The following is a 72,089-nucleotide window of genomic DNA, read 5'->3' as shown; positions in this document are numbered from 1 at the left end:
AAACACTCAAAGAGATCGCAAAGCTCGCAAGAAAAGCCTCAGAGATCTCGCAGCAGGCACAAAATACTCAAAGTCAAAGTTTTCGAAATTGGATCCCACTTCCAATTTATTTTACTATATTGGAATATATTGGAAGTGGTATCCCATTTCCAGTTTATTTGACTTGGCTGAAATAGACTGGAATTGGGATCCCACTTCCAATTCATTTCAGCCAAGTCATGTACGTGTTTCATGGGATCCCACTTCCAATTTATTTCAGCCAAGTCATGTACATGTTCCATGGGATCCCACTTCCAATTTATTTGACTTGAATGAAATCAATTGGAAATGGGATAGTGAGATTGGGTCCAAAATTGGTCCCAATTTGTCAAAATTGACCCCAATTTGACTTGGTTAGAATAGATTGGAAGTGGGATCCCACTTCCATTCTATTTGATTTGACTGGAATAAATTGGAAGTGAGATAGGGTCCCAATTTGTCAATATAGGCCTCAGTTCTGGCCCCAAAATCAAAGATTTCCAAATTCCAAATAGTAAAATAAATTGGAAGTGGGATCCCACTTCCAGTTTATTTGATTTGACTGGAATAGATTGGAAGTAAGATCCCACTTGCAATTTATTTGACTTGGTTAGAATAGATTGGAAGTGGGCAAACAAAGGAAAACATTTTTCATGAATAAATTTGCTGAACATAACATACTACGCAAGATCCCAGTGACCCCATCTTCTGATATGTTGTTTGGGGGACTCAGATGATTCAGTACTCGACGCCGTGAAGTCGGTAGACCCCCCCAAGCTCAGTTTCTGGACATCCCACTCCCAATTTATTCCCATTCAAATTTCATTCATGGGTTTTGGACACCCCTTAAAAGGGTCCGAATGACCCCAAATGTTAATATGTTTATTGTGCACACCCCACGAGACAGCCTGTGAAGTTGTGTAAGCCTAACTTCAAGTCAAATATATTGGGAGTGGGATCGGTCAGTTCCGAGTCTGACGTCCCACTTCCAATCTATTGCATTCAATTAAAATACATTGGGAGTCGGATCGGTCAGTTCCGAGTCCGACGTCCCACTTCCAATCTATTGCATTCAATTCAAATACATTGGGAGTGGGATCGGTCACTTCCGAGTCTGCCGTCCCACTTCCAATCTATTGCATTCAATTCAAATACATTGGGAGTGGGATCGGTCACTTCCGGGTCCGACGTCCCACTTCCAATCTATTGCATTCAATTCAAATACATTGGGAATGGGATCAGTCAGTTCCGTGTCCGACGTCCCACTTCCAATCTATTGCATTCAATTAAAATACATTGGGAATGGGATGTCCGACGTCTGCGCCAGACTTGACTAACCCCACCCACCAGCACAAACCAGGCAAGTAGATTACACAGCGAACAGGTAAGTGATTTTAAGGATACACTTACAGATAATGGCCATTTGTTTGCCCATAGTAAGGGTGTATGTACAAAGCTTGCTCTAAGGAATGTAAACATTTGTTACAGTATCAAGACTGTCTGTCAGTCTGAAATGATGAATATTTAGCACTAAATCAAGCCACTCCTACAGGCTATAAATATGTACACAGCCCCAGACTGACGGGCAAAGGGGGTGGATTATGTATAATTTACAAAAATAATTTAATTATTAACCAAAAACATGGTTACAACTTTACTTCCTTTGAAATTATGTACATTAACATAATTAACCCCGCCACAAATAAGAACACAATCTCCTTATTAAACATTTATAGACCACCAGGGCCATATTCAGAATTTATAAAAGAATTTGGTGAACTAGCTGCTAATTTAGCAGTGTCCTGTGATACGTTAATAATTGTAGGAGACTTTAACATTCATTTTGAGAAAAGTGATGATCCCCTAAAAAAGAACATTCACATAAATCATAGATACTGTTGGTTTCACACAAAATGTATCAGGTCCTACTCATTATTGTAATCACACACTAGACTTGGTTTTGACCCTGGGCACGAACATAAAAAACTTAAATATTCTCCCGCAGTCTTCCACAGTCTCAGACCACTACATAATTTCGTATGAATAGTTTAGATATAAAAAAAAATGTACATGCCCACATTACTATATAAAGCGCTCACTAACCCCATCTACTTCCCCTAAATTTACTGAAAACATCACTGATTTATTGACCTCAGTCAGTAGTCCAGCGGACCCACTGGAGCTGGACAGACTAATGGACTACTTAGATAACACACTTTGATCAACTTTAGATAGTGTAGCACCACTTAAGCGTAAAAAGCTACGACAGAAAAAACTCGCTCCCTGGTATAATGAAGAAACACTCACCTTAAAACAAACCGTAAGGAAATTAGAGCGGAAATGGCGGTCGACTAAACTGGAAGTATTTCACTGTGCCTGGAAAAACAGCCTTATCGAATTTAGAAGGGCGCTCGTCAATGCACGTTCAGCACATCTGGCCTCACTGATTGAAAATAATAAAGACAATCCTAGAGCACTCTTTAATGTAATCTCTAAACTTACAAACAATCGGGCAGCTACTGATACACAGATCCCAGCTGTTCACACCAGCAATGCTTTTATGGACTTTTTTAACAATAAGATTGAACATATTAGACAAACAATATACTAAATCCAGCCTGTCTGTCATCTGGTGTGGATGATATAGAACAAAACAGAGAAGGACGACTAGAGGACTTTGACCCACTACCACAGCTAGAATTGGATTGACCTGTTTGTATGACCTGCACACTTGATGCAATACCAACAAAACTATTTAAAGAAGTATTACCAGTCATAATCAATCCCCTTTTAACAATCATAAATTCGTCCCTTATACTGTATGTGATCACGTACACAAAGCATTTAAACTAGCAGTTATTAAACCCCTGATCAAGAAACCGAATCTTGATCCTAGTGTACTATCCAATTACAGACCTTCTCTTCATATTTAAGATCTTAGAAAAAGTTGTGGTCCAACAACTTCCCTCATACTTGCATAAGAATAACATATATAAAAAATTTCAATCTGGTTTTAGGCCACACCATAGCACCGAAACGGCTTTAGTTAAGATAGCAAACAACCTTCTTCTCACCTCTGATCGAGGCTGCGTATCCATGCTAGTTCTACTCGACCTCAGTGCAGCTTTTGATACAAGTGATCATACTATTCTGCTAGAAAGATTAAAAAACATGGTTGGAATAACAGGAACGGCCCTATCATGGTTTAAGTCTTATCTCAAGGATCGCTACCAGTTTGTAAAAGTAAATAATGTTTCTTCTTTGTAAGAAAAAAATGAGATCTGGAATTTCCCAAGGCTCCATTCTAGGACCTTTACTATTCATATTATAAATGCTGCCACTGGGCAGAGTTATTAGCAGGCATGGCATTACCTTCCACAGTTACACAGATATACATATCAGCCAAACCAGATGACAAACCTACACTAAAGAAAATGGAGGACTGTGTTAAAGAAGTGAAGCATTGGATGTCATACAATTTCCTTCTGCTAAACAGCGACAAAACCGAGGTTCTCCTTCTAGGTCCAAAACCTGTTATAAATAAGGTATCAGACTTAATACATAATTTTGACTTCCCTGTTCTCCCTAGCTCATCAGCTAAAAATCTGGGTGCCATAATTGATTCAGATCTATCATCATGATCAGCATATAGGTAAAATTACAAAAACAGCTTTCCTACATCTTCGGAACCTCGCTAAGTTAAGAAATTCCTTATCCCACCCAGATGCAGAAACATTTGTTCACGCTTTTATTACATCAAGATTAGATTATTGCAATGCACTTTTATCAGAATGCTCCAGCAGAAACTTGAGTAAACTCTTTCTCCTACAAAGCCCCTCGGCTCTGGAACAATCTTCCAGCTAGTGTCCGGGACGCAGACACAGTCACTATGTTTAAGTCTAGGCTCAAAACACACTTGTTCAGTTTAGCCTTTGGCAACTAACCTCTGTCTAGTTTAAGGTTGTCATTTCAGGAACTCATGGACATGGGGAATCAGGGTAAACGCGGATGATGTTCTCACAATTTCTCTTTTTTGGAGCTGAAAGACGTCCTTGCCTGAGCTCCTTCTGGTTTCCCTCCTCCCAGTCTGTTACAGTCAGATCCGTCACATGCTCTTTTTCTCTGCTGCACTCAACTAAACTAACCGCTTCCCTTTACTGTTTTCTGAGAAAATGGTGGCCCACTGATGGAAGATTGTTTGCTGGATTCTCCTGCGGCCCAGACCAGACCAGACCAGCTGCTCACCTCCATCTACTGCTGCCAGCCTCTGACCACTCACCATGATCAACTACACTGAAGTAGAAATGGACTCAGATTAGCAACATTGACTGATTCTTCCAAATCTGATGCACTATTATTATGCCCCAAGATTGATGTCACTATTATGATTATTATCATTATTATTATTATTATGTAGCATAATGACAATTCATTGGTGATCATTTAAAATTCAATCTATAGTTTGATCAGAGGAGGATGGGTCTCCTTTGTGAGTCTTGGTTCCTCCCAAGGTTTCTTCCTCCAGCCTTGAGGGAGTTTTTCCTTGGCAGTGTCGCCTTCCGCTTGCTCGCATTGGGCTTTGTTTTAAATGTTCTGTTCTGAAACTGTGAAGCTGCTTTGTGACAACGTCAGTTGTAAAAGGCGCTATACAAATAAAGTTGATGTTTGGATGTCTTTTCAACTTTAATCCAGAGTTTATTGGATGACATTTATGTACGTGATTTCCACATTGAAATAACGGCTTTAAAAGGACGTCTTTAATGTGACTTAGTTAGTCGTCTTTTCAACGTCAGTGTTTCATTTTCATTTTCAACCTTAAAAAAACGTTGATTAGACCACAGTCAAGTACATTATTTCAACATTGAATCAACGGCTAAATGTTTACTGGGATTGCAGTTAGCACACTACACTGATCAGAGCATTTTATTAAACACATATGGAAACATTCAGTGTCATGCTGAAGGGAGGAGATTGTTATTTAAGTTTAAGTGAAGACGACTGGACTGGAACGACAGCTCTAAAATGAATGAACTCTGAGTGAGAAACCGGAAGGTGGCAGAAGAGAACTGATGTAAAAACACAGAAGAAGAAGACGATGAAGCTACGCACTCTTTTCAGTGACCGCGGCACGCGAGCAGCTCTCACCAGCCTCAGGGAACAGCTTCATCCCATAAATATGTCAATTTAACCTTCTATTTTTGGATACATATGTATTTTGGTATCGCCCAAATGTAGTCAACATCGTTAATGTTATGTACGTTATTCTATCAACTGCTATATGGTACATACGTAATATTGAACCGTTTTTTTTTTTTGTTTGTTTGTTTTTTTTCCAAATGACAAACTTTAGCTAACCTGTTTAACTCTAGCTAGCTCTTTTTTCCCCTCTGACATAGAAAACATTTAAATGACATGACAATCGCTCATACATGAGTATTTTAATTTGAGTAATTATGTGGTTTGATGGCGAATTTTACAAGACGATGTGAGCATTTTTTATGTCACAGAACCGCTTCCCTCAGTATAAGAAATAAAATAAGAAATAAAACTGCTTAAACACATTAAGAAGACATAAAGTAGTAGCTACGTGGGTTAAAATACATTCTCAATCTCAGTGCTGGTTTTTTGGTGTAAAGTAATATTTTGAATATATAATTTCACATACACTCATTTTTTGTTAGTGAGTAGCAGTGAGTTTTGGCTGGTGATTAATGGGTTGCAGAAGGTTATATGAAAGCTATAGAAGCTTATTTACTGAGAGAAAAAAATAAACAAAAGCACGTGAAGTAGTTTATTTTTGGAGCTGTGAAGTTAGTACATTTTTTTCAAAATTAACTATGAACATGAACTAATTCATTTTCTTTATGTAATTATGTAAAGATGGACTGTAGTAAAAAAAAATGAGTAGGGCAGTGAAAAATGGTGGGCAGGGAGAAAAGCAAATAGGAGGTTAATTTAAGTTATTTAGATGAGATCTTTAGCATCAGTTGTAGCATAATCGTTTGTACTATAACCTCATAATCTTTTACATTTGAAGTTCTGTAGTTAATGAATTTGCATGCATAAGCAGTTTACAGTTACTCAGGAACAAGGCGTACAAAACTCAAAGAGCACGCACAGAACTCGTGCAGCTGGCGCACAAAACTCAGAGAGCATGCGCTGAACTCAGCGCTCACGCACAAAGTCATGGAGCACAAATGTCAGAGCTGGATTTTTTGTTTGCAAGTTATAAGTTTTACATTTGAGATGAATTTTTTTTGTGCATTCTTTTTGGCACAAATCAGATTCCATACAGGATTCACTAAAAATAATCAACAAGTTTGCGTCACCATTTGGAATGCTGCGGATGCTTTGAGAATTAAGAATAGGCTTGCGCAACATTTTGAAAGATTCCGGATGCGCTAAAAAAAAAAAAAAAAACATCTAGCAAGGTAGAGGTAGAGGTAGAAGTCTGAGACGGTCAAAAATTTAGTATAAAAAAAAAAAACACAAAGGGGTACCCTTTATTATTATTTTTTTGGGGTGAAAACTGTGACCTCCTCAGATCTTCTCCAAACCCACACCGTGTGTCAGGGAAGTCCTGACAAAGACAGTGGTGTGGTTATTTTCGCTCTACCATATCCCAAAGCTGAGATATGGAGACCTCTTCTAGTCCATAAAATGTATAACTGTATATATCAAGATGGGATTCCTATTTCCAGTCAAGCTAGGTAAACACATGAGTAGAGGGTAACCTTTAAGTTTTACGTTTGATGTTAATTTTTTTTTGTGCGATTCTTTTTGGCACCAATCAGGTTCCATACAGGATTCGCTAAAAATAAACAAGCTTGCGTCACCACTTGGATCGCTCCGGTTGCTACGAGAATTGAGAATAGTCTCGTGCAGCTTTTTGGAACCTTCAGCACATGCTAAAAATAAACAGCATGCTCACGTCATCATTTGGAACGCTCCGGTTTCTACAAGAATTAAGAACAGGTTTTGCAGCTTTTTGGAATCTTCAGGATGCGCTAAAAATAAACAGTAGGCTCACGCCACCCTTTTTAACGCTCCGGTTGCTACGAGAATTAAGAATTGGCTCTCGCAGCATTTTGGAATGTTACAGATGTGCTAAAAAAAATAAAGATTAGGCTCACGCCTCTTTTGTAAATGCTCCATGTGCTGAGTGAAGTATAGAATAGGCTTGCACAGCTTTTTGGAACCTTCAGGATTCCAAGGATTATGGAATCAGATTTGTGCCAAATATGAAACGCTCCATGGCTTTAGTGTGTGAGTTCTGAGTTCTGCGTGTGCTCTCTGAGTTTTGTGCACAAGCAGCACGAGTTCTGTGCACGAGCTCTCTGAGTTTTGTACACTGGATCCTTGAGTTTTGCAAGCAGTTTTGGCAAAAAGCTCTCGTGTGGGCGGGTTTTCTCAGGGGTACCTTCCCATTGGCTAATGAGTTTTTGAGTGACAACTCAGTGCCCAAGGCATTTTGGACTACACATGCGTACACCTACTTGCAGCTCAGCAGCGGAGAGACAGGAAAGATTTTAACATTAAAGAGTGAACAACTTTACACACACAAATTCTCTTTGTACTTTACTGTTTTAAAACGATGAAATACCTGCAAACTTCGACAATCAATGCAGATATTGAGGTAATGTTCTGTCTAAAACAAAGCATTAAAGATTTTACTGTGAGTACAAACCTGTTTGTCCCTCATTACCAGATACTGATCTGAGGTAAATGCACACCGAGGTCTGTTTACTCAGGATGAACCAGAATAAATGAGCACTTATTTGTTTATTTGTAAATTATTATTCATGAGTGCTTGAGCCCCTGTTCAGAAACCTATTGTGTACTAACATAGTGGTTCTTCGCTTTTCCATAATCACTGTTAGATGGTTTAAATGCCCAAATTTTATTTTGAAGATCACAGTTTTGAACAAATGGCATATGTGCATTTTGTTACAGGAGGTCTCAGAGAAAAGAGAAACATCACAGACAAGAGTGTTCCTGCTCCTTTAATGAATACAAATTTGCTTAATATCTAGCTCACACATTACTTCCTGGAAAACACCAGATGTAAAGTTTGAACCACAATCTGATTGAATCTCACGAGGCAGCCCACACCGAGAAAAGAACTGAAACAAACACTCAATTATAGTTCTTGCCTTAATGTTTCTCGAGGGTACAGCCTCCGGAAATCTAGTACACACATCCAATATTGTGAACAGATACTTATAACCCTTTTTTGTCTTGTGCAAAGGTCCAACACAATCTATCGTCACTCGCAAAAATGGAGAGTACACAATGGTGCACAAGGCACTTTCTGATTTGGCTTACCGGCTAGCTGACAAGCATGACATGTCCGACAGTAGGAGATTACATCTCGATGCATCTTCGGCCAATAAAAATAACGCAAGACTCTCTCTTGGGCTTTACGAATACCCACATGCCCTGCCATGGGTGCTTCATGTGCCAAGCGCAACACTTTCAACCTAAAACTCTTCAGCAACACAATCTGCTCCACAACACTCCAATCTTCAACAGCAGGATGATAAGGAGGCCTCCACTTCCGCATAAGCACTCCCTGATGCATATAGAAGACCTCTGCCGACTCCTCTGTCTCCTCCCGTGTACCAGCCCCCTTACACAATGAGGCCAACTCAGGGTCCTCCTTGAGCTCCTTGATTAAGGTTTCCCTATTAAACTGAGCTGCATCTGATTAACCTAGTTTTCCAAAGAAGGTATCTCCAAGCTCAAATGCTGCCTCCTCCAGCCCTCTCTGTGGAACGACCCCCTTGGGGCGAGACTGGGCACGGGTAACGACACAGGTTGAAAACACCTCAGGATACTCCCTGGCCAAAGCCTCTGTTTCTGGTACCTCACATGGCATGTGACTAATTAAAGGGGTTACCGAAACTTGAACCCCAGCAAGATCATTCCCCAATAGCATAGAAACTCCAGGGACTGGTAATGATGGCACTACTGCTACATTAACATAGCCATTTACCAAGTTAGAGGTTAGGTACACTTTATGCAATGGCATGGCACCAAACAAACTTCCCACACCCTGAAGCAACACTGAAGAGTCATTGAAACTGGCTAATCACGAACCCCTTGTAACAACAAGGACTGAACTGCACCAGTGTCCCTGAAAATTTTAATTTTGGTTTCTGGCTCCCCAGAACCAATGGACACTGTACAGCAGGAGACAAACCCATCATACAGAGAGGGGGTTATTTCAGACTCAGGATCCACACAACTAATAGTCCTCTCTGAACCAACTACCAATGCCACAGATTTTGAAGAGTCAGTATAAGACCCACGTCTGCACTTCTGCAGAACTGGACAACCTGATTTTATATGGCCAGGTTTTCTACAATAATGGCAGATTATTTCTCCCGAGGGAGTAGAATTTACAGGTTTTTGAAGTTGACTATGAGGTTTAGAGCCAGATGGCCCTTCCCTATGACTTTTAGTCTCTGCTGATTTAACCTCTGTATTAGCCTTTCTCCAACCACTGATCTCTCTTTCACTCTCGACTCCTTATGGGTAAATTCGTAAGTATCTGCCATCATAGCAGCCTTTTTAACTTCAGTCGCCCCATGCTCCTGAATGTACACTTCCTAAAGAACAGGTAGACTATTTTTAAACTGTTCCATAAGAACAAGCTGTTTTAAATCTGCAAAAGTATAAACTTCACATGCTTTCGTTCAAACACTGCCTCCTGCTGCCTAGCTACATCCAAATAGGTTTCCGCTAGCTTACGTCTAAGAGAACGGAATTTGTGCCTGTAAGTTTCTGGCACAACTTCATAGGCATTCTTCACTGCCGTTTTCACCGTGTCATACTCCATGGAGTGTGCAGAATTCAAAGCTGCATAAGCCTCCCGAGCTTTCCCCTACAGGACACTCTGAACCAAAACGGTCCAACAATTCTCCAGCCAAGCTAATTCCGTGGCTATATTCTCAAAGGCATCAAAAAACACATCTACCTCGTCTTCCTGAAATTTTGGCATTAGATGTAGACATTTGGATACATCAAACCGAGTCTCATGTCTGCGCTGTTGTTGACTCTCCATCTGCGAGAGTTTAACCTTCTCCAACTCAATCTTAGCTAACTCCAGCTCCCGCAAACTATCCTTCTCCTTCTCTCGCCTACCCTTCTCTGCTTGTTCCCTAGCCAATCTTGCCTCAATGATGGAGTCACTCAAACCTAGGGACTGAGCAAGGATCTACTATCTTAATTTTATTCAACTCTGAATCTACCTCAATCTCATAATATTCAGCAAGCTGGAGCAACTGAGGCTTCTTTAATTTTATCCAGTCCGTTGTCTGCAGATGGGCTTGGATAAAACTTTCCGGATCAAACTGAGACATTTTTGGGAAAAAATTTAAAAAATACCAAAAGCCCCCCAGCCGAAATGAGGACAGACCAGAGACCCCTAACTCTAAGGCTACTAAAATTCAAACACCAAGAGGTAACCTATATTCCCCTATTGGCCTAAAATCCCTAAGTACCACCAAAGTATGACTACAAAACTAAAAGTACTTGACAATTTTGGCCACCTTACCTCAAGTCCTCTCATAGGACTTCTGAAAGAACACATACAACTCAAGAAGCCCCAAGTAGGCCACAATTTCCAACAGGTATTTTTGAGTCAAATCAACACCACCAAATCAGATTTCCTGAGAACTCAACCAAACATACCCAATTACCAAAGGTCTAGACTGTATACAATCAAGCAACTCTGCAATCCAATACCCACCTTAGCAAACAGCTAACCTCAACAGAGCACAAAACTATCAAGTTACAATCACACAGCCAACAATTAGATCACGAAAATAAGGTGTTGAAATCTATTGTGATGAAATGAGAACTTGGGAGGGTTCACTCTTCTTACCTAAAGATCCTCGAAGAACCCAAGCGCTGACTCCATGGTCGACCAGCCCAAGCATGTAGAGATTATTCAAAAGGGTAGGTAGTAATCTGGAGGTGCAACAGTTTCCAGAGTGCTAGAGAAAAATCAGCGCCAAAACTTCCACCATCTTATATATATCCAAAACGACACTCCGGTATCTGGCCTCCAAAACCAGAGGTCCTCCCCTTTAAAGGCTCCACTTCAAGATCTCAAGAAAAGTAAGACCCCCCCCCAGTGGCTGGAGTGTGTATTGTGGGAGTCAAGTGTCTATCCCAGTGCACCTAGTTTATAAGAATCTATATTCAACACCATTAACTCTATTGAGAGAAAATCCCAGTTACGAAAATAATCACACCCCTATGTAAGTCAAGGCCTCCTTAATCAACAACATTTTTATTTTGTCAATAAGGTCCATACCACACTTCTGACATATTTCATAAAATATCACCATTTAATATTCTAAACATGTACATAAACAAATGCATACATTTTCAAATGACCTTGCCTTTTCCCCACAGATATCAAATAGAAATCAGAAGAATATCTATTAAACATACCTGAAAACCTGATTTTGGTGGCCTTAAAAGTACACTTACCCTATAATATAGCGTGATTCATATATCAAAGTATATGATCACATTCTAAAGTTGTCATATTGAGAAACAATGATAGAAACATTTTACTTCTCAACCTCAAGTAGACTGTAAGTAATTATTCAAATTTCAAAATTTAACAACCTGGCTATTAGCTCAGACATTACATAATGTGGGTTAAAAGCTAAGTAGAACACTTGCTATTCATCATAATGACACGTTGGCTAGCTGCAGCAAACATTAGAAAAGTAAGCCTAATGCAATAAAAAGTTTTGATGACTTTGTTCACTTGAGATGGCTAAAGAAAAAAACACAAACTTCAAACAAAATGACTGTTACCAACCTGACATGGCGCGCGCTCCTCTGCTCTTTGGGGCTTGAAAACTCCAGAATCCGATAGCTGCTAATCACAACGTATTAGTTGACTGCACAAACTTCTTGTCACACAGCCCACAACACCAACTCACGTTTTTCAGAACAAATTCAAAAAAGCCACACCGAATTTCAGCTGTCTAAAATGCTTCATGAAGGCTGTGGTAAATTCAAAGACTGCCCATTACCACTGCTGCAATGCCCATTATCACAAGTGTCTGTGGTGCTGCATCAGCATTCATCTTCCATCAGTTCAACAATTTTTTTCCCCTCATGTAAGACACCTCTGTGTTGATATCTTATGTGGAAAAAAAATAAATAAATACACACACACACACATTATATTAATTAATTATATTCTTATTGAAAGATGATACAGTAAACATATTAAAAATATTTCAGTGCAAATTTTCTGGTTCAACTTACAATGAACACTAATTATACAACTTTGCTATAAAAACTTTATCATGGAGGTAGTTTAGACCAGTTCTAAAAAAAATATCACTCAACACTAAACACACCCTTGTATTTACAGAAACTTTGAAAAAGCTAAACTTTTTAAGAAATATAATTCTGTTTAAAAATTTCTACAAAAAACAATAAACAAATTTCTTAAAATTGTGTTATTTGTGTTTGGTAGATTATTTCCTGGTTGTAACAATGCTTCTGGGCAATAAATCTTATACAGTTGGAAAGCCTGTTAAATGATGCCACATTTACCTTTTAAAGAGGCGCAACCCACATTCTCAGCTCTACTGCTCATCCCACAAATGCATGTTCCTTACAAATGTGGCACCGTTTAAAGGGGAAATTAACAGGCTTTCCAACGGTATGAGATAAACTGCCAAGAAGCATTGTTACAACAAAAAAAAATAATCTACCAAACACAAATTTCCTTACTTTTTGTGCTAAGTTTATTTTTATAAGATACTCTTTGCAGTTATTTGACATTATTTCATTTGAATTTTGCCAGTCTTTGCTTTCATTATTGTTTTTTGGATTTTGCTGATAAGGTCTTTTGCTTCTGGAATCTCTCCAGAGTCTGCTTCGTGGTTTGCTTGAGTTTTGACAGAAGTTTCAAGGGTGGGTGGGTCTTAGAAGACTACGTTCACCGTGAATCTCCTTTCGTCATCGATTTTGGACTTACAGGTGCTCTGAAACCTCCTCTGGGACCTAGCCACGCCCACCCCACCCCTAAATGGAACAAGCTTTTTTCCCCATACACAGCATCAGGTTAATTATCACTGTTCTGTATTAACCCTGTCATACTACCATAGCTACAGCTTTTTTAGTTAGCTTTCTAGTAACCGCCAACACGCTGTCTGTCACTGGGTTCTCTTGCCTGACCCGTGGAAGCTTTTTTCGCAGGACAAATTTGCCTGTTCTTTACCATGACCCTACTAATCTCTGTATTTTTTTGTTCCCTTTGTCTGGTTTTCTTTCTCCTGTCTCTCTCTCATGCTTTGAGATGTCCTGCTGCTCTCCAGGTGTTGCCCTGATCCAGCCCCTGTGTATCCTGTACAAGATCCTGGCCTTGTCTCATCTACACTATCATGCTTGGCCATGCTGTTTTACCTCAGATTAACTCTGCACCTACTTTTAATTCACACAGAATCCCTGATCACCTTCTCCTTCCTCAGACTCATACATCACTAATATACTACATTTACATTACTATAACCCCTTCATCTGTCATCATTTCACTTTTACTTCTGTTCTGTTCTCTGTTGTGTCTCCGGTGTGGACCCGAGGAGGATGGGTTCCCCGTATGAGTCTTGGTTCTTTCCAAGGTTTCTTCCTCATGTGCTGAGGGAGTTTTCCCTTGCCACTGTTGCCCCTGGCTTGCTCATAGGAGGCTTGGACCCGGATCTCTGTAAAGCTGCTTTGTGACGACTTTTTGTTGTGAAAAGCGCTATATAAATACAATTTGATTTGATTTGAATTAAATTTTAGTATTAAATAGCTGTTACAAACATTATAATAAATAGCTGAATGGTCTGAAGATATTGCAGATGCTCATATTTCTTCCCTATGTGTTTTTTCTCCATTCAGTTGACTAGAATTTTAAAAGGCTTATATTAGTGATTTGTGCAAAAATATGTATGGTCTTGCTTAATGTAATTATTATACTGTCTAGATAAAGTTTTATACAATTTCTTGTATTGTCAAATACGCTTTTTTTTCAACACAATATATATAGCAGGAAGTTTAAAAAAAAAACAGAAGTCTAAAAAAGTGCAGGAACATATGTTTGCAATCTGGAATAAAGAATACAAAACATAAATTAATTGTTATACTGACACAATTCCCAAAGTTAAAAGTCTGCATATTAAATACCAAACACAATGTTATTTTCAAAACACACACAGCATAGCAAAACTAGCACTAAATGTTAATCCCTATTTACAAGCACAATACTGGAGTTTTCTGTTCTTTTTTAAATGCTGAAGCAGTTACTTTTTGTTCTTGTTTCATCAGAAAATAACTGTCACTCTGTTTAAGGTGGAACAGGAGAACTTTTAACTGGATGCTAGCTAACATTAGCAGATGCTAACATACAAATATTCTGTAAAAAAAATAAAATAAAATAAAATAACAATTAAAATTTAAGCAGTACATTTCTTCGTAGATGTCTTTCAGTAACTGTAAAACATTTATTTAAATTATTTGCAATTTGCTAAGACACATGGAAGACCTTTACATCCTGAGGTAGTGATAGCTTACAACCCGGTCTCACACCTACTCGTGGTATAGTCACATATATAGGAGACTGCAATTCATGCTGAAAATATGCGATATGTCACGAATTGCAGACTACTATATCACGAGTAGGTGTGAGACCGGGTTGTAGCTTAACATTACTGGCTGATGTAACTTTGGTAACTGACAAAGCGACACATTTATGTTATGATTAAAACCAATATTTAACAAAAAATATATTCATTAAGCACATGTAAAATGTTGTATTCTAATCAAATGATATTTAAAAGAGACCGTAGCAAACTGGCTTCAATGGGAAAGCTCCATGGCTGGCGTTGCCAGCTCCCGCACGAGTTATGCACAGGGGCCATGTCTTCATTAATTCAGACTTATTATCCTGGATTTAAGTCCTTTATAGAGTATTTAGTTATTTTTTTATAACGTCTCTTCCTTACACATGTAAACAATCGTACACACACAAAAATGCGTGTATTTGTATAACTAAAAATGTGAGTCTGTAAACAAGTTTTAGTCCCCACACCGAGATTATATCCATCCACACACAGACAAAGAGAGAGTCCACCAGTTTCGCTACACTACACTTTGGTTGGGTTTTTATGTACGGTTTCTAATTCTATATTTTTGTTGTGATATCAGTTATAATTGAATATGTATTTTGTCTTGTTCACCAGTGATATTTTTCAGTTACTGTAGTTAAAACAGCATTTAACTAATCCTTACATATTCATGATAGGATTTACATCACACACTGTAGCTGACACGAAACATAAATCCTTTGTGAACATAGTCCCTACGTTTCATCTGAATTATTCATAACATAGTGAGCGAAGCACTGACCTATGGCTACGTTGAGCCCTACGTGAGCAGTGTGAAGACAGCAATATTAGTAAGCTGATCCCCATAGCAACTGGAAGTTAATTTTTCACAATAAAAAACCTCTGGTGTTTAGTACCTTAAAATTTGTAAACATGCATATTATTATATAACTTCATTCATAACATGCTCTAAAGCTTTTCATAATTTTATATCAAACAAACATCACTATTCTCTCACACTGTGTGTGACACATACTGAGATTTGACATTGATAAATTATGTGCATTCTTTTAATAGCATACTGCTAAACAATACAGTGTCAATACAAACCCATGGTGAAATTAACTTTCCAGATCCTCCTCTTTCTGTAAACATGTATATGTTAAAAGATACATTAAATTACTTATGTTTTATTTAATTATGTGTATCTACTTCTATATATACATTAAGAGAGGATAAATCTCCTTCAAAATGAAATTGAACAAAAAATTCTAAATTAAAAAAGGGTTTTTTCAGCAGTTCAGTGGTGGTTGAAGTGAGGGGTTTATATATATATATATATATATATATATATATATATATATATGTGTGTGTGTGTGCGTGTGTGCGTGCTTTAAAACGTATTTATATATGTATAATGTTTATACAAAATCTCATAAAAAAAAAAACATGGTCAAATCCAACACGTTTAGAGACCAACGACATTCCATACACCTGGACCCCCATGACTACTGACGAAGAACACTCAGAAAAGTGACACTGAGCCTGCTGTGGGCCAACGCTGTTTTCTGACTGTGACTCTGAGCCGAGTGTAGTCAATTCACAAAAAACATTATAAGAACGCAGTACCAAAGCATGGCTCAATGTTGCATGTAGGATTTTTGAGTATACACTAAGTAGGCTACGAGCTTATTGTTTTTAGTCCAATACATTTTATAAACTTGAATTCCTGTTTTTTTTTCTTTCATCTGTTTTAAATTATGCTCTAAACGTGTTGGATTCTCCGTGTTAACACGCAGCGTATAATTTCGTGTTAACACGTTAAGTTTGTGTATTTCGTGAATCATGATGCTTTACTGCCACCTACTGGTGTATGGCGTTATTGCTGAAACAACATAAAGCCTTAACTTACCAAATAACGGAAACAATTCCAGTGTTTAATGTTCTGAACAATGTTTATGAGATTTTGTATAAACATTATACAAACATAATATTTATATAAACATAAATACGTTTAAAAGCGCACACACACATATATATATATATACCCCTCACTTCAACCACCACTGAATTTACTGCTGAAAAAAGCCCTTTTTTAATTCAGATTTTTTTGTTCAATTTAATTTTGAAGGAGATTTATCCTCTCTTAACATATATAAGTACATACACATAATTAAATAACACATGAGTAAATTAATGTATCTTTACACATAGTATACATGTTTACAGAAAGAGGAGGATCTGGAAAGTTAATTTCACTATGGGTTTGTATTGACACTGTATTGTTTAGCAGTATGCTATTAAAAGAATGCACATAATTTATCAATGTGAATGAATTACGCCTCAGTATGTGTCACACACAGTGTGAGTGAATAGTGATGTTTGTTTCTTATAAAATTATGAAAAGCTTTAGAGCATGTTATGAATGAAGTTATATAATAATATGCATGTTTACAAATCTTAAGGTACTAAACAACAGTTTTTTTTTATTGTGAAACATAAACAGCTTACTAGTATTGCTGTCTTCACACTGCTCATGTAGGGCTCAACGTAGCCACAGGTCAGTGCTTAGCTCACTATGTTATGAATAATTCAGATGAAACGTAGGGACTACGTTCACAAAGGATTTATGTTTCGTGTCAGCTACAGGGTGTGATGTAAATCCTATCATGAATATGTAAGTACGCCCGGATTTGAGGCCTCCCATTGGCGAAAACCTTAAGAAGCGTGTAAACGTGTCAATTTTGGTCACGTTATCACGACAAAATTTTACGTGTCAACACGCAAATTTTTAATAACGTGTTAACGAGCATGTGTTCACACGTTTAGAGCCCAACGCTGTTCTATAAGAGACCAACGCCATTCCATACACCTGGACCCCCATGACTGCTGACGAAGTGACACTGAGCATTACATTATCACTCACACTATACAGTGTAAAAAGAAAATTGCTTCAATTGGTAACAAGTAATTCAATTAAGTTTTTTCAATTTATTTTTTTAAGGTTAAACTTAAACAATTAAGTTGGATAAACTTAATTGAATTACTTGTTACCAATTGAAGCAATTCAATTAAGTTGGATCAACTGTTTTCTTTTTACAGTGTACTTAAAATACAGCTTACATTTAAATAATTTTAAAAGTGTTTTTTAGCATGTTATTTTAGTTTTGCAAATAGGAGTCAAATACCTTTACGCTACTCAGAAATTCAACTTGGTTAAAATAATAAATCTACATTGCACAAATGGAATATTTTAAAATTTTATTGTGAAAACCTCACAAACTTAGTTTTTCACAAAAACTTGTGCATTAAACATACTACAGATGCATCCCATCTCCTCCAAAGGCTGCCCTTCTACTCCTGTACAGTTTAAGGAGTTTTGGCACATGTGTCCAGTGCATCATGAAACTGACTCTTCAGGTTGATGGCAGTTATTCTACGAAACTCACTGCATATCTAGAGAGAGAGAGGAGTAAACAATAGAGAATACAGATTATCAGTCATTACGTACAGAGCCTGAACATTTCTAGACAAACACTGATTCAGTTGATAACAGTTATGCAGGGATCCAGACAAAAACCATCCCGTCATCCCAAGGCCAAAAAAATAGCCCACAGGAAAATTGCTCTTTTGGGACGCTTTCGTGACAAATGTTGTGCGCGATAAAACTTGTTGCCTTTAAATAACATTACTGTGGTTGGACAATGCTGTACGCTTCTTGGTTAATAAGTAAATAACTAAAAAAATAAGTAAATAATCCAAACAGCTGATGACTTCGCATTATAACAGTTTTGGAACTGTTCTGGGGAAAAAAAGTTAAGTATCATTTTAGACAAGTAAACTAGATTGGTTCACACTAGGTTTTGCAGTGTGAAACAATCCTACAAAAACTATAAAAAGAAAAATATGCTGAAATGGGCCAGAGTCACAAGTACAGCAAACAAACACTACTCACCTGACTCTCCAAGAACAGTGCTGGCCATCATTCTCGAACCAGACCAACCAGAGGTTCCTGCTCAACAACCTCCTTCCACCGTAAAGAAAATGTTTGGACCCTTTTTATCTATCTCAGCCCTCGTTGCCTTTCTCTCTTCTTCCAAGGAATCCTCACTCAGCCCTGCAGGGCTATATCGCAAACATCTTTATAATCACAAAGATCACATTTGAAGGTAGAACTTTGGTGACATGTAGATAATTTACTGTGACATTTTGAAAAACGACATATCAAGGAACACACACAATTGGAGTGAAAACAGGGCCAGCGTGTACCATGAAATCCATGGCGTACTCTGTGGTGCTTCAACCCAACGTCTGTGTCTTGGCTTGTGAAAGAGCAGATTTTGCACTTCATCTAATGTATCCCTTTTTTCCTTGAAAATGAAAACAATATTAGTGTTAGTATTGTCATTGTACACAATTATAGTTCGTAAATGCAATTACAGAACCACAAACTCTATGTAACGTTATTTAATGTTTTTGTAATTTATTTACACACACACACACACATATATTACATTTAGCTAAATGTTTTGAGAAACAGACGATGTTAGGTATAGTGCTAGTGCTGTTAGACACCTACGAACTTCTCAAAAGCAAAACAAAAAACAAATAGTAGGTCTGATTCAGACAATACGGATATTTTTGTATCTTTGACGGCTTAATCTTGTAATAACACCCTGCTGCTTTCATATAAATGATATCAGACTAAAGGAGCGTTGTTGTAGTCAGCATCCTGAATTTTCCGTTCTACCTTAAACAGCTCAACAAACACCGAGGAGGCTCAATATAGCGTTACCTATTCCGGTATTTAAGGTGGAATGGAAAAAAGCCAGCCAACAAGATACATAACATTTTCAAAATAGAACATAAAGAAAGCGCTCAGGCTTGTTACAGCCTGCTTGAGTCTGTTACGTTGGGCATTTGATTAAATGAAACAAACGGCTCATATTCAAACTTTCCATGGCTCAGTCGAGTTGGCAAAGTTAGCTAATATAACAATGCCACGGCAATTTCCCTCACATATTCACGGCTTTAAGATAGTGTTAAAACTAGAAACGTAACTTTAAAATGCTTTGTGAACTATCACTAGTTATTTACCTCAATCTTGAATTTCTCCAAACTTCGAGCCACAACAAAGAGGAATCAACCGTCCTTCGCGCGTATTCCCGAACCTCCCACTGAGCATGCGCATGACTAGAACAGAGCATGCGCAGGTTTATCTTAATCAGCAACTTTTCCAAACAAATCTTCTCAACACATTTTTTATGTTGTGCCTACAGGTTGATCAGAACAATACATTTCGTGTTAGATGAACTATCACACAATTGAGTTCTATTCCCAACTCACTATTTCAATGTATAATCAACTAAATTTGAAGTTAGATTTTTTACAGTGCAGTCTGTTTTTTTTTTAAGGTTTATTAAATGTTTGGTTATGGTGGGTAGCATACTTACTGTTTTATCCGAGTCACGTCGACCGTCGATGTTCGGAAGAAAAAGCGGGGCGCACCTGTTGTCGGTACCAGAGATCTGCCTCGCGCAAAGCTTACGTAATGACGTCAGACGTAAAGCTGCTTTAAACTTAATTGTTTCACGTAGTCTCAAAGTAAAAAGTTATTTTGAGATAAAATGTGTGACTTTTAAGTTAATTGAACTCATGAAAGTAAGTTGTAGGAACTAAGGCAAAAGAATTAATTGAGGTTAATGTAAATAAGTCTATAATAGGAACTACTGCCCAAATACACTTTTTAGAGTGTACAAATGAGTATGTGCAAGTGTGTAAAGCTCTGATATTTAAGTACCCTTTTCTGAAGGAAAATGAGGGGAATGGATGTGTGAGTTAATTCTAATAGTGAAAATTACTTTATTGTTGTTTTTATACTTGTTCTTGTATAATTCAATTTGGAAACAGGTTATTTTCATTTTAAATGGCTTGGCCTGCTCTAAGTGTGTAGAATTACATGAGGTTTCGTAGTTACGGCTGGTAAAATATAGCGCGGATAAGCCCGTTGCAGTGGGCAGACAAGGTGCACTATATTCTGAAGCAACTTTGCGGTTGTATTTTTGGTTGTACACAAGGGACCAAAACTTGCTATATGTTGCTGAACAGCTTTTGATTTGCTCTACAACATTTCTTGTCGACTTTTCTTAGTAAGATAGGGATATCCAAACTCAGATATTTCTGTAATGGTAATTTTTATATGTCTCTGTTGAAAGAACTTGTCTGCTTGTTTGTCAGTATATTCATTTCTAATCGTCAACAGAGCTCAAAAACTAAGTGTATGTCAGGTCAGCTCGAGGTCAATGCTTTATTAGAACAAACCACATCTTGTATATCAAACTGAGATGTCTCTAAGGAAACTAAGCTTGCAGAAACATCGAGTGATTATCTTATGGTTATGACGTATAAACTACCTATATAAATATCTCTGTGAAAACATCTCCTTTGTCCACATTCACATAGTACTCTCTGCTATTGTATGTTGACCACCTTAAGGTTAAATAAACTACTTTCTGATTCCAAATGCTCTGTTAGATTTCAATTCTTAATACTTGTCCTTATTTTCTCCATCACAATTTCAAAAATACATATCAAATTCAAATGTGTACACAGTGCACATTTTAAAATGCTTGTGACAATGATACATGTGTACGTTGAACGTTTTCAAACCCATGCCTTCTTTTTTGTACAAGACTCTGTGTATAATCAGTAATGTTGGAATTGAAATGTCCAAAATTGGAATAATCTGAAATATGTAACATGGAAAAGGTTAAGTACTAGCTGCCTGAGTACCATTTTCAAATGACCAATCATATGTTGCATTAACTTAATAAAAAATAAATAAAAACTACACTGACATACTACCATCTGGCCACAAATGGGAGTATGTGTCCACAATTCCATTTAGACCTAACAGGTGGTGGTGGGGTCTTAGGTCCGAAAGGCCATTTAGTCGAGAAAATAGCAGTTGCTTACCTCTTCGTAGTACCACACCATCCCAATCCACATATATGATACGCCGCTTGGTGGACCTTATCGGCCTAGCGCGCGGCGCACCCTAGACGATTTTTTTTGCAGAGCCCGGGGTCGGGTCCTGGGCACACGTGGTGGGAGCTAAAAATCCTCAAAGTTTGGGCCTTTTACCCGCAATTCTGCATCAATCCACCAGGTGGCTCCCGGAACGTCTCGATTCCAATATATTCCATTACATTCCATTACAGGCAAATATATTCGGATTGGGATGGCGTATATATTTATCATTCGTTATAGTGTTTTGTAATGTTTTTAATACTTTTAACATACCCAACATCCATAGACATTAACATTTTAAAGTGTTGGCTACTTTGATAAGGCAACACAAACGTCCTTTCACAAAGTTTCCAACTATCTTTGATATATTTATAATGCCAGTAAACCGACAAACACGTAACCACAGTGAGCCAGCCTGCCCTTCTGAAACTCTTGTCCGAACGCCTTACTTTCAAATTTTCAAGTTACCTAACGTTACTGCTGCATTACTTAAGGTGGAAGCGAAAAATGTAAAAGCTTCTGAGCGAACACCAGTCAGAATCCGAATGTTAAACAATACACCTGCATATAGTCAGCACAAAAAGATTGCTCACACATTAAAATCATGCCCAAGATAATGGAACGATGACGTTCAGAAGTAAGTTATAATCCAGCGTAGTACTAGGTTATTGTTTTGGCACCACAAGGACAGATGCTGTACTTCATCCCGGTAGGGCGTTTCATTATTGTCTGTAATCAAGCCTATCACCATGGTGTCATCTGCGAATTTGACTATGGTGTTTGAACCATAGGCAGGTACACAGTCATGGGTGAAGAGAGAGTACAGAATCGGGCTAAGAACACAACCTTGTGGAACGCCAGTGTTCAAGGTGATGGTTGATGAATGAAGGTTGCCTAATCTAACAGATTGGGGTCTGTTAGACAGGAAGTCTAAAATCCAGTGGCAGAGTGATGTGCTGATACCCAGATGGTTGAGTTTGGATATCAGCATAGACGGAATCACTGTGTTGAATGCAGAACTAAAATCGATGAACAGCATACTCACCTATGAGTTTTGACAGTCCAGTTGGGTTAGTGCCGTGTGTAGTGCTGTTGAGATAGCGTCCTCGGTGGATCTGTTGCTACGATAAGCAAACTGGTGTGGGTCCAGCGTAGCAGGCAGGCAGGATTTCAAGTGAGAAAGAACTAGTCTTTTAAAGCACTTGGAAATTATTGGGGTGAGTGCTACAGGTCGAAAGTCATTAAAGTCTGAAGCAGTAGAATGCCTAGGCACAGGCACAATGATGGCTGACTTAAAGATAGATGGTACAGCTGCCTGGGCAAGCGAAACATTAAAGATGTGAGCGAAGACACCCGCAAGTTCCACAGCACAAGCTCTTAGCACACGGCCAGGTACACCATCAGGGCCAGCTGCCTTCCGTGCATTCACTCTGCTCAGCATGCGACTGACATCCGAAGTGGAAAGTACAAGTGGGTTGTCGTCGGTGGAAGATTTATTGAAGATATCAATATCATCTGGTCGAAACGAGCGTAGAAGTTGTTCAGCTCATCAGGGACTGAAGCACTGTTGGTAGATGGAACAAAGCTAGTTGGTTTATAGTCAGTCAGGGCGTGTATTCCCTGCCACGTACGCCGAGGGTCAGAGGAGGTAAAGTGCTCCTCAATCCGGCGTTTGTAGCAGTGCTTGGCTATAGCTATTAGTCTCTTCATATTGCCAGCAACCCCAGTGGGCGGTACAGAGGACTCTTGTACCCTGAGCGCTTGTTGATTTGTTTCAGGACAGAGTTAGTGTAGGTGTCCAAGTGGATGTGTGAGACTGTGGTGGCTCGGGCAGCATACTCACTCCAGTCGGTGTGCTGGAACTGTTGCTGAAGGAAGGAGTCAGCCCCATCCATCCAGATCTTTACAGTTCTGGTTGAAGGCTTAATCCTATGCATGACTGCAGTGTATTTGGGAAGCAGGAACAAAGAAAGATAATCGGACAGTCCAAGATGGGGGAGGGGTGTTGTTTTGAAGCTGGTTAAAGTCAAACCGATGCTGAATCCGGTGTTTGTGCGGTGAATGTTAATTTCCAAAAGTGTCTGTCTGTCGTAACTGTAGTTCGCAAGAGTTATTTGCGCAAGAAAACTGGAGATAGCTAAGTACAGAAGTATAACATCACTAAAACCGGTAAGACGCTGAGCCTCGCAGTGTGATCGCGATGCCATCTTGGTCCTGGGAGACCAAGGACCATTTCCTATGGAAATCAAGGTCCCAGAATCTGGAGGAAGAGAGGAGAGGCACAGAATCCACGTTGCTCGAGGTACCCTGCAAAGTTTCCACAGTCAGTGGCAGTTTGGGGTCCCATGTCATCTGATGGTGTGGGTCCACTGTATTTTCTGAGGTCCAAGGTCAACGCAGCCGCCTACCAGGGAGATTTAGATTACTTTATGCTTCCTTATGCCTCCAAGCGAGGTGGGTTAGTGCAGTGTGTAGTGCTGTTGAGATAGCGTCCTCGGTGGATCTGTTGCTACGATAAGCAAACTGGTGTGGGTCCAGCGTAGCAGGCAGGCAGGATTTCAAGTGAGAAAGAACTAGTCTTTTAAAGCACTTGGAAATTATTGGGGTGAGTGAGGCACAAGCACAACGATGGCTGACTTAAAGATAGATGGTACAGCTACCTGGGCAAGCGAAACATTAAAGATGTGAGTGAAGACACCCGCAAGTTCCACATCACAAGCTCTTAGCACCCGGCCAGGTACACCATCAGGGCCAGCTACCTTCCATGCATTCACTCTGCTCAGCATGCGACTGACGTCCGAAGTGGAAAGTACAAGCTCGCACAAATCACTCAGAGAGAGCGGGCAGCATGCACAAAACACTCAGAGAGAGCGCGCAGTTTGCACAAAACACTCAGAGAGCGCGCAGATTGCACAAAACACTCAGCGAAAGCGCGCAGCACGCACAAAACCCTCAGCGAGAGCGCGCAGTTTGCACAAAACACACAGAGAGAGCGCAAAGCTCGCAAAAAAAAACTCAGAGAGAGCGCGCAGTTCGCACAAAACACTCATAGAGAGCGCGCAGTTTGCACAAAACACTCAGAGGGATGCGCAATGCTCGCAAAAAAAAAAAAAAAAAAAAAAAAAAAAAAAACCTGAGAGAGCGCGCAGCGTGCACAAAACATTCAGCGAGAGCGCGCAGTTTGCACAAAACACACAGAGAGAGCGCGCAGCACGCACAAAACACTCAGAGAGAGCGCGCAGCACTCACAAAATTTCTGTTGAAGCCATAGCATAACTCAATGGTGAGTCAAAAGCGGCAGAGGTTACTTTTTTTTTAAAAAACCGTGACCCAGGCAAAGCTCCATATTTGTAACGGCAAATGCAAAGCTGGTTAAGGCATAACTTTGTTGGGGTTAACCTTTTGTCTGAAGTGTCTTACATAACTTCAAGTCTTGTGTGAATGTGTTCACCGGAAAAATACTCCAACAGCGCTCCGTATAACATGGATAAAACAATTATTTACAACACATACCAAGTCGACGTTAACAGAGCACGTTTTATAAATAATATAGAAGACACGGGTTAGCCTTTTTTTTGTAAGCACAGGGCTGACATTTTATGAAACACACTTTACCTTGTGTGAGCACTATATCTACAATGTTTGAATCCATTTTTAAAAAAGGTTCTTCTTTTTTGCAGCTTGAACACAACTAAATCAGATGCAGTGGGCATGTAAATTTTGCAAATTTGTGTATGAAAGAAAGGGCAACTGCTTAGACATTACAGATACAGAAACATGGTGGTTACAGCCACCAGTGAAACGCATGTTGGAGCGCTGGCCAGCCCTTTTCAGAAAGCAGCAGGTATGGTAACAAATATGTAATTTATGTAAAATAAAACATACAATCGTATTAACATGAACATATTACTTCTACAAGAGTAAATGTATTTTAATTTGTGTAATCTGTTAATGTGGTACAAATCGAATTATGGCTCTATGTGTGCTGTGTTTTTCCTAAAGGTTTTTGCTGAGTTCACAAGGGTGGCAAGTAAAGATCTTGAACAAGACTTTTTTGAGGCCTTGGACAGTCACACCCCACGATTCCTTGAGATCTTTAAATCCAGGAAAGGAATTATTGGCAGTACACTTGCAGACATTGTTGCCCAAGTTGAAATTAAGGTAAGGAATCTTTTTATTACAATTTGGAATGTTACTTTTATAAGAGTGATCCAGTCACCTCCTTAATGGAACACTAGATAATATTTTTTACCTTAATTTTTTAGCTTAATTACAGCTTAAAAATCATTGTGATGCTCCACTGATCTTAGCTAGTGTTCCTTTAAGGTTGGTTAGTTTTCCTGTAGACTTGTCATCATCAACTAATTCCAAACATGAGAACCAACATTTATTTGCCATGGAGCTGCACTATTTCCCGAAAACTATTAAAGACAAATCAGTTATTTTTGTGCTGTGTAATGTTTCTTTCATTTTTAATGGTTCTTTCTAAAACCATGGAGCCCAAAGACAGACAAGTTAAACAAAACAGCACAAACACCCAATAATATTTTTTTTAGCAGATGAATCCTGTTTTAATGGGATGGTAACATATATTATAGAACACAGACACCTATGTGTTTTAACTTATAATTTATCACACATTTGTCTCATGTTTATTTTTAGATATTTTGGTTTGTTTTTTCTTAACTTGTAGATCCAGGATATTACAGCAATGTGGACTGCTGTCCTTCGTTGTCTTCCAGGTTTATCTTGGAGATTAGGCAGTGAGTACTTCAAGGTCTGTTTTGTAAGTATTACATCAAATTGTATAATTAAAATTTACTTAGTGAAGACATGAAGGTTTTGCAATAATATATTTTTTCATTATATTTACCTTTTGTCTGCAGGATTCAGATACCATCACAGATTTCATTCAGGTTCCTGATGGGTTATTGACTGTTATACCTGAAGACAGCCAGCAACCAGGTCCAAATGCCATACACTTTGAGCCATCTAGCATTAATATCATACTGGAAGGTAACGTTATGGAGAACATTGAAAACCATGCTCAAGCTATTTGCCTGACATTTGAACTACTATAAAACCTTCATTTGGACTATCCCAAAAGACTGGAGAACACATTTGACTTGCTAAACCTGGGAGTAGGCAATCTGAGCCCAAAATAATTTAAGGGATTTCTAAGTTTCGATGGACCCAGCTTTACCCTCTTATTGATGTTAGGCTCTCATTTATATGGTTTGCACTTGCAAAATGTTCTTGTGTTGTTCATAATGTGTCAAAGCACTTAAATTTATTGTGCAAAACTTTAGCTTGGTTAAGTGCATTAAACATTATTGTACATTTTTGTTTATTACACAGACTGTGCCATTTGAGTCATTCAAGAATAAAGATTACTGGAGGTTTTCTTTTAAAAAATATTTTTAATTGACTTAAATGTGGAATTAATTTTATTTTTGGGTAACTTTATGTATTTAGATAGGCTGATGTGCTCTGTGATGTAATGGAATTTGATTAAAATAAACCAGAAGTACTACTGAATAATAATTCTTTGTTGTGCTTACTTTATTTTCCTAAGGCAATCGGTTTCCTAAATTCTATTAAGTAAACAGGACTCTTGTGGAATTATGTTAACTTGGGTAACATAAGTTGGCAGTACTTAAAAATGGCAACTTGCATCTATGTACTACTTAATGTCAGAACAACTCATATCAATTAAGTAAATACAGTTGCGTTTTAAGTACACTTAAATGATAGACGTTAAGTTAACATAACTTCAAAATAATAGTTATATTTACTTAACTATTTCAAGGCAACCGGATTCCTAAATTCCTTTAAGTAAGATCAACTTATCACATTTTACAGTGCAAAGAAAAACCTCAGCGAGAGCCCGCAGGACGTACAAAACACTCAGCGAGAGGGTGCAGCACGCACAAAACCCTCAGCGAGAGCGCGCAGCACGCACAAAACACACAGAGAGAGAGCGCAGTTTGCACAAAATACTCAGAGAGACCGCAAAGCTCGCAAAAAAAACCTAAGAGAGATAGCGCAGTCCGCACAAAACACTCAGCGAGAGCCAGCAGTTTGCACAAAACACTCAGATCGCAAAGCTCGCAAGAAAAACCTCAGACAGATCGCACAGCACGCACAAGATACTCAGAGAGATCGCAAAGCAAAAAAAACCTCAGAGAGAGCGCAAAGCTCGCAAAAAAACACAGAGATCGCAAAGCTCACAAAAAAACCTCAGAGAGATCGCGCAGCACCCACAAAACACTCAGAGAGATCGCAAAGCTCACAAAAAAACCTCAGACAGATCGCGCAGCACCCACAAAACACTCAGAGAGATCACAAAGCTCGCAAGAAAAGCCTCAGAGAGATCGAGCAGCACGCAAAAAACACTCAGAGAGATTGCAAAGCTCATAAAAAAAACCTCAGAGAGATCGCGCAGCATGCACAAAACACACAGAGAGATCACAAAGCTCACAAAAAAAAAAAACATCAGAGAGATGGCGCAGCACGCACAAAACACACAGAGAGATCGCAAAGCTCGCAAGAAAAACCTCAGAGAGATTGCGCAGCATGCACAAAACCCACAGAGAGATCGCAAAGCTCACAAAAAAAACTCAGAGAGAGCGCGCAGCACGCACAAGATACTCAGAGATCGCAAAGCTCACAAAAAAAAACCTCAGACAGATCGCGCAGCACGCACAAAACACACAGAGAGATCGCAAAGCTCACAAGAAAAGCCTCAGAGAGATTGCAAAGCTCACAAAAAAACCTCAGAGAGAGCGCGCAGCATGCACAAAACACACAGAGAGATCGCAAAGCTCATAAGAAAAGCCTCAGACAGATCGCGCAGCACCCACAAAACACTCAGAGAGATCGCAAAGCTCGCAAGAAAAGCCTCAGAGAGATCGAGCAGCACCCACAAAACACTCAGAGAGATCGCAAATCTCATAAAAAAAACCTCAGAGAGATCGCGCAGCATGCACAAAACACAGAGAGATCACAAAGCTCACAAAAAAAAAACATCAGAGAGATGGCGCAGCATGCACAAAACACACAGAGAGATCGCAAAGCTCACAAGAAAACCTCAGAGAGAGCGCGCAGCCCGCACAAAACACTCAGAGAGATCGCAAAGCTCACAAAAAAACCTCAGAGAGATCGCAAAGCTCGCAAGAAAAACCTCAGACAGATCGCAAAGCTCGCAAGAAAAACCTCAGAGAGATCGCGCAGCATGCACAAAACCCACAGAGAGATCGCAAAGCTCACAAAAAAAACTCAGAGAGAGCGCGCAGCACGCACAAGATACTCAGAGATCGCAAAGCTCACAAAAAAAAACCTCAGACAGATCGCGCAGCACGCACAAAACACACAGAGAGATCGCAAAGCTCACAAGAAAAGCCTCAGAGAGATCGCAAAGCTCACAAAAAAACCTCAGAGAGAGCGCTCAGCCCGCACAAAACACTCAGAGAGAGCGCTCAGCTCACAAAAAAACCTCAGAGAGATCGCAAAGCTCGCAAGAAAAACCTCAGAGAGATCGCAAAGCTCGCAAGAAAAACCTCAGAGAGATCGCAAAGCTCGCAAGAAAAACCTCAGACAGATCGCGCAGCATGCACGAAACACACAGAGAGATCGCAAAGCTCACAAGAAAAGCCTCAGAGAGATCGCAAAGCTCACAAAAAAACCTCAGAGAGATCGCAAAGCTCGCAAGAAATACCTCAGACAAATCGCGCAGCATGCACAAAACCCTCAGAGAGATCGCAAAGCTCACAAAAAAAACTCAGACAGATCGAGCAGCATGCACAAAACACACAGAGAGATCGCAAAGCTCACAAAAAAAACCTCAGACAGATCGCGCAGCACGCACAAAACACACAGAGAGGTCGCAAATCTCACAAAAAAAACATCAGAGAGATGGCGCAGCATGCACAAAACACACAGAGATCGCAAAGCTTACAAAAAAAAACCTCAGACAGATCGCGCAGCATGCACAAAACACACAGAGAGATCGCAAAGCTCACAAGAAAAGCCTCAGAGAGATCGCAAAGCTCACAAAAAAACCTCAGAGAGATCGCAAAGCTCGCAAGAAAAACCTCAGAGAGAGCGCGCAGCACACACAAGATACTCGGAGATCGCAAAGCTCACAAAAAAAAAACCTCAGACAGATCGCGCAGCACGCACAAAACACTCAGAGAGATCGCAAAGCTCGCAAAAAAAACTCAGACAGATCGCGCAGCACGCACAATACATTCAGAGAGATCGCAAAGCTCGCAAAAAAAACCTCAGACAAATCGCGCAGCATGCACAAAACCCTCAGAGAGATCGCAAAGCTCACAAAAAAAAACTCAGACAGATCGAGCAGCATGCACAAAACACACAGAGAGATCGCAAATCTCGCAAGAAAAGCCTCAGAGAGATCTCGCAGCACGCACAAAACACACAGAGAGATCGCAAAGCTCACAAAAAAAACCTCAGACAGATCGCGCAGCACGCACAAAACACACAGAGAGATCACAAAGCTCACAAAAAAAACATCAGAGAGATGGCGCAGCATGCACAAAACACACAGAGAGATCGCAAAGCTCGCAAGAAAAGCCTCAGAGAGATCGCGCAGCACGCACAAAACACACAGATAGATCGCAAAGCTCGCAAAAGAACCTCAGAGAGATCGCAAAGCTCGCAAGAAACGCCTCAGAGAGATCGCGCAGCACGCACAAAACACACAGAGAGATCGCAAAGCTCGCAAAAAAACACAGAGATCGCAAAGCTCACAAAAAAACATCAGAGAGATGGCGCAGCACGCACAAAACACTCAGAGAGATCGCAAAGCTCACAAGAAAAGCCTCAGAGAGATCGAACAGCACGCACAAAACACACAGAGAGATTGCAAAGCTCACAAGAAAAGCCTCAGAGAGTACGCAAAGCTCACAAAAAAACCTCAGAGAGAGCGCGCAGCCCGCACAAAACACTCAGAGAGATCGCAAAGCTCACAAAAAAACCTCAGAGAGATCGCAAAGCTCGCAAGAAAAACCTCAGAGAGATCGCAAAGCTCGCAAGAAAAACCTCAGACAGATCGCGCAGCATGCACAAAACACACAGAGAGATCGCAAAGCTCACAAGAAAAGCCTCAGAAAGATCGCAAAGCTCACAAAAAAAAACTCAGACAGATCGAGCAGCATGCACAAAACACACAGAGAGATCGCAAAGCTCACAAAAAAAAACCTCAGACAGATCGCGCAGCACGCACAAAACACACAGAGAGATCGCAAAGCTCACAAAAAAAAACTCAGATAGATCGCGCAGCACGCACAAAACACACAGAGATCGCAAAGCTCGCAAAAAAACCTCAGAGAGATCGCAAAGCTCGCAAGAAACGCCTCAGACAGATCGCGCAGCACCCACAAAACACTCAGAGAGATCGCAAAGCTCACAAAAAAACCTCAGACAGATCGCGCAGCACCCACAAAACACTCAGAGAGATCGCAAAGCTCGCAAGAAAAGCCTCAGAGAGATCGAGCAGCACCCACAAAACACTCAGAGAGATCGCAAATCTCATAAAAAAAACCTCAGAGAGATCGCGCAGCATGCATAAAACACACAGAGAGATCACAAAGCTCACAAAAAAAAAACATCAGAGAGATGGCGCAGCATGCACAAAACACACAGAGAGATCGCAAAGCTCACAAGAAAACCTCAGAGAGAGCGCGCAGCCCGCACAAAACACTCAGAGAGATCGCAAAGCTCACAAAAAAAAACCTCAGACAGATCGCGCAGCACGCACAAAACACACAGAGAGATCGCAAAGCTCACAAGAAAAGCCTCAGAGAGATCGCAAAGCTCACAAAAAAACCTCAGAGAGAGCGCGCAGCCCGCACAAAACACTCAGAGAGATCGCAAAGCTCACAAAAAAACCTCAGAGAGATCGCAAAGCTCGCAAGAAAAACCTCAGAGAGATCGCAAAGCTCGCAAGAAAAACCTCAGACAGATCGCGCAGCATGCACAAAACACACAGAGAGATCGCAAAGCTCACAAGAAAAGCCTCAGACAAATCGCGCAGCATGCACAAAACCCACAGAGAGATCGCAAAGCTCGCAAGAAAAGCCTCAGAGAGATCTCGCAGCACGCACAAAACACACAGAGAGATCGCAAAGCTCACAAAAAAAACCTCAGACAGATCGCCCAGCATGCACAAAACACACAGAGAGATCGCAAATCTCGCAAGAAAAGCCTCAGAGAGATCTCGCAGCATGCACAAAACACACAGAGAGATCACAAAGCTCACAAAAAAAACATCAGAGAGATGGCGCAGCATGCACAAAACACACAGAGATCGCAAAGCTCACAAAAAAAAACCTCAGACAGATCACGCAGCATGCACAATACATTCAGAGAGATCGCAAAGCTCACAAAAAAAAACTCAGACAGATCACGCAGCATGCACAAAACACACAGAGAGATCGCAAAGCTCGCAAGAAAAGCCTCAGAGAGATCGCGCAGCACGCACAAAACACACAGAGAGATCGCAAAGCTCGCAAAAGAACCTCAGAGAGATCGCAAAGCTCGCAAGAAACGCCTCAGAGAGATCGCGCAGCACGCACAAAACACACAGAGAGATCGCAAAGCTCGCAAAAAAACACAGAGATCGCAAAGCTCACAAAAAAACATCAGAGAGATGGCGCAGCACGCACAAAACACTCAGAGAGATCGCAAAGCTCACAAGAAAAGCCTCAGAGAGATCGAACAGCACGCACAAAACACACAGAGAGATTGCAAAGCTCACAAGAAAAGCCTCAGAGAGTACGCAAAGCTCACAAAAAAACCTCAGAGAGAGCGCGCAGCCCGCACAAAACACTCAGAGAGATCGCAAAGCTCACAAAAAAACCTCAGAGAGATCGCAAAGCTCGCAAGAAAAACCTCAAAGAGATCGCAAAGCTCGCAAGAAAAACCTCAGACAGATCGCGCAGCATGCACAAAACACACAGAGAGATCGCAAAGCTCACAAGAAAAGCCTCAGAAAGATCGCAAAGCTCACAAAAAAACCTCAGAGAGATCGCAAAGCTCACAAGAAAAACCTCAGAGAGATCGCGCAGCATGCACAAAACCCACAGAGAGATCGCAAAGCTCACAAAAAAAACTGAGAGAGAGCGCGCAGCACGCACAAGATACTCAGAGATCGCAAAGCTCACAAAAAAAACCTCAGACAGATCGCGCAGCACGCACAAAACACTCAGAGAGATCGCAAAGCTCGCAAAAAAAACCTCAGACAGATCGCGCAGCATGCACAATACATTCAGAGAGATCGCAAAGCTCACAAAAAAAAACTCAGACAGATCACGCAGCATGCACAAAACACACAGAGAGATCGCAAAGCTCGCAAGAAAAGCCTCAGAGAGATCGCGCAGCACGCACAAAACACACAGAGAGATCGCAAAGCTCGCAAAAGAACCTCAGAGAGATCGCAAAGCTCGCAAGAAACGCCTCAGAGAGATCGCGCAGCACGCACAAAACACACAGAGAGATCGCAAAGCTCGCAAAAAAACACAGAGATCGCAAAGCTCACAAAAAAACATCAGAGAGATGGCGCAGCACGCACAAAACACTCAGAGAGATCGCAAAGCTCACAAGAAAAGCCTCAGAGAGATCGAACAGCACGCACAAAACACACAGAGAGATTGCAAAGCTCACAAGAAAAGCCTCAGAGAGTACGCAAAGCTCACAAAAAAACCTCAGAGAGAGCGCGCAGCCCGCACAAAACACTCAGAGAGATCGCAAAGCTCACAAAAAAACCTCAGAGAGATCGCAAAGCTCGCAAGAAAAACCTCAAAGAGATCGCAAAGCTCGCAAGAAAAACCTCAGACAGATCGCGCAGCATGCACAAAACACACAGAGAGATCGCAAAGCTCACAAGAAAAGCCTCAGAAAGATCGCAAAGCTCACAAAAAAACCTCAGAGAGATCGCAAAGCTCACAAGAAAAACCTCAGAGAGATCGCGCAGCATGCACAAAACCCACAGAGAGATCGCAAAGCTCACAAAAAAAACTGAGAGAGAGCGCGCAGCACGCACAAGATACTCAGAGATCGCAAAGCTCACAAAAAAAACCTCAGACAGATCGCGCAGCACGCACAAAACACTCAGAGAGATCGCAAAGCTCGCAAAAAAAACCTCAGACAGATCGCGCAGCACGCACAAAACATTCAGAGAGATCGCAAAGCTCGCAAAAAAACCTCAGACAGATCGCGCAGCATGCACAAAACCCTCAGAGAGATCGCAAAGCTCACAAAAAAAAAACTCAGACAGATCGCGCAGCACGCACAAAACACACAGAGAGATCGCAAAGCTCACAAAAAAAACCTCAGACAGATCGCGCAGCACGCACAAAACACACAGAGAGATCGCAAAGCTAGCAAGAAAAGCCTCAGAGAGATGGCAAAGCTCACAAAAAAACCTCAGAGAGAGCGCGCAGCATGCACAAAACACTCAGAGAGAGCGCGCAGCATGCACAAGATACTCAGAGAGATCGCAAAGCTCACAAAAAAAACCTCAGACAGATCGCGTAGCACGCACAAAACACACAGAGATCGCAAAGCTCGCAAGAAAAGCCTCAGAGAGATGGCAAAGCTCACAAAAAAACCTCAGAGAGAGCGCGCAGCATGCACAAAACACTCAGAGAGATCGCAAAGCTCGCAAGAAAAGCCTCAGAGAGATCGCAAAGCTCACAAAAAAACCTCAGAGAGATCGCAAAGCTCGCAAGAAAAACCTCAGAGAGATCGCGCAGCGCACACAAAACACACAGAGACATCGCAAAGCTCACAAAAAAAACCTCAGACAGATCTCGCAGCATGCACAAAACACTCAAAGAGATCGCAAAGCTCGCAAGAAAAGCCTCAGAGATCTCGCAGCAGGCACAAAATACTCAAAGTCAAAGTTTTCGAAATTGGATCCCACTTCCAATTTATTTTACTATATTGGAATATATTGGAAGTGGTATCCCATTTCCAGTTTATTTGACTTGGCTGAAATAGACTGGAATTGGGATCCCACTTCCAATTCATTTCAGCCAAGTCATGTACGTGTTTCATGGGATCCCACTTCCAATTTATTTCAGCCAAGTCATGTACATGTTCCATGGGATCCCACTTCCAATTTATTTGACTTGAATGAAATCAATTGGAAATGGGATAGTGAGATTGGGTCCAAAATTGGTCCCAATTTGTCAAAATTGACCCCAATTTGACTTGGTTAGAATAGATTGGAAGTGGGATCCCACTTCCATTCTATTTGATTTGACTGGAATAAATTGGAAGTGAGATAGGGTCCCAATTTGTCAATATAGGCCTCAGTTCTGGCCCCAAAATCAAAGATTTCCAAATTCCAAATAGTAAAATAAATTGGAAGTGGGATCCCACTTCCAGTTTATTTGATTTGACTGGAATAGATTGGAAGTAAGATCCCACTTGCAATTTATTTGACTTGGTTAGAATAGATTGGAAGTGGGCAAACAAAGGAAAACATTTTTCATGAATAAATTTGCTGAACATAACATACTACGCAAGATCCCAGTGACCCCATCTTCTGATATGTTGTTTGGGGGACTCAGATGATTCAGTACTCGACGCCGTGAAGTCGGTAGACCCCCCCAAGCTCAGTTTCTGGACATCCCACTCCCAATTTATTCCCATTCAAATTTCATTCATGGGTTTTGGACACCCCTTAAAAGGGTCCGAATGACCCCAAATGTTAATATGTTTATTGTGCACACCCCACGAGACAGCCTGTGAAGTTGTGTAAGCCTAACTTCAAGTCAAATATATTGGGAGTGGGATCGGTCAGTTCCGAGTCTGACGTCCCACTTCCAATCTATTGCATTCAATTAAAATACATTGGGAGTCGGATCGGTCAGTTCCGAGTCCGACGTCCCACTTCCAATCTATTGCATTCAATTCAAATACATTGGGAGTGGGATCGGTCACTTCCGAGTCTGCCGTCCCACTTCCAATCTATTGCATTCAATTCAAATACATTGGGAGTGGGATCGGTCACTTCCGGGTCCGACGTCCCACTTCCAATCTATTGCATTCAATTCAAATACATTGGGAATGGGATCAGTCAGTTCCGTGTCCGACGTCCCACTTCCAATCTATTGCATTCAATTAAAATACATTGGGAATGGGATGTCCGACGTCTGCGCCAGACTTGACTAACCCCACCCACCAGCACAAACCAGGCAAGTAGATTACACAGCGAACAGGTAAGTGATTTTAAGGATACACTTACAGATAATGGCCATTTGTTTGCCCATAGTAAGGGTGTATGTACAAAGCTTGCTCTAAGGAATGTAAACATTTGTTACAGTATCAAGACTGTCTGTCAGTCTGAAATGATGAATATTTAGCACTAAATCAAGCCACTCCTACAGGCTATAAATATGTACACAGCCCCAGACTGACGGGCAAAGGGGGTGGATTATGTATAATTTACAAAAATAATTTAATTATTAACCAAAAACATGGTTACAACTTTACTTCCTTTGAAATTATGTACATTAACATAATTAACCCCGCCACAAATAAGAACACAATCTCCTTATTAAACATTTATAGACCACCAGGGCCATATTCAGAATTTATAAAAGAATTTGGTGAACTAGCTGCTAATTTAGCAGTGTCCTGTGATACGTTAATAATTGTAGGAGACTTTAACATTCATTTTGAGAAAAGTGATGATCCCCTAAAAAAGAACATTCACATAAATCATAGATACTGTTGGTTTCACACAAAATGTATCAGGTCCTACTCATTATTGTAATCACACACTAGACTTGGTTTTGACCCTGGGCACGAACATAAAAAACTTAAATATTCTCCCGCAGTCTTCCACAGTCTCAGACCACTACATAATTTCGTATGAATAGTTTAGATATAAAAAAAAATGTACATGCCCACATTACTATATAAAGCGCTCACTAACCCCATCTACTTCCCCTAAATTTACTGAAAACATCACTGATTTATTGACCTCAGTCAGTAGTCCAGCGGACCCACTGGAGCTGGACAGACTAATGGACTACTTAGATAACACACTTTGATCAACTTTAGATAGTGTAGCACCACTTAAGCGTAAAAAGCTACGACAGAAAAAACTCGCTCCCTGGTATAATGAAGAAACACTCACCTTAAAACAAACCGTAAGGAAATTAGAGCGGAAATGGCGGTCGACTAAACTGGAAGTATTTCACTGTGCCTGGAAAAACAGCCTTATCGAATTTAGAAGGGCGCTCGTCAATGCACGTTCAGCACATCTGGCCTCACTGATTGAAAATAATAAAGACAATCCTAGAGCACTCTTTAATGTAATCTCTAAACTTACAAACAATCGGGCAGCTACTGATACACAGATCCCAGCTGTTCACACCAGCAATGCTTTTATGGACTTTTTTAACAATAAGATTGAACATATTAGACAAACAATATACTAAATCCAGCCTGTCTGTCATCTGGTGTGGATGATATAGAACAAAACAGAGAAGGACGACTAGAGGACTTTGACCCACTACCACAGCTAGAATTGGATTGACCTGTTTGTATGACCTGCACACTTGATGCAATACCAACAAAACTATTTAAAGAAGTATTACCAGTCATAATCAATCCCCTTTTAACAATCATAAATTCGTCCCTTATACTGTATGTGATCACGTACACAAAGCATTTAAACTAGCAGTTATTAAACCCCTGATCAAGAAACCGAATCTTGATCCTAGTGTACTATCCAATTACAGACCTTCTCTTCATATTTAAGATCTTAGAAAAAGTTGTGGTCCAACAACTTCCCTCATACTTGCATAAGAATAACATATATAAAAAATTTCAATCTGGTTTTAGGCCACACCATAGCACCGAAACGGCTTTAGTTAAGATAGCAAACAACCTTCTTCTCACCTCTGATCGAGGCTGCGTATCCATGCTAGTTCTACTCGACCTCAGTGCAGCTTTTGATACAAGTGATCATACTATTCTGCTAGAAAGATTAAAAAACATGGTTGGAATAACAGGAACGGCCCTATCATGGTTTAAGTCTTATCTCAAGGATCGCTACCAGTTTGTAAAAGTAAATAATGTTTCTTCTTTGTAAGAAAAAAATGAGATCTGGAATTTCCCAAGGCTCCATTCTAGGACCTTTACTATTCATATTATAAATGCTGCCACTGGGCAGAGTTATTAGCAGGCATGGCATTACCTTCCACAGTTACACAGATGACACACAGTTATACATATCAGCCAAACCAGATGACAAACCTACACTAAAGAAAATGGAGGACTGTGTTAAAGAAGTGAAGCATTGGATGTCATACAATTTCCTTCTGCTAAACAGCGACAAAACCGAGGTTCTCCTTCTAGGTCCAAAACCTGTTATAAATAAGGTATCAGACTTAATACATAATTTTGACTTCCCTGTTCTCCCTAGCTCATCAGCTAAAAATCTGGGTGCCATAATTGATTCAGATCTATCATCATGATCAGCATATAGGTAAAATTACAAAAACAGCTTTCCTACATCTTCGGAACCTCGCTAAGTTAAGAAATTCCTTATCCCACCCAGATGCAGAAAAATTTGTTCACGCTTTTATTACATCAAGATTAGATTATTGCAATGCACTTTTATCAGAATGCTCCAGCAGAAACTTGAGTAAACTCTTTCTCCTACAAAGCCCCTCGGCTCTGGAACAATCTTCCAGCTAGTGTCCGGGACGCAGACACAGTCACTATGTTTAAGTCTAGGCTCAAAACACACTTGTTCAGTTTAGCCTTTGGCAACTAACCTCTGTCTAGTTTAAGGTTGTCATTTCAGGAACTCATGGACATGGGGAATCAGGGTAAACGCGGATGATGTGCTCACAATTTCTCTTTTTTGGAGCTGAAAGACGTCCTTGCCTGAGCTCCTTCTGGTTTCCCTCCTCCCAGTCTGTTACAGTCAGATCCGTCACATGCTCTTTTTCTCTGCTGCACTCAACTAAACTAACCGCTTCCCTTTACTGTTTTCTGAGAAAATGGTGGCCCACTGATGGAAGATTGTTTGCTGGATTCTCCTGCGGCCAGACCAGCTGCTCACCTCCATCTACTGCTGCCAGCCTCTGACCACTCACCATGATCAACTACACTGAAGTAGAAATGGACTCAGATTAGCAACATTGACTGATTCTTCCAAATCTGATGCACTATTATTATGCCCCAAGATTGATGTCACTATTATGATTATTATCATTATTATTATTATTATGTAGCATAATGACAATTCATTGGTGATCATTTAAAATTCAATCTATAGTTTGATCAGAGGAGGATGGGTCTCCTTTGTGAGTCTTGGTTCCTCCCAAGGTTTCTTCCTCCAGCCTTGAGGGAGTTTTTCCTTGGCAGTGTCGCCTTCCGCTTGCTCGCATTGGGCTTTGTTTTAAATGTTCTGTTCTGAAACTGTGAAGCTGCTTTGTGACAACGTCAGTTGTAAAAGGCGCTATACAAATAAAGTTGATGTTTGGATGTCTTTTCAACTTTAATCCAGAGTTTATTGGATGACATTTATGTACGTGATTTCCACATTGAAATAACGGCTTTAAAAGGACGTCTTTAATGTGACTTAGTTAGTCGTCTTTTCAACGTCAGTGTTTCATTTTCATTTTCAACCTTAAAAAAACGTTGATTAGACCACAGTCAAGTACATTATTTCAACATTGAATCAACGGCTAAATGTTTACTGGGATTGCAGTTAGCACACTACACTGATCAGAGCATTTTATTAAACACATATGGAAACATTCAGTGTCATGCTGAAGGGAGGAGATTGTTATTTAAGTTTAAGTGAAGACGACTGGACTGGAACGACAGCTCTAAAATGAATGAACTCTGAGTGAGAAACCGGAAGGTGGCAGAAGAGAACTGATGTAAAAACACAGAAGAAGAAGACGATGAAGCTACGCACTCTTTTCAGTGACCGCGGCACGCGAGCAGCTCTCACCAGCCTCAGGGAACAGCTTCATCCCATAAATATGTCAATTTAACCTTCTATTTTTGGATACATATGTATTTTGGTATCGCCCAAATGTAGTCAACATCGTTAATGTTATGTACGTTATTCTATCAACTGCTATATGGTACATACGTAATATTGAACCGTTTTTTTTTTTTGTTTGTTTGTTTTTTTTCCAAATGACAAACTTTAGCTAACCTGTTTAACTCTAGCTAGCTCTTTTTTCCCCTCTGACATAGAAAACATTTAAATGACATGACAATCGCTCATACATGAGTATTTTAATTTGAGTAATTATGTGGTTTGATGGCGAATTTTACAAGACGATGTGAGCATTTTTTATGTCACAGAACCGCTTCCCTCAGTATAAGAAATAAAATAAGAAATAAAACTGCTTAAACACATTAAGAAGACATAAAGTAGTAGCTACGTGGGTTAAAATACATTCTCAATCTCAGTGCTGGTTTTTTGGTGTAAAGTAATATTTTGAATATATAATTTCACATACACTCATTTTTTGTTAGTGAGTAGCAGTGAGTTTTGGCTGGTGATTAATGGGTTGCAGAAGGTTATATGAAAGCTATAGAAGCTTATTTACTGAGAGAAAAAAATAAACAAAAGCACGTGAAGTAGTTTATTTTTGGAGCTGTGAAGTTAGTACATTTTTTTCAAAATTAACTATGAACATGAACTAATTCATTTTCTTTATGTAATTATGTAAAGATGGACTGTAGTAAAAAAAAATGAGTAGGGCAGTGAAAAATGGTGGGCAGGGAGAAAAGCAAATAGGAGGTTAATTTAAGTTATTTAGATGAGATCTTTAGCATCAGTTGTAGCATAATCGTTTGTACTATAACCTCATAATCTTTTACATTTGAAGTTCTGTAGTTAATGAATTTGCATGCATAAGCAGTTTACAGTTACTCAGGAACAAGGCGTACAAAACTCAAAGAGCACGCACAGAACTCGTGCAGCTGGCGCACAAAACTCAGAGAGCATGCGCTGAACTCAGCGCTCACGCACAAAGTCATGGAGCACAAATGTCAGAGCTGGATTTTTTGTTTGCAAGTTATAAGTTTTACATTTGAGATGAATTTTTTTTGTGCATTCTTTTTGGCACAAATCAGATTCCATACAGGATTCACTAAAAATAATCAACAAGTTTGCGTCACCATTTGGAATGCTGCGGATGCTTTGAGAATTAAGAATAGGCTTGCGCAACATTTTGAAAGATTCCGGATGCGCTAAAAAAAAAAAAAAAAACATCTAGCAAGGTAGAGGTAGAGGTAGAAGTCTGAGACGGTCAAAAATTTAGTATAAAAAAAAAAAACACAAAGGGGTACCCTTTATTATTATTTTTTTGGGGTGAAAACTGTGACCTCCTCAGATCTTCTCCAAACCCACACCGTGTGTCAGGGAAGTCCTGACAAAGACAGTGGTGTGGTTATTTTCGCTCTACCATATCCCAAAGCTGAGATATGGAGACCTCTTCTAGTCCATAAAATGTATAACTGTATATATCAAGATGGGATTCCTATTTCCAGTCAAGCTAGGTAAACACATGAGTAGAGGGTAACCTTTAAGTTTTACGTTTGATGTTAATTTTTTTTTGTGCGATTCTTTTTGGCACCAATCAGGTTCCATACAGGATTCGCTAAAAATAAACAAGCTTGCGTCACCACTTGGATCGCTCCGGTTGCTACGAGAATTGAGAATAGTCTCGTGCAGCTTTTTGGAACCTTCAGCACATGCTAAAAATAAACAGCATGCTCACGTCATCATTTGGAACGCTCCGGTTTCTACAAGAATTAAGAACAGGTTTTGCAGCTTTTTGGAATCTTCAGGATGCGCTAAAAATAAACAGTAGGCTCACGCCACCCTTTTTAACGCTCCGGTTGCTACGAGAATTAAGAATTGGCTCTCGCAGCATTTTGGAATGTTACAGATGTGCTAAAAAAAATAAAGATTAGGCTCACGCCTCTTTTGTAAATGCTCCATGTGCTGAGTGAAGTATAGAATAGGCTTGCACAGCTTTTTGGAACCTTCAGGATTCCAAGGATTATGGAATCAGATTTGTGCCAAATATGAAACGCTCCATGGCTTTAGTGTGTGAGTTCTGAGTTCTGCGTGTGCTCTCTGAGTTTTGTGCACAAGCAGCACGAGTTCTGTGCACGAGCTCTCTGAGTTTTGTACACTGGATCCTTGAGTTTTGCAAGCAGTTTTGGCAAAAAGCTCTCGTGTGGGCGGGTTTTCTCAGGGGTACCTTCCCATTGGCTAATGAGTTTTTGAGTGACAACTCAGTGCCCAAGGCATTTTGGACTACACATGCGTACACCTACTTGCAGCTCAGCAGCGGAGAGACAGGAAAGATTTTAACATTAAAGAGTGAACAACTTTACACACACAAATTCTCTTTGTACTTTACTGTTTTAAAACGATGAAATACCTGCAAACTTCGACAATCAATGCAGATATTGAGGTAATGTTCTGTCTAAAACAAAGCATTAAAGATTTTACTGTGAGTACAAACCTGTTTGTCCCTCATTACCAGATACTGATCTGAGGTAAATGCACACCGAGGTCTGTTTACTCAGGATGAACCAGAATAAATGAGCACTTATTTGTTTATTTGTAAATTATTATTCATGAGTGCTTGAGCCCCTGTTCAGAAACCTATTGTGTACTAACATAGTGGTTCTTCGCTTTTCCATAATCACTGTTAGATGGTTTAAATGCCCAAATTTTATTTTGAAGATCACAGTTTTGAACAAATGGCATATGTGCATTTTGTTACAGGAGGTCTCAGAGAAAAGAGAAACATCACAGACAAGAGTGTTCCTGCTCCTTTAATGAATACAAATTTGCTTAATATCTAGCTCACACATTACTTCCTGGAAAACACCAGATGTAAAGTTTGAACCACAATCTGATTGAATCTCACGAGGCAGCCCACACCGAGAAAAGAACTGAAACAAACACTCAATTATAGTTCTTGCCTTAATGTTTCTCGAGGGTACAGCCTCCGGAAATCTAGTACACACATCCAATATTGTGAACAGATACTTATAACCCTTTTTTGTCTTGTGCAAAGGTCCAACACAATCTATCGTCACTCGCAAAAATGGAGAGTACACAATGGTGCACAAGGCACTTTCTGATTTGGCTTACCGGCTAGCTGACAAGCATGACATGTCCGACAGTAGGAGATTACATCTCGATGCATCTTCGGCCAATAAAAATAACGCAAGACTCTCTCTTGGGCTTTACGAATACCCACATGCCCTGCCATGGGTGCTTCATGTGCCAAGCGCAACACTTTCAACCTAAAACTCTTCAGCAACACAATCTGCTCCACAACACTCCAATCTTCAACAGCAGGATGATAAGGAGGCCTCCACTTCCGCATAAGCACTCCCTGATGCATATAGAAGACCTCTGCCGACTCCTCTGTCTCCTCCCGTGTACCAGCCCCCTTACACAATGAGGCCAACTCAGGGTCCTCCTTGAGCTCCTTGATTAAGGTTTCCCTATTAAACTGAGCTGCATCTGATTAACCTAGTTTTCCAAAGAAGGTATCTCCAAGCTCAAATGCTGCCTCCTCCAGCCCTCTCTGTGGAACCACCCCCTTGGGGCGAGACTGGGCACGGGTAACGACACAGGTTGAAAACACCTCAGGATACTCCCTGGCCAAAGCCTCTGTTTCTGGTACCTCACATGGCATGTGACTAATTAAAGGGGTTACCGAAACTTGAACCCCAGCAAGATCATTCCCCAATAGCATAGAAACTCCAGGGACTGGTAATGATGGCACTACTGCTACATTAACATAGCCATTTACCAAGTTAGAGGTTAGGTACACTTTATGCAATGGCATGGCACCAAACAAACTTCCCACACCCTGAAGCAACACTGAAGAGTCATTGAAACTGGCTAATCACGAACCCCTTGTAACAACAAGGACTGAACTGCACCAGTGTCCCTGAAAATTTTAATTTTGGTTTCTGGCTCCCCAGAACCAATGGACACTGTACAGCAGGAGACAAACCCATCATACAGAGAGGGGGTTATTTCAGACTCAGGATCCACACAACTAATAGTCCTCTCTGAACCAACTACCAATGCCACAGATTTTGAAGAGTCAGTATAAGACCCACGTCTGCACTTCTGCAGAACTGGACAACCTGATTTTATATGGCCAGGTTTTCTACAATAATGGCAGATTATTTCTCCCGAGGGAGTAGAATTTACAGGTTTTTGAAGTTGACTATGAGGTTTAGAGCCAGATGGCCCTTCCCTATGACTTTTAGTCTCTGCTGATTTAACCTCTGTATTAGCCTTTCTCCAACCACTGATCTCTCTTTCACTCTCGACTCCTTATGGGTAAATTCGTAAGTATCTGCCATCATAGCAGCCTTTTTAACTTCAGTCGCCCCATGCTCCTGAATGTACACTTCCTAAAGAACAGGTAGACTATTTTTAAACTGTTCCATAAGAACAAGCTGTTTTAAATCTGCAAAAGTATAAACTTCACATGCTTTCGTTCAAACACTGCCTCCTGCTGCCTAGCTACATCCAAATAGGTTTCCGCTAGCTTACGTCTAAGAGAACGGAATTTGTGCCTGTAAGTTTCTGGCACAACTTCATAGGCATTCTTCACTGCCGTTTTCACCGTGTCATACTCCATGGAGTGTGCAGAATTCAAAGCTGCATAAGCCTCCCGAGCTTTCCCCTACAGGACACTCTGAACCAAAACGGTCCAACAATTCTCCAGCCAAGCTAATTCCGTGGCTATATTCTCAAAGGCATCAAAAAACACATCTACCTCGTCTTCCTGAAATTTTGGCATTAGATGTAGACATTTGGATACATCAAACCGAGTCTCATGTCTGCGCTGTTGTTGACTCTCCATCTGCGAGAGTTTAACCTTCTCCAACTCAATCTTAGCTAACTCCAGCTCCCGCAAACTATCCTTCTCCTTCTCTCGCCTACCCTTCTCTGCTTGTTCCCTAGCCAATCTTGCCTCAATGATGGAGTCACTCAAACCTAGGGACTGAGCAAGGATCTACTATCTTAATTTTATTCAACTCTGAATCTACCTCAATCTCATAATATTCAGCAAGCTGGAGCAACTGAGGCTTCTTTAATTTTATCCAGTCCGTTGTCTGCAGATGGGCTTGGATAAAACTTTCCGGATCAAACTGAGACATTTTTGGGAAAAAATTTAAAAAATACCAAAAGCCCCCCAGCCGAAATGAGGACAGACCAGAGACCCCTAACTCTAAGGCTACTAAAATTCAAACACCAAGAGGTAACCTATATTCCCCTATTGGCCTAAAATCCCTAAGTACCACCAAAGTATGACTACAAAACTAAAAGTACTTGACAATTTTGGCCACCTTACCTCAAGTCCTCTCATAGGACTTCTGAAAGAACACATACAACTCAAGAAGCCCCAAGTAGGCCACAATTTCCAACAGGTATTTTTGAGTCAAATCAACACCACCAAATCAGATTTCCTGAGAACTCAACCAAACATACCCAATTACCAAAGGTCTAGACTGTATACAATCAAGCAACTCTGCAATCCAATACCCACCTTAGCAAACAGCTAACCTCAACAGAGCACAAAACTATCAAGTTACAATCACACAGCCAACAATTAGATCACGAAAATAAGGTGTTGAAATCTATTGTGATGAAATGAGAACTTGGGAGGGTTCACTCTTCTTACCTAAAGATCCTCGAAGAACCCAAGCGCTGACTCCATGGTCGACCAGCCCAAGCATGTAGAGATTATTCAAAAGGGTAGGTAGTAATCTGGAGGTGCAACAGTTTCCAGAGTGCTAGAGAAAAATCAGCGCCAAAACTTCCACCATCTTATATATATCCAAAACGACACTCCGGTATCTGGCCTCCAAAACCAGAGGTCCTCCCCTTTAAAGGCTCCACTTCAAGATCTCAAGAAAAGTAAGACCCCCCCCCAGTGGCTGGAGTGTGTATTGTGGGAGTCAAGTGTCTATCCCAGTGCACCTAGTTTATAAGAATCTATATTCAACACCATTAACTCTATTGAGAGAAAATCCCAGTTACGAAAATAATCACACCCCTATGTAAGTCAAGGCCTCCTTAATCAACAACATTTTTATTTTGTCAATAAGGTCCATACCACACTTCTGACATATTTCATAAAATATCACCATTTAATATTCTAAACATGTACATAAACAAATGCATACATTTTCAAATGACCTTGCCTTTTCCCCACAGATATCAAATAGAAATCAGAAGAATATCTATTAAACATACCTGAAAACCTGATTTTGGTGGCCTTAAAAGTACACTTACCCTATAATATAGCGTGATTCATATATCAAAGTATATGATCACATTCTAAAGTTGTCATATTGAGAAACAATGATAGAAACATTTTACTTCTCAACCTCAAGTAGACTGTAAGTAATTATTCAAATTTCAAAATTTAACAACCTGGCTATTAGCTCAGACATTACATAATGTGGGTTAAAAGCTAAGTAGAACACTTGCTATTCATCATAATGACACGTTGGCTAGCTGCAGCAAACATTAGAAAAGTAAGCCTAATGCAATAAAAAGTTTTGATGACTTTGTTCACTTGAGATGGCTAAAGAAAAAAACACAAACTTCAAACAAAATGACTGTTACCAACCTGACATGGCGCGCGCTCCTCTGCTCTTTGGGGCTTGAAAACTCCAGAATCCGATAGCTGCTAATCACAACGTATTAGTTGACTGCACAAACTTCTTGTCACACAGCCCACAACACCAACTCACGTTTTTCAGAACAAATTCAAAAAAGCCACACCGAATTTCAGCTGTCTAAAATGCTTCATGAAGGCTGTGGTAAATTCAAAGACTGCCCATTACCACTGCTGCAATGCCCATTATCACAAGTGTCTGTGGTGCTGCATCAGCATTCATCTTCCATCAGTTCAACAATTTTTTTCCCCTCGTGTAAGACACCTCTGTGTTGATATCTTATGTGGAAAAAAAATAAATAAATACACACACACACACATTATATTAATTAATTATATTCTTATTGAAAGATGATACAGTAAACATATTAAAAATATTTCAGTGCAAATTTTCTGGTTCAACTTACAATGAACACTAATTATACAACTTTGCTATAAAAACTTTATCATGGAGGTAGTTTAGACCAGTTCTAAAAAAAATATCACTCAACACTAAACACACCCTTGTATTTACAGAAACTTTGAAAAAGCTAAACTTTTTAAGAAATATAATTCTGTTTAAAAATTTCTACAAAAAACAATAAACAAATTTCTTAAAATTGTGTTATTTGTGTTTGGTAGATTATTTCCTGGTTGTAACAATGCTTCTGGGCAATAAATCTTATACAGTTGGAAAGCCTGTTAAATGATGCCACATTTACCTTTTAAAGAGGCGCAACCCACATTCTCAGCTCTACTGCTCATCCCACAAATGCATGTTCCTTACAAATGTGGCACCGTTTAAAGGGGAAATTAACAGGCTTTCCAACGGTATGAGACATACTGCCAATAAGCATTGTTACAACAACAAAAAAATAATCTACCAAACACAAATTTCCTTACTTTTTATGCCAAGTTCATTTTTATAAGATACTCTTTGCAGTTATTTGACATTATTTCATTTGCATTTTGCCAGTCTTTGCTTTCATTATTGTTTTTATGGATTTTGCTGATAAGGTCTTTTGCTTCTGGAATCTCTCTAGAGTCTGCTTCGTGGTTTGCTTGAGTTTTGACAGAAGTTTCAAGGGTGGGTTGGTCTTAGAAGACTACATTCACCGTGAATCTCCTTTGGTCATCGATTTTGGACTTACAGGTGCTCTGAAATCTCCTCTGGGACCTAGCCATGCCCACCCCACCCCTAAATGGGACAAGCTTTTTTCCCCATACACAGCATCAGGTTAATTATCACTGTTCTGTATTAACCCTGTCATACTACCATAGCTACAGCTTTTTTAGTTAGCTTTCTAGTAACCGCCAACGCGCTGTCTGCCGCTGGGTTCTCTTGCCTGACCCGTGGAAGCTTTTTTCGCAGGACAAATTTGCCCGTTCTTTACCATGACCCTACTAACCTCTGTATTTTTTTGTTCCCTTTGTCTGGTTTTCTTTCTCCTGTCTCTCTCTCATGCTTTGAGATGTCCTGCTGCTCTCCAGGTGTTGCCCTGATCCAGCCCCTGTGTATCCTGTACAAGATCCTGGCCTTGTCTCATCTACACTATCATGCTGTTTTATCTCAGATTAACTCTGCACCTACTTTTAACTCACACAGAATCCCTGATCACCTTCTCCTTCCTCAGACTCATACATCACTAATGTACTACATTTACATTACATCATCTGTCACCATTTCACTTTTACTTCTGTTCTGTTCTCTGTTGTGTCTCCGGTGTCGACCCGAGGAGGATGGGTTCCCCGTATGAGTCTTGGTTCCTTCCAAGGTTTCTTCCTCATGTGCTGAGGGAGATTTTCCTTGCCACTGTTGCCCCTGGCTTGCTCATAGGAGGCTTGGACCCGGATCTCTGTAAAGCTGCTTTGTGACGACTTTTTGTTGTGAAAAGCGCTATATAAATACAATTTGATTTGAATTAAATTTTAGTATTAAATAGCTGTTACAAACATTATAATAAATAGCTGAATGGTCTGAAGATATTGCAGATGCTCATATTTCTTCCCTATGTGTTTTTTCTCCATTCAGTTTACTAGAATTTTAAAAGGCTTATATAAGTGATTTGTGCAAAATATTTATGGTCTTGCTTAATGTAATTATTATACTGTCTAGATAAAGTTTTATACAATTTCTTGTGTTGTCAAATATGCATTTTTTCAACACACTATATATAGCAGGAAGTTAAAAAAACCCCAGAAGTTTAAAAAAGTGCAGGAACATATGTTTGCAATCTGGAATAAATAATACAAAACATAAATTAATTGTTATACTGACACAATTCCCAAAGTTTAAAGTCTGCATATTAAATACCAAACACAATGTTATTTTCAAAACACACACAGTGTATATATATATACATATATATATATATATATATATATATATATATGCCATAGCAAAACTAGCACTAAATGTTAATCCATATTTACAAGCACAATACTGGAGTTTTCTGTTCTTTTTTAAATGCTGAAGCAGTTACTTTTTGTTCTTGTTTCATCAGAAAATAACTGTCACTCTGTTTAAGGTGGAACAGGAGAAATTTTAACTGGATGCTAGCTAACATTAGCAGACGCTAACATACAAATATACTGTAAAAAACATAATAATAAAATAACAATTAAAATTTAAGCAGTACATTTCTTCGTAGATGTCTTTCAGTAACTGTAAAACATTTATTTAAATTATTTGCAATTTGCTAAGACACATGGAAGACCTTTACATCCTGAGGTAGTGATAGCTTACAACCCGGTCTCACACCTACTCGTGATATAGTCACATATATAGGAGACTGCAATTCATGCTGAAAATATGCGATATGTCATGAATTGTAGATTACTATATCACGAGTAGGTGTGAGACCGGGCTGTAGCTTAACATTACTGGCTGATGTAACTTTGCTAACTGACAAAGCAACACATTTATGATTAAAACCAATATTTAACAAAAAATATATTCATTAAGCACATGTAAAATGTTGTATTCTAATCAAATGATATTTAAAAGAGACCGTAGCAAACTGGCTTCAATGGGAAAGCTCCATGGCTGGCGTTGCCAGCTCCCGCACGAGTTATGCACAGGGGCCATGTCTTCATTAATTCAGACTTATTATCCTGGATTTAAGTCCTTTATAGAGTATTTAATTATTTTTTTATAACGTCTCTTCCTTACACATGTAAACAATCGTACACACAAAAAAACGTGTGTATTTGTATAACTAAAAATGTGAGTCTGTAAACAAGTTTTAGTCCCCACACCGAGATTATATCCATCTACACACAGACAAAGAGAGAGTCCACCAGTTTCGCTACACTACACTTTGTTTGGGTTTTTATGTACGGTTTCTAATTCTATATTTTTGTTGTGATATCAGTTATATTTGAATATGTATTTTGTCTCGTTCACCAGTGATATTTTTCAGTTATTGTAGTTAAAACAGCATTTAACTAATCCATACGGGCCTACTTACATATTCATGATAGGATTTACATCACACACTGTAGCTGACACGAAACATAAATCCTTTGTGAACGTAGTCCCTACGTTTCATCTGAATTATTCATAACATAGTGAGCGAAGCACTGACCTATGGCTACGTTGAGCCCTACGTGCGCAGTGTGAAGACAGCAATATTAGTAAGCTGATCCCCATAGCAACTGGAAGTTTATTTACAATAAAAAACCTCTAGTGTTTAGTACCTTAAAATTTGTAAACATGCATAATATTATATAACTTCATTCATAACATGCTCTAAAGCTTTTCATAATTTTATATCAAACAAACATCACTATTCTCTCACACTATGTGTGACACATACTGAGATTTGACATTGATAAATTATGTGCATTCTTTTAATAGCATACTGCTAAACAATACAGTGTCAATACAAACCCATGGTGAAATTAACTTTCCAGATCCTCCTCTTTCTGTAAACATGTATATGTTAAAATATACATTAAATTACTTATGTTTTATTTAATTATGTGTATCTACTTCTATATATACATTAAGAGAGGATAAATCTCCTTCAAAATGAAATTGAACAAAAAATTCTAAATTATAAAAGGGCTTTTTCAGCAGTTCAGTGGTGGTTGAAATGAGGGGTTTATATATATATATATATATATGTGTGTGTGTGTGTGCGTGCGTGCTTTTAAACGTATTTATATATGTATAATGTTTATACAAAATCTCATAAAAAAACATGGTCAAATCCAACACGCTTAGAGACCAACGGCATTCCATACACCTGGACCCCCATGACTACTGACGAAGAACACTCCCAGCTCTGTTTTCTGACTGTGACTCTGAGCCGAGTGTAGTCAATTCACAAAAAAACATTATAAGAACGCAGTACCAAAGCATGGCCCACTGAATTTACTGCTGAAAAAAGATCTTTTTTAATTCAGATTTTTTTTGTTCAATTTAATTTTGAAGGAGATTTATCCTCTCTTAACATATATAAGTATATACACATAATTAAATAACACATGAGTAAATTAATGTATATTTAAACATAGTATACATGTTTACAGAAAGAGGAGGATCTGGAAAGTTAATTTCACTATGGGTTTGTATTGACACCGTATTGTTTAGCAGTATGCTATTAAAATAATGCACATAATTAATCAATGTGAATGAATTACGCCTCAGTATGTGTCACACACATATGAATAGTGAATAGTGATGTTTGTTTGTTATAAAATTATGGAAAGCTTTAGAGCATGTTATGAATGAAGTTATATAATAATATGCATGTTTACAAATTTTAAGGTACTAAACACCAGTTTTTTTATTGTGAAACATAAACTTCCAGTTGCTATGGGGATCAGCTTACTAATATTGCTGTCTTCACACTGCTCATGTAGGGCTCAACGTAGCCACAGGTCAGTGCTTAGCTCACTATGTTATGAATAATTCAGATGAAACGTAGGGACTACGTTCACAAAGGATTTATGTTTCGTGTCAGCTACAGGGTGTGATGTAAATCCTATCATGAATATGTAAGTACGCCCGGATTTGAGGCCTCCCATTGGCAAAAACCTTAAGAAGCGTGTAAACGTGTCAATTTTGGTCACGTTATCACGACAAAATTTTACGTGTCAACACGCAAATTTTTAATAACGTGTTAACGAGCATGTGTTCACACGTTTAGAGCCCAACGCTGTTCTATAAGAGACCAACGCCATTCCATACACCTGGACCCCCATGACTGCTGACGAAGTGACACTGAGCCTGCTGTGGGCCAGCGCTGTTTTCTGACTCTGACTCTGAGTGTAGTCAATTCACAAAAAAACATTATAAGAACACAGTACCAAAGCATGTCTCAATGTTGCATGTAGGTATTTTAGTATTGAATTCCTCTGTTTTTTTGTTTTTTTTTTCATTTGTTTTAAATTATGCTTCAAAGGAATACATCTACAAATGAGTATGTGCAAGTGTGTAAAGCTCTGATATTTAAGTACCCTTTTCTGAAGGAAAATGAGTAAGATAGGGATATCCAAACTCAGATATTTCTGTAATGGTAATTTTTATATGTCTCTGTTGAAAGAACTTGTCTGCTTGTTTGTCTGTATGTTAATTTCTAATCATCAACAGAACTCACAAACTAAGTGTATGTCAGGTCAGCTCGAGGTCAATGCTTTATTAGAACAAACCACATCTTGTATATCAAACTGAGATGTCTCTAAGGAAACTAAGCTTGCAGAAACATCGAGTGATTATCTTATGGTTATGACGTATAAACTACCTATATAAATATCTCTGTGAAAACATCTTCTTTGTCCACATTCACATAGTACTCTCTGCTATTGTATGTTGACCACCTTAAGGTTAAATAAACTACTTTCTGATTCCAAATGCTCTGTTAGATTTCAATTCTTAATACTTGTCCTTATTTTCTCCATCACAATTTCAAAAAATACATATCAAATTCAAATGTGTACGCAGTACACATTTTAAAATGCTTGTGACAATGATACATGTGTACGTTGAACGTTTTCAAATCTATGCCTTCTTTTTTTGTACAAGACTCTGTATAATCAGTAATGTTGGAATTGAAATGTCCAAAATTGGAATAATCTGAAATATTTAACATGGAAAAGGTTAAGTACTAGCTGCCCGAGTACCATTTTCAAATGACCAATCATATGTTGCATTAACTTAATAAAAAATAAATAAAAACTACACTGACATACTCCCATCTGGCCACAAATGGGAGTATGTGTCCACAATTCCATTTAGACCTAACAGGTGGTGGTGGGGTCTTAGTTCCGAAAGGCCATTTAATCGAGAAAATAGCATTTGCTTACCTCTTCGTAGTACCACACCATCCCAATCCACATATATGATACGCTGCTTGGTGGACCTTATCGGCCTAGCGCGCAGCGGCCCCTAGACGATTTTTTTTGCAGAGCCCGGGGTCGAGTCCTGGGCACACGTGGTGGGAGCTAAAAATCCTCAAAGTTTGGGCCTTTTACCCGCAATTTTGCATCAATCCACCAGGTGGCTCCCGGAACGTCCCGATTCCAATATATTCCATTACATTCCATTACAGGCAAATATATTGGGATTGGGATGGCGTATAAATATATATCATTCGTTGAAGTGTTTTGTAATGTTTTTAATACTTTTAACATACCCAACATCCATAGACATTAACATTTTAAAGTGTTGGCTACTTTGATAAGGCAACACAAAAGTCCTTTCACAAAGTTTCCAACTATCTTTGATATATTTATAATGCCAGTAAACCAACAAACACGTAACCACAGTGAGCCAGCCTGCCCTTCTGAAACTCTTGTCCGAACGCCTTACTTTAAGATTTTCAAGTTAGCTAATGTTACTGCTGCATTACTTAAGGTGGAAGCGAAAAATGTAAAAGCTTCTGAGCGAACACCAGTCAGAATCCGAATGTTAAACAATACACCTGCATATAGTCAGCACAAAAAGATTGCTCACACATTAAAATCATGCCCAAGACAATGGAACGACGACGTTCAGAAGTAAGTTATAATCCAGCGTCAGGTAATTTAATGTGGAAGCGAAGAGTTGCAATACAACATTGAGCTTCTGGGCAACCTCAATGTTAAGAATCAGTAGTTTAAATTATACAAGCACATACAGGTGCTGGTCATAAAATTTGAATGTATGCAAGACATGGGTTTCATCTGTCATATTCCTTATGCCAAGCCACTCTTGAACAAGAGACAGCGTCAGGAAAAAGGACTGGACTGCTCCTGAGTGGTCCAAAGTTATGTTCCCTGATTAAAGTAAATTAGATTAGATTAGATTCAACTTCATTGTCATTGTGCAGAGTACAATACAGGGCCAATGAAATGTAGTTAGCATCTAACCAGAAGTGCAATATATAACATTATTTACATAATTTACATAAAGTGCAGTAGTGATATTATAGTGATTTTCGTGCCCTGCCCAGGCAGCGTTTATGGTAGATGTCCTCGAAGGAACTTGAAACTGGACACCTCATCCACTGCAGTTCCGGTGATGTAAATGGGGGCGTGAGCTTGATTCCTAGTCCGTCTGAAGTCCATGACGATCTCCTTTGTTTTGAGCGTGTTTAGTACCAGGTTATTGTTTTGGCACCACAAGGACAGATGCTGTACTTCATCCCGGTAGGGCGTTTCATTATTGTCTGTAATCAAGCCTATCACCATGGTGTCATCTGCGAATTTGACTACGGTGTTTGAACCATAGGCAGGTACACAGTCATGGGTGAAGAGAGAGTACAGAATCGGGCTAAGAACACAACCTTGTGGAATGCCAGTGTTCAAGGTGATGGTTGATGAATGAAGTTTGCCTAATCTAACAGATTGAGGTCTGTTAGACAGGAAGTCTAAAATCCAGTGGCAGAGTGATGTGCTGATACCCAGATGGTTGAGTTTGGATATCAGCATAGACGGAATTGTTCTGTTGAATGCAGAACTAAAATCGATTAACAGCATACTCACCTATGAGTTTTGACAGTCAAGTTGGGTTAGTGCAGTGGGTAGTGCTGTTGAGATAGCGTCCTCGGTGGATCTGTTGCTATGATAAGCAAACTGGTGTGGGTCCAGCGTAGCAGGCAGGCAGGATTTCAAGTGAGAAAGAACTAGTCTTTTAAAGCACTTGGAAATTATTGGGGTGAGTGCTACAGGTCACAAGTCATTAAAGTCTGAAGCAGTAGAATGCTTAGGCACAGGCACAATAATGGCTGACTTAAAGATAGATGGTACAGCTGCCTGGGCAAGCGAAACATTAAAGATGTGAGAGAAGACACCCGCAAGTTCCACAGCACAAGCTCTTAGCACACGGCCAGGTACACCATCAGGGCCAGCTGCCTTCCGTGCATTCACTCTGCTCAGCATGCGACTGATGTCCAAAGTGGAAAGTACAAGTGGGTTGTCGTCGGTGGAGGATCGTTTATTGAAGATATCAATATCATCTGGTCGAAACGAGTGTAAAAGTTGTTCAGCTCATCAAAAAAGCCACACCGAATTTCAGCTGTCTAAAATGCTTCATGAAGGCTGTGGTAAATTCAAAGACTGCCCATTACCACTGCTGCAATGCCCATTATCACAAGTGTCTGTGGTGCTGCATCAGCATTCATCTTCCATCAGTTCAACAATTTTTTTCCCCTCGTGTAAGACACCTCTGTGTTGATATCTTATGTGGAAAAAAAATAAATAAATACACACACACACACATTATATTAATTAATTATATTCTTATTGAAAGATGATACAGTAAACATATTAAAAATATTTCAGTGCAAATTTTCTGGTTCAACTTACAATGAACACTAATTATACAACTTTGCTATAAAAACTTTATCATGGAGGTAGTTTAGACCAGTTCTAAAAAAAATATCACTCAACACTAAACACACCCTTGTATTTACAGAAACTTTGAAAAAGCTAAACTTTTTAAGAAATATAATTCTGTTTAAAAATTTCTACAAAAAACAATAAAAAAATTTCTTAAAATTGTGTTATTTGTGTTTGGTAGATTATTTCCTGGTTGTAACAATGCTTCTGGGCAATAAATCTTATACAGTTGGAAAGCCTGTTAAATGATGCCACATTTACCTTTTAAAGAGGCGCAACCCACATTCTCAGCTCTACTGCTCATCCCACAAATGCATGTTCCTTACAAATGTGGCACCGTTTAAAGGGGAAATTAACAGGCTTTCCAACGGTATGAGACATACTGCCAATAAGCATTGTTACAACAACAAAAAAATAATCTACCAAACACAAATTTCCTTACTTTTTATGCCAAGTTCATTTTTATAAGATACTCTTTGCAGTTATTTGACATTATTTCATTTGCATTTTGCCAGTCTTTGCTTTCATTATTGTTTTTATGGATTTTGCTGATAAGGTCTTTTGCTTCTGGAATCTCTCTAGAGTCTGCTTCGTGGTTTGCTTGAGTTTTGACAGAAGTTTCAAGGGTGGGTTGGTCTTAGAAGACTACATTCACCGTGAATCTCCTTTGGTCATCGATTTTGGACTTACAGGTGCTCTGAAATCTCCTCTGGGACCTAGCCATGCCCACCCCACCCCTAAATGGGACAAGCTTTTTTCCCCATACACAGCATCAGGTTAATTATCACTGTTCTGTATTAACCCTGTCATACTACCATAGCTACAGCTTTTTTAGTTAGCTTTCTAGTAACCGCCAACGCGCTGTCTGCCGCTGGGTTCTCTTGCCTGACCCGTGGAAGCTTTTTTCGCAGGACAAATTTGCCCGTTCTTTACCATGACCCTACTAACCTCTGTATTTTTTTGTTCCCTTTGTCTGGTTTTCTTTCTCCTGTCTCTCTCTCATGCTTTGAGATGTCCTGCTGCTCTCCAGGTGTTGCCCTGATCCAGCCCCTGTGTATCCTGTACAAGATCCTGGCCTTGTCTCATCTACACTATCATGCTGTTTTATCTCAGATTAACTCTGCACCTACTTTTAACTCACACAGAATCCCTGATCACCTTCTCCTTCCTCAGACTCATACATCACTAATGTACTACATTTACATTACATCATCTGTCACCATTTCACTTTTACTTCTGTTCTGTTCTCTGTTGTGTCTCCGGTGTCGACCCGAGGAGGATGGGTTCCCCGTATGAGTCTTGGTTCCTTCCAAGGTTTCTTCCTCATGTGCTGAGGGAGATTTTCCTTGCCACTGTTGCCCCTGGCTTGCTCATAGGAGGCTTGGACCCGGATCTCTGTAAAGCTGCTTTGTGACGACTTTTTGTTGTGAAAAGCGCTATATAAATACAATTTGATTTGAATTAAATTTTAGTATTAAATAGCTGTTACAAACATTATAATAAATAGCTGAATGGTCTGAAGATATTGCAGATGCTCATATTTCTTCCCTATGTGTTTTTTCTCCATTCAGTTTACTAGAATTTTAAAAGGCTTATATAAGTGATTTGTGCAAAATATTTATGGTCTTGCTTAATGTAATTATTATACTGTCTAGATAAAGTTTTATACAATTTCTTGTGTTGTCAAATATGCATTTTTTCAACACACTATATATAGCAGGAAGTTAAAAAAACCCCAGAAGTTTAAAAAAGTGCAGGAACATATGTTTGCAATCTGGAATAAATAATACAAAACATAAATTAATTGTTATACTGACACAATTCCCAAAGTTTAAAGTCTGCATATTAAATACCAAACACAATGTTATTTTCAAAACACACACAGTGTATATATATATACATATATATATATATATATATATATATATATGCCATAGCAAAACTAGCACTAAATGTTAATCCATATTTACAAGCACAATACTGGAGTTTTCTGTTCTTTTTTAAATGCTGAAGCAGTTACTTTTTGTTCTTGTTTCATCAGAAAATAACTGTCACTCTGTTTAAGGTGGAACAGGAGAAATTTTAACTGGATGCTAGCTAACATTAGCAGACGCTAACATACAAATATACTGTAAAAAACATAATAATAAAATAACAATTAAAATTTAAGCAGTACATTTCTTCGTAGATGTCTTTCAGTAACTGTAAAACATTTATTTAAATTATTTGCAATTTGCTAAGACACATGGAAGACCTTTACATCCTGAGGTAGTGATAGCTTACAACCCGGTCTCACACCTACTCGTGATATAGTCACATATATAGGAGACTGCAATTCATGCTGAAAATATGCGATATGTCATGAATTGTAGATTACTATATCACGAGTAGGTGTGAGACCGGGCTGTAGCTTAACATTACTGGCTGATGTAACTTTGCTAACTGACAAAGCAACACATTTATGATTAAAACCAATATTTAACAAAAAATATATTCATTAAGCACATGTAAAATGTTGTATTCTAATCAAATGATATTTAAAAGAGACCGTAGCAAACTGGCTTCAATGGGAAAGCTCCATGGCTGGCGTTGCCAGCTCCCGCACGAGTTATGCACAGGGGCCATGTCTTCATTAATTCAGACTTATTATCCTGGATTTAAGTCCTTTATAGAGTATTTAATTATTTTTTTATAACGTCTCTTCCTTACACATGTAAACAATCGTACACACAAAAAAACGTGTGTATTTGTATAACTAAAAATGTGAGTCTGTAAACAAGTTTTAGTCCCCACACCGAGATTATATCCATCTACACACAGACAAAGAGAGAGTCCACCAGTTTCGCTACACTACACTTTGTTTGGGTTTTTATGTACGGTTTCTAATTCTATATTTTTGTTGTGATATCAGTTATATTTGAATATGTATTTTGTCTCGTTCACCAGTGATATTTTTCAGTTATTGTAGTTAAAACAGCATTTAACTAATCCATACGGGCCTACTTACATATTCATGATAGGATTTACATCACACACTGTAGCTGACACGAAACATAAATCCTTTGTGAACGTAGTCCCTACGTTTCATCTGAATTATTCATAACATAGTGAGCGAAGCACTGACCTATGGCTACGTTGAGCCCTACGTGCGCAGTGTGAAGACAGCAATATTAGTAAGCTGATCCCCATAGCAACTGGAAGTTTATTTACAATAAAAAACCTCTAGTGTTTAGTACCTTAAAATTTGTAAACATGCATAATATTATATAACTTCATTCATAACATGCTCTAAAGCTTTTCATAATTTTATATCAAACAAACATCACTATTCTCTCACACTATGTGTGACACATACTGAGATTTGACATTGATAAATTATGTGCATTCTTTTAATAGCATACTGCTAAACAATACAGTGTCAATACAAACCCATGGTGAAATTAACTTTCCAGATCCTCCTCTTTCTGTAAACATGTATATGTTAAAATATACATTAAATTACTTATGTTTTATTTAATTATGTGTATCTACTTCTATATATACATTAAGAGAGGATAAATCTCCTTCAAAATGAAATTGAACAAAAAATTCTAAATTATAAAAGGGCTTTTTCAGCAGTTCAGTGGTGGTTGAAATGAGGGGTTTATATATATATATATATATGTGTGTGTGTGTGTGCGTGCGTGCTTTTAAACGTATTTATATATGTATAATGTTTATACAAAATCTCATAAAAAAACATGGTCAAATCCAACACGCTTAGAGACCAACGGCATTCCATACACCTGGACCCCCATGACTACTGACGAAGAACACTCCCAGCTCTGTTTTCTGACTGTGACTCTGAGCCGAGTGTAGTCAATTCACAAAAAAACATTATAAGAACGCAGTACCAAAGCATGGCCCACTGAATTTACTGCTGAAAAAAGATCTTTTTTAATTCAGATTTTTTTTGTTCAATTTAATTTTGAAGGAGATTTATCCTCTCTTAACATATATAAGTATATACACATAATTAAATAACACATGAGTAAATTAATGTATATTTAAACATAGTATACATGTTTACAGAAAGAGGAGGATCTGGAAAGTTAATTTCACTATGGGTTTGTATTGACACCGTATTGTTTAGCAGTATGCTATTAAAATAATGCACATAATTAATCAATGTGAATGAATTACGCCTCAGTATGTGTCACACACATATGAATAGTGAATAGTGATGTTTGTTTGTTATAAAATTATGGAAAGCTTTAGAGCATGTTATGAATGAAGTTATATAATAATATGCATGTTTACAAATTTTAAGGTACTAAACACCAGTTTTTTTATTGTGAAACATAAACTTCCAGTTGCTATGGGGATCAGCTTACTAATATTGCTGTCTTCACACTGCTCATGTAGGGCTCAACGTAGCCACAGGTCAGTGCTTAGCTCACTATGTTATGAATAATTCAGATGAAACGTAGGGACTACGTTCACAAAGGATTTATGTTTCGTGTCAGCTACAGGGTGTGATGTAAATCCTATCATGAATATGTAAGTACGCCCGGATTTGAGGCCTCCCATTGGCAAAAACCTTAAGAAGCGTGTAAACGTGTCAATTTTGGTCACGTTATCACGACAAAATTTTACGTGTCAACACGCAAATTTTTAATAACGTGTTAACGAGCATGTGTTCACACGTTTAGAGCCCAACGCTGTTCTATAAGAGACCAACGCCATTCCATACACCTGGACCCCCATGACTGCTGACGAAGTGACACTGAGCCTGCTGTGGGCCAGCGCTGTTTTCTGACTCTGACTCTGAGTGTAGTCAATTCACAAAAAAACATTATAAGAACACAGTACCAAAGCATGTCTCAATGTTGCATGTAGGTATTTTAGTATTGAATTCCTCTGTTTTTTTGTTTTTTTTTTCATTTGTTTTAAATTATGCTTCAAAGGAATACATCTACAAATGAGTATGTGCAAGTGTGTAAAGCTCTGATATTTAAGTACCCTTTTCTGAAGGAAAATGAGTAAGATAGGGATATCCAAACTCAGATATTTCTGTAATGGTAATTTTTATATGTCTCTGTTGAAAGAACTTGTCTGCTTGTTTGTCTGTATGTTAATTTCTAATCATCAACAGAACTCACAAACTAAGTGTATGTCAGGTCAGCTCGAGGTCAATGCTTTATTAGAACAAACCACATCTTGTATATCAAACTGAGATGTCTCTAAGGAAACTAAGCTTGCAGAAACATCGAGTGATTATCTTATGGTTATGACGTATAAACTACCTATATAAATATCTCTGTGAAAACATCTTCTTTGTCCACATTCACATAGTACTCTCTGCTATTGTATGTTGACCACCTTAAGGTTAAATAAACTACTTTCTGATTCCAAATGCTCTGTTAGATTTCAATTCTTAATACTTGTCCTTATTTTCTCCATCACAATTTCAAAAAATACATATCAAATTCAAATGTGTACGCAGTACACATTTTAAAATGCTTGTGACAATGATACATGTGTACGTTGAACGTTTTCAAATCTATGCCTTCTTTTTTTGTACAAGACTCTGTATAATCAGTAATGTTGGAATTGAAATGTCCAAAATTGGAATAATCTGAAATATTTAACATGGAAAAGGTTAAGTACTAGCTGCCCGAGTACCATTTTCAAATGACCAATCATATGTTGCATTAACTTAATAAAAAATAAATAAAAACTACACTGACATACTCCCATCTGGCCACAAATGGGAGTATGTGTCCACAATTCCATTTAGACCTAACAGGTGGTGGTGGGGTCTTAGTTCCGAAAGGCCATTTAATCGAGAAAATAGCATTTGCTTACCTCTTCGTAGTACCACACCATCCCAATCCACATATATGATACGCTGCTTGGTGGACCTTATCGGCCTAGCGCGCAGCGGCCCCTAGACGATTTTTTTTGCAGAGCCCGGGGTCGAGTCCTGGGCACACGTGGTGGGAGCTAAAAATCCTCAAAGTTTGGGCCTTTTACCCGCAATTTTGCATCAATCCACCAGGTGGCTCCCGGAACGTCCCGATTCCAATATATTCCATTACATTCCATTACAGGCAAATATATTGGGATTGGGATGGCGTATAAATATATATCATTCGTTGAAGTGTTTTGTAATGTTTTTAATACTTTTAACATACCCAACATCCATAGACATTAACATTTTAAAGTGTTGGCTACTTTGATAAGGCAACACAAAAGTCCTTTCACAAAGTTTCCAACTATCTTTGATATATTTATAATGCCAGTAAACCAACAAACACGTAACCACAGTGAGCCAGCCTGCCCTTCTGAAACTCTTGTCCGAACGCCTTACTTTAAGATTTTCAAGTTAGCTAATGTTACTGCTGCATTACTTAAGGTGGAAGCGAAAAATGTAAAAGCTTCTGAGCGAACACCAGTCAGAATCCGAATGTTAAACAATACACCTGCATATAGTCAGCACAAAAAGATTGCTCACACATTAAAATCATGCCCAAGACAATGGAACGACGACGTTCAGAAGTAAGTTATAATCCAGCGTCAGGTAATTTAATGTGGAAGCGAAGAGTTGCAATACAACATTGAGCTTCTGGGCAACCTCAATGTTAAGAATCAGTAGTTTAAATTATACAAGCACATACAGGTGCTGGTCATAAAATTTGAATGTATGCAAGACATGGGTTTCATCTGTCATATTCCTTATGCCAAGCCACTCTTGAACAAGAGACAGCGTCAGGAAAAAGGACTGGACTGCTCCTGAGTGGTCCAAAGTTATGTTCCCTGATTAAAGTAAATTAGATTAGATTAGATTCAACTTCATTGTCATTGTGCAGAGTACAATACAGGGCCAATGAAATGTAGTTAGCATCTAACCAGAAGTGCAATATATAACATTATTTACATAATTTACATAAAGTGCAGTAGTGATATTATAGTGATTTTCGTGCCCTGCCCAGGCAGCGTTTATGGTAGATGTCCTCGAAGGAACTTGAAACTGGACACCTCATCCACTGCAGTTCCGGTGATGTAAATGGGGGCGTGAGCTTGATTCCTAGTCCGTCTGAAGTCCATGACGATCTCCTTTGTTTTGAGCGTGTTTAGTACCAGGTTATTGTTTTGGCACCACAAGGACAGATGCTGTACTTCATCCCGGTAGGGCGTTTCATTATTGTCTGTAATCAAGCCTATCACCATGGTGTCATCTGCGAATTTGACTACGGTGTTTGAACCATAGGCAGGTACACAGTCATGGGTGAAGAGAGAGTACAGAATCGGGCTAAGAACACAACCTTGTGGAATGCCAGTGTTCAAGGTGATGGTTGATGAATGAAGTTTGCCTAATCTAACAGATTGAGGTCTGTTAGACAGGAAGTCTAAAATCCAGTGGCAGAGTGATGTGCTGATACCCAGATGGTTGAGTTTGGATATCAGCATAGACGGAATTGTTCTGTTGAATGCAGAACTAAAATCGATTAACAGCATACTCACCTATGAGTTTTGACAGTCAAGTTGGGTTAGTGCAGTGGGTAGTGCTGTTGAGATAGCGTCCTCGGTGGATCTGTTGCTATGATAAGCAAACTGGTGTGGGTCCAGCGTAGCAGGCAGGCAGGATTTCAAGTGAGAAAGAACTAGTCTTTTAAAGCACTTGGAAATTATTGGGGTGAGTGCTACAGGTCACAAGTCATTAAAGTCTGAAGCAGTAGAATGCTTAGGCACAGGCACAATAATGGCTGACTTAAAGATAGATGGTACAGCTGCCTGGGCAAGCGAAACATTAAAGATGTGAGAGAAGACACCCGCAAGTTCCACAGCACAAGCTCTTAGCACACGGCCAGGTACACCATCAGGGCCAGCTGCCTTCCGTGCATTCACTCTGCTCAGCATGCGACTGATGTCCAAAGTGGAAAGTACAAGTGGGTTGTCGTCGGTGGAGGATCGTTTATTGAAGATATCAATATCATCTGGTCGAAACGAGTGTAAAAGTTGTTCAGCTCATCAGGGAGTCAAGCACTGTTGGTACATGGAACAAAGCTAGTTGGTTTATAGTCAGTCAGGGTGTTGTTCCCTACCACATACGCCGAGGGTCAGAGGAGGTAAAGTGCTCCTCAATCCGGCGTTTGTAGCAGTGCTTGGCTATAGCTATTAGTCTCTTCGTATTGCCAGGAACTCCAGTGGGCGGTACAAAGGACGCTCGTACCCTGAGCGCTTCTATGCTGAGGGATGCCATGGTAAGAAATCTCAGACCACCAGTCTTGTTTTTTGCCCTTCTTTTGTACGCATTAGGTTTTTTCATTTATGTGCATCTGCTTTTGTTTTTTTTGTGAATCAGGACCGGCGTTTGTAGCAGTGCTTGGCTATAGCTATTCCTCTCCTCAGGTTAGCTCTGACCAAGCTGTATGCTTCCCGGCATCCTGATCTGAAGGCAGCATCTCTGGCTTTGAGCAGATTGCGAACCTCTCTGTTCATCCAGGGCTTCTGATTAGGGAATGTTAATTATTATGGCAAACTTAAAATTAATGATTAAGTATCACCAGGAAGGAAGATCGACACTCAAAGAATTCTTTGAGGAGAAGAGAGGAATAAGACAGACAGTCAAAGATTGCGTGAATCCGGTGTTTGTGCAGTGAATGTTAATTTCCAAAAGTGTCTGTCTGTCGTAGCTGTAGTTCGCATAAGTTATTTGCGCAAGAAAACTGGAGATAGCTAAGTACAGAAGTATAACATCACTAAAACTGGTAAGACGCTGAGCCTCGCAGTGTGATCGCGATGCCATCTTGGTCCTGGAAGACCAAGGACCATTTCCTATAGAAATCAAGGTCCCAGAATCTGGAGGAAGAGAGGAGAGGCATGGAATCCACATTGTTCGAGGTACCCTGTAAAGTTTCCACAGTCAGTGGCGGTTTGGTGTCCCATGTCATCTGCTGGTGTGGGTCCACTTTATTTTCTGAGGTCCAAGGTCAACGCAGCCGCCTACCAGGGAGATTTAGATTACTTTATGCTTCCTTATGCTTCCAAGTGAGGTGGGTTAGTGCAGTGTGTAGTGCTGTTGAGATAGCGTCCTCGGTGGATCTGTTGCAACGATAAGCAAACTGGTGTGGGTCCAGCGTAGCAGGCAGGCAGGATTTCAAGTGAGAAAGAACTAGTCTTTTAAAGCACTTGGAAATTATTGGGGTGAGTGCTACAGGTCGAAAGTCATTAAAGTCTGAAGCAGTAGAATGCTTAGGCACAGGCACAATAATGGCTGACTTAAAGATAGATGGTACAGCTGCCTGGGCAAGCGAAACATTAAAGATGTGAGCGAAGACACCCGCAAGTTCCACAGCACAAGCTCTTAGCACACGGCCAGGTACACCATCAGGGCAAGCTGCCTTCCGTGCATTCACTCTGCTCAGCATGCGACTGACGTCCGAAGTAGAAAGTACAATTGGGTTGTCGTCGGTGGAGGATCGTTTATTGAAGATATCAATATCATCTGGTCGAAACGAGTGTAAAAGTTGTTCAGCTCATCAGGGAGTCAAGCACTGTTGGTACATGGAACAAAGCTAGTTGGTTTATAGTCAGTCAGGGTGTTGTTCCCTACCACATACGCCGAGGGTCAGAGGAGGTAAAGTGCTCCTCAATGCGGCGTTTGTAGCAGTGTTTGGCTATAGCTATTAGTCTCTTCGTATTGCCAGGAACTCCAGTGGGCGGTACAAAGGACGCTCGTACCCTGAGCGCTTCTATGCTGAGGGATGCCATGGTAAGAAATCTCAGACCACCAGTCTTGTTTTTTGCCCTTCTTTTGTACGCATTAGGTTTTTTCATTTATGTGCATCTGCTTTTGTTTTTTTTGTGAATCAGGACCGGCGTTTGTAGCAGTGCTTGGCTATAGCTATTCCTCTCCTCAGGTTAGCTCTGACCAAGCTGTATGCTTCCCGGCATCCTGATCTGAAGGCAGCATCTCTGGCTTTGAGCAGAGTGCGAACCTCTCTGTTCATCCAGGGCTTCTGATTATGGAATGTTAATTATTATGGCAAACTTAAAATTAATGATTAAGTATCACCAGGAAGGAAGATCGACGCTCAAAGAATTCTTTGAGGAGAAGAGAGGAATAAGACAGACAGTCAAAGATTGCGTGAATCCGGTGTTTGTGCAGTGAATGTTAATTTCCAAAAGTGTCTGTCTCTCGTAGCTGTAGTTCGCAAGAGTTATTTGCGCAAGAAAACTGGAGATAGCTAAGTACAGAAGTATAACATCACTAAAACTGGTAAGACGCTGAGCCTCGCAGTGTGATCGCGATGCCATCTTGGTCCTGGGAGACCAAGGACCATTTCCTATAGAAATCAAGGTCCCAGAATCTGGAGGAAGAGAGGAGAGGCACGGAATCCACATTGTTCGAGGTACCCTGTAAAGTTTCCACAGTCAGTGGCAGTTTGGTGTCCCATGTCATCTGCTGGTGTGGGTCCACTTTATTTTCTGAGGTCCAAGGTCAACGCAGCCGCCTACCAGGGAGATTTAAATTACTTTATGCTTCCTTATGCTTCCAAGCGAGGTAGGTTAGTGCAGTGTGAAGTGCTGTTGAGATAGCGTCCTCGGTGGATCTGTTGCTACGATAAGCAATTTGGTGTGGGTCCAGCGTAGCAGGCAGGCAGGATTTCAAGTGAGAAAGAACTAGTCTTTTAAACCCCTTGGAAGTTATTGGGGGAAGTTATCATTCACTCTGCTCAGCATGTGACTGACGTCCGAATTGGAAAGTACAAGTGGGTTGTCGTCGGTGGAGGATCGTTTATTGAAGATATCAATATCATCTGGTCGAAACGAGCGTAGAAGTTGTTCAGCTCATCAGGGAGTGAAGCACTGTTGGTAGATGGAACAAAGCTAGTTGGTTTATAGTCAGTCAGGGTGTGTATTCCCTGCCACATACGCCGAGGGTCAGAGGAGGTAAAGTGCTCCTCAATCCGTCGTTTGTAGCAGTGCTTGGCTATAGCTATTAGTCTCTTCATATTTCCAGGGACTCCAGTGGGCGGTACAGAGGACGCTTGTACCCTGAGCGCTTGTTGATGCATTTCAGGACAGAGTTAGTGTAGGTGTCCAAGTGGATGTGTGAGCCTGTGCAGGCTCGGGCAGCATACTCACTCCAGTCGGTGTGCTGGAACTGTTGCTGAAGGAAGGAGTCAGCCCCATCCATCCAGAACTTTACAGTTCTGGTTGAAGGCTTAATCCTCTGCATGACTGGAGTGTATTTGGGAAGCAGGAACAAAGAAAGATGATCGGAAAGTCCAAGATGGGGGTGGGGTGTTGTTTTGAAGCTGGTTAAAGTCGAACCGATGCTGAATCCGGTGTTTGTGCAGTGAATGTTAATTTCCAAAAGTGTCTGTCTGTCGTAACTGTAGTTCGCAAGAGTTATTTGCGCAAGAAAACTGGAGATAGCTAAGTACAGAAGTATAACATCACTAAAACCGGTAAGACGCTGAGCCTCGCAGTGTGATCGCGATGCCATCTTGGTCCTGGAAGACCAAGGACCATTTCCTATAGAAATCAAGGTCCCAGAATCTGGAGGAAGAGAGGAGAGGCACGGAATCCACATTGTTCGAGCTACCCTGTAAAGTTTCCACAGTCAGTGGCGGTTTGGTGTCCCATGTCATCTGCTGGTGTGGGTCCACTTTATTTTCTGAGGTCCAAGGTCAACGCAGCCGCCTACCAGGGAGATTTAGATTACTTTATGCTTCCTTATGCTTCCAAGCGAGGTGGGTTAGTGCAGTGTGTAGTGCTGTTGAGATAGCGTCCTCGGTGGATCTGTTGCAACGATAAGCAAACTGGTGTGGGTCCAGCGTAGCAGGCAGGCAGGATTTCAAGTGAGAAAGAACTAGTCTTTTAAAGCACTTGGAAATTATTGAGGTGGGTTATGCAGTGTGTAGTTCTGTTGAGAGCGAAGACACCCGCAAGTTCCACAGCACAAGCACTCAGCACACGGCCAGGTACACCATCAGGGCCAGCTGCCTTCCGTGCATTCACTCTACTCAGCATGCGACTGACGTCCGAAGTGGAAAGTACAAGTGGGTTGTCATCGGTGGAGGATCGTTTATTGAAGATATCATTATCATCTGGTCGAAACGAGCGTAAAAGTTGTTCAGCTTATCAGGGAGTGAAGCACTGTTGGTAGATGGAACAAAGCTAGTTGGTTTATAGTCAGTCAGGGCGTGTATTCCCTGCCACATACGCCGAGGGTCAGAGGAGGTAAAGTGCTCCTCAATCCGGCGTTTGTAGCAGTGCTTGGCTATAGCTATTAGTCTCTTCATATTGCCAGGAACTCCAGTGGGCGGTACAAAGGACGCTCGTACCCTGAGCGCTTCTATGCTGAAGGATGCCATGGTAAGAAATCTCAGACCACCAGTCTTGTTTTTTGCCCTTCTTTTGTACGCATTAGGTTTTTCCATTTATGTGCATCTGCTTTTGTTTTTTTTGTGAATCAGGACCGGCGTTTGTAGCAGTGCTTGGCTATAGCTATTCCTCTCCTCAGGTTAGCTCTGACCAAGCTGTATGCTTCCCTGCATCCTGATCTGAAGGCAGCATCTCTGGCTTTGAGCAGAGTGCGAACCTCTCTGTTCATCCAGGGCTTCTGATTATGGAATGTTAATTATTATGGCAAACTTAAAATTAATGATTAAGTATCACCAGGAAGAAAGATCGACGCTCAAAGAATTCTTTGAGGAGAAGAGAGGAATAAGACAGACAGTCAAAGTCAGTCCACACAGTTGTTGATGTGTTTCAGGACAGAGTTAGTGTAGGTGTCCAAGTGGATGTGTGAGCCTGTGGAGGCTCGGGCAGCATACTCACTCCAGTCGGTGTGCTGGAACTGTTGCTGAAGGAAGGAGTCAGCCCCATCCATCCAGAACTTTACAGTTCTGGTTGAAGGCTTAATCCTCTGCATGACTGGAGTGTATTTGGGAAGCAGGAACAAAGAAAGATGATCGGAAAGTCCAAGATGGGGGTGGGGTGTTGTTTTGAAGCTGGTTAAAGTCGAACCAATGCTGAATCCGGTGTTTGTGCAGTGAATGTTAATTTCCAAAAGTGTCTGTCTGTCGTAACTGTAGTTCGCAAGAGTTATTTGCGCAAGAAAACTGGAGATAGCTAAGTACAGAAGTATAACATCACTAAAACCGGTAAGACGCTGAGCCTCGCAGTGTGATCGTGACGCCATCTTGGTCCTGGGAGACCAAGGACCATTTCCTATGGATATCAAGGTCCCAGAATCTGGAGGAAGAGAGGAGAGGCACGGAATCCACATTGCTCGAGGTACCCTGTAAAGTTTCCACAGTAAGTGGCGGTTTGGGGTCCCATGTCATCTGCTGGTGTGGGTCCACTGTATTTTCTGAGGTCCAAGGTCAACGCAGCCGCCTACCAGGGAGATTTAGATTACTTTATGCTTCCTTATGCTTCCAAGCGGGGTGGGTTAGTGCAGTGTGTAGTGCTGTTGAGAGCGAAGACACCCGCAAGTTCCACAGCACAAGCTCTTAGCACACGGCCAGGTACACCATCAGGGCCAGCTGCCTTCCGTGCATTCACTCTGCTCAGCATGCGACTGACGTCCGAAGTGGAAAGTACAAGTGGGTTGTCGTCGGTGGAGGATCGTTTATTGAAGAAATCAATATCATCTGGTCGAAACGAGTGTAAAAGTTGTTCAGCTCATCAGGGAGTGAAGCACTGTTGGTAGATGGAACAAAGCTAGTTGGTTTATAGTCAGTCAGGGCGTGTATTCCCTGCCACATATGCCGAGGGTCAGAGGAGGTAAAGTGCTCCTCAATCCGGCGTTTGTAGCAGTGCTTGGCTATATCTATTAGTCTCTTCATATTGCCAGGAACTCCAGTGGGCGGTACAAAGGACGCTCGTACCCTGAGCGCTTCTATGCTGAGGGATGCCATGGTAAGAAATCTCAGACCACCAGTCTTGTTTTTTGCCCTTCTTTTGTACGCATTAGGTTTTTCCATTTATATGCATCTGCTTTTGTTTTTTTTGTGAATCAGGACCGGCGTTTGTAGCAGTGCTTGGCTATAGCTATTCCTCTCCTCAGGTTAGCTCTGGCCAAGCTGTATGCTTCCCGGCGTCCTGATCTGAAGGCAGCATCTCTGGCTTTGAGCAGAGTGCGAACCTCTCTGTTCATCCAGGGCTTCTGATTAGGGAATGTTAATTATTATGGCAAACTTAAATTTAATGATTAAGTATCACCAGGAAAAAAGATCGATGCTCAAAGAATTCTTTGAGGAGAAGAGAGGAATAAGACAGACAGTCAAAGTCAGTCCACACAGTTGTTGATGTGTTTCAGGACAGAGTTAGTGTAGGTGTCCAAGTGGATGTGTGAGCCTGTGGTGGCTCGGGCAGCATACTCACTCTTGTCGGTGTGCTGGAACTGTTGCTGAAGGAAGGAGTCAGCCCCATCCATCCAGAACTTTACAGTTCTGGTTGAAGGCTTAATCCTCTGCATGACTGCAGTGTATTTGGGAAGCAGGAACAAAGAAAGATGATCGGAAAGTCCAAGATGGGGGAGGGGTGTTGTTTTGAAGCTGGTTAAAGTCGAACCGATGCTGAATCCGGTGTTTGTGCAGTGAATGTTAATTTCCAAAAGTGTCTGTCTGTCGTAACTGTAGTTCGCAAGAGTTATTTGCGCAAGAAAACTAGAGATAGCTAAGTACAGAAGTATAACATCACTAAAACCGGTAAGACGCTGAGCCTCGCAGTGTGATCGCGATGCCATCTTGGTCCTGGGAGACCAAGGACCATTTCCTATGGATATCAAGGTCCCATAATCTGGAGGAAGAGAGGAGAGGCATGGAATCCACATTGCTCGAGGTACCCTGTAAAGTTTCCACAGTAAGTGGCGGTTTGGGGTCCCATGTCATCTGCTGGTGTGGGTCCACTGTATTTTCTGAGGTCCAAGGTCAACGCAGCCGCCTACCAGGGAGATTTAGATTACTTTATGCTTCCTTATGCTTCCAAGCGAGGTGGGTTAGTGCAGTGTGTAGTGCTGTTGAGAGCGAAGACACCCGCAAGTTCCACAGCACAAGCTCTTAGCACATGGCCAGGTACACCATCAGGGCCAGCTGCCTTCCGTGCATTCACTCTGCTCAGCATGCGACTGACGTCCGAAGTGGAAAGTACAAGTGGGTTGTCGTCGGTGGAGGATCGTTTATTGAAGATATCAATATCATCTGGTCGAAACGAGTGTAAAAGTTGTTCAGCTCATCAGGGAGTGAAGCACTGTTGGTACATGGAACAAAGCTAGTTGGTTTATAGTCAGTCAGGGTGTGTATTCCCTACCACATACGCCGAGGGTCAGAGGAGGTAAAGTGCTCCTCAATCCGGCGTTTGTAGCAGTGCTTGGATATAGCTATTAGTCTCTTCATATTGCCAGGAACTCCAGTGGGCGGTACAAAGGACGCTCGTACCCTGAGCGCTTCTATGCTGAGGGATGCCATGGTAAGAAATCTCAGACCACCAGTCTTGTTTTTTGCCCTTCTTTTGTACGCATTAGGTTTTTCCATTTATGTGCATCTGCTTTTGTTTTTTTTGTGAATCAGGACCGGCGTTTGTAGCAGTGCTTGGCTATAGCTATTCCTCTCCTCAGGTTAGCTCTGACCAAGCTGTATGCTTCCCGGCGTCCTGATCTGAAGGCAGCATCTCTGGCTTTGAGCAGAGTGCGAACCTCTCTGTTCATCCAGGGCTTCTGATTAGGGAATGTTAATTATTATGGCAAACTTAAAATTAGTGATTAAGTATCACCAGGAAGGAAGATTGACGCTCAAAGAATTCTTTGAGGAGAAGAGAGGAATAAGACAGACAGTCAAAGATTGCGTGAATCCGGTGTTTGTGCAGTGAATGTTAATTTCCAAAAGAGTCTGTCTCTTGTAGCTGTAGTTCGCAAGAGTTATTTGCGCAAGAAAACTGGAGATAGCTAAGTACAGAAGTATAACATCACTAAAACTGGTAAGACGCTGAGCCTCGCAGTGTGATCGCGATGCCATCTTGGTCCTGGGAGACCAAGGACCATTTCCTATAGAAATCAAGGTCCCAGAATCTGGAGGAAGAGAGGAGAGGCACGGAATCCACATTGCTCGAGGTACCCTGTAAAGTTTCCACAGTCAGTGGCGGTTTGGGGTCCCATGTCATCTGCTGGTGTGGGTCCACTGTATTTTCTGAGGTCCAAGGTCAACGCAGCCGCCTACCAGGGAGATTTAGATTACTTTATGCTTCCAAGCGAGGTGGGTTAGTGCAGTGTGTAGTGCTGTTGAGATAGCGTCCTCGGTGGATCTGTTGCAACGATAAGCAAACTGGTGTGGGTCCAGCGTAGCAGGCAGGCAGGATTTCAAGTGAGAAAGAACTAGTCTTTTAAAGCACTTGGAAATTATTGGGGTGAGTGCTACAGGTCGAAAGTCATTAAAGTCTGAAGCAGTAGAATGCTTAGGCACAGGCACAATAATGGCTGACTTAAAGATAGATGGTACAGCTGCCTGGGCAAGCGAAACATTAAAGATGTGAGCGAAGACACCCGCAAGTTCCACAGCACAAGCTCTTAGCACACGGCCAGGTACACCATCAGGGCAAGCTGCCTTCTGTGCATTCACTCTGCTCAGCATGTGACTGACGTCCGAATTGGAAAGTACAAGTGGGTTGTCGTCGGTGGAGGATCGTTTATTGAAGATATCAATATCATCTGGTCGAAACGAGCGTAGAAGTTGTTCAGCTCATCAGGGAGTGAAGCACTGTTGGTAGATGGAACAAAGCTAGTTGGTTTATAGTCAGTCAGGGTGTGTATTCCCTGCCACATACGCCGAGGGTCAGAGGAGGTAAAGTGCTCCTCAAT

The sequence above is a fragment of the Hoplias malabaricus genome, chromosome 16 (genome assembly GCF_029633855.1).
Source record: "Hoplias malabaricus isolate fHopMal1 chromosome 16, fHopMal1.hap1, whole genome shotgun sequence".
NCBI classification, from domain to species: Eukaryota; Metazoa; Chordata; class Actinopteri; order Characiformes; family Erythrinidae; genus Hoplias; species Hoplias malabaricus.
The sequence above is the reverse complement of the archived record's forward strand: the minus strand, read 5'-3'. Positions refer to the sequence as shown.